Below are 63492 nucleotides of genomic sequence, written 5' to 3' on the forward strand. Positions count from 1 at the left end.
TCCGCTCCCCAGTGGGCATCACTCACATTGTGATTGTATCCCATCCTATTGAGATTCTCATAGATACTGGGGCCACAATGTCAGTCTTAAACCCCACGGCCTTTCCTAGCCCCCTTTCTCAGAGTGACCAAAAAGTTTCAATAGTGGGGATTACAAACCACGTGCAATCTGTTTACTTGTCTCAACCCCTCCCATTTATTCTGGGAGAAGTGAAAGATAGGCACTCTTTTCTTCTTTCCTCAGATGCCGCTCTGCATCTTTTGGGTAGAGATTTTTTAGACAAATACAAAGCCACAATTGAATTTTCCCCAGGAAAGGAAATAAGGCTTTCCCTATCCCCATTGGAAGCCCCTCCCACCTTCCAAATACTTACAGCTCCCATTATAGCCTATGATCTTCCACAGCTGGAGGAAGTTCCTTCCTCTCTGTGGGCCGCTGATTCTTCCGACATTGGGAGAATTTTAAGTGCTACCCCAATACAAGTTCAGTTAGACCCATCCAAACCCCTTCCAAGGATCCCTCAATATCCCCTCTCACGGGAAGTGACAGAAGGAATTAGACCATTAATTGACAGTTATCTAGAGGCAGGTATTTTGATAAAATGTTCCAGCCCTTGCAATTCACCTATACTGGGTGTCCGAAAGCCTGGAGGCCGAGGGTGGCGCCTAGTTCAGGATCTAAGAGCAGTAAATGCCTGTGTTATCCCCAGAGCTCCAGTAGTCCCCAACCCCCACAACCTTTTAAATAAAATCCCACACAGTGCAAAAATTTTCACTGTAGTTGATTTATGCAGTGCTTATTTCAGTGTGCCACTCCATGCAGACCGCCAATTCCTTTTTGCTTTCACCTGGGAAGGAATTCAGCTCTGCTGGATTGTTCTGCCCCAGGGTTATACAGAGAGTGCCACATATTTCTCCCAAGTATTAAAAGCAGACCTTGCTGGCCTTAAATTTCCATTTGGGTCCACCTTACTCCAGTACGTAGATGACCTACTTCTGTGTTCCCCAGATGCCCAGTCCTCGAGGGAAGACTTGATTGTGCTCCTCAAGTCCTTAGCACAAAAAGGCCATAAGGTATCTCAAGAAAAAATGCAGTGTGTCTCTTCACAGGTGAAGTTTCTGGGACATCTAATATCAGCTGAAGGGCGTAGCCTGGACCCCACCAGAGTAGCTGCTATATTGAATTTCCCAAGGCCCAAAACAAAAAGACAGCTTCAGGGGTTTATGGGATTAGCTGGTTACTGTAGGTTATGGGTCCCATCTTTCTCTTTAGTAGCAAAGCCCCTTTTTGATCTCAAGGCCTCATCCCCAGAACCTCTGATTTGGAACAAGGCTGCAAAAACTGCTTTCACAGATTTAAAGTCAGCTCTTTCTAGCTCCCCAGTCCTAGGGCGTCCAAATTATTCACTGCCTTTTCACCTTTTCCTTTTAGAAAGAACCAGGATTAGCCTGGGAGTTTTGAGCCAGAAACATGGAGACCACTTTAGGCCTCTTGGATACTACAGTAAAAGTCTAGATTCAGTGGCAAGAGGGCTACCATCATGCCTAAGGGCAGTAGTGGCAGCTTCAGATTTACTAGAACTAGTAGAAGAAGTGACATTAGAATCTCCTTTAACACTGCATGTCCCACATGCAATAGAGGTGCTTTTGAACTCTCATCACACTCAGCATTTTTCCACAAGCCGCCTTGCAAAGCTAGAAGCCTCTCTCCTGGCTAAGTCCAACATCACCATTTCTAGGTGTAAAACCCTTAATCCAGCCACTTTCCTGCCAGATATAGAGGAAAGTGACAGAAATTGTACTGAAGGGCATGATTGTGTTAACACTGTTGATTCTGTTTTAAGTCCACGGGAAGATCTCCAGGAAAAAGAACTGGAGAATCCAGATTTTTCCTGGTATACAGATGGCTCTTGTCTCCGAAATGAATCTGGCATTTTAGTGGCCGGATATGCCATCACTACCACTGCAGAAGTCATTGAAGCAGGACATCTCCCTTCGGCATTTTCTGCTCAGCAAGCCGAATTGGAAGCAGTAACCAGAGCCTGTGAGCTGGCCAAAGGAAAGCGGGTAAACATATATACAGATAGCAGGTATGCATTCGGGGTGGCTCATGATTTTGGAATGTTATGGCAGCATAGGGGATACCTAACTTCCTCTGGGACCCCCATCAAGAATGGGGCACAAGTCCGGAGACTGCTAGAAGCCCTCTTACTACCAGAGGCAATAGCAATTATTAAAATCTCAGGGCACTCACGAGAGAATTCTCCCCATGCAAAGGGAAATGCCCTAGCAGATCAGTATGCCAAAGAAGCTGCCAGGCAGCTCCCAGCTACAATAGGTCTGACACTTTCAGATAAGGAAGAACCTATTTTTGAGAATAAACTGATCCAGGCAGAAATTGTTTCAGCCCAAGAAATCATGTCTCGAGCTATTCAAGAAAAACTAGAGAAGGAAGGATGCGTTAGAAACAGGGATACTGGATTGTGGCAAGGACCAAATGGGTGTGTAGTCCTACCTGACCCCCTATGCCACCCCATGATGGAGTACTTGCATTCCATAAGTCACTGGGGACCAGACAAATTGGTCAGCATCGCTTGCAAATATTGGTGGGGGAGGTTGAGGCGAGCAGCGGAGGATGTGTTTGCCCTAAATATAATATCAGCAAGCCTTTAAAACCTATGCCAGGTAAATTCCCATTACCTGAGGCCCCTTTTCAAGTATGGCAAATCAATTTCATTCAGATACCACCTCATGCTGGATACAAATTTGTTTTAGTAATGGTTTGCATGTTTTCTCGCTGGGTAGAAGCATTTCCATGCAGGCAGGCCACAGCAACAGCAGTAGCCAAATGCTTACTGGAAAAGATATTTCCAGTGTGGGGAATTCCTAGGGAAATACATAGTGATAGAGGAACACATTTCACTGGTTCGGTAGTGTCACAGCTGTTAACAGCATGGCCTGTATTACATCATCTACATTGTGCATATCACCCACAATCCTCAGGATTAGTGGAACGTGTAAATGGCATCATTAAAGTACAATTAGCCAAATTTACGGAGGACTTAAACATACCTTGGCCCAAAGCCCTTCCAATAGTTCTGTTGAACTTGAGAGCCACACCTTTTGGCAAGCTCTCACTCTCACCATTCGAGATAATCACAGGTTGGCCAATGTCTCTTTTTCCACCCTATACTGACTCCATGAGCACCAAGGTTTCCCTCTTATCATACTGCCAGGGACTAGCAAAAACTCTTCAAGGCCTTAACCACCTTATATCTCTGTTGGTTTCCAGGAATTCTTCCTCAGAAACACCCTCAACATCTAAGTTGAAGCCCGGGGATTGGGTATACAGAAAGAGGCACCTAAGAAAGGATGCCCTACAAGTCAGATGGGATGGACCTCATCAGGTATTGCTGGTAAATCCATCTGCAGCAAAACTAAAAGGAATTGAAAGTTGGATACATCTATCCCATCTAAAGAAAGCCCCAACTCCAAAATGGTCAGTAAAGTCGATGAGTGACTCAAAAATACGGCTGACCAGAAGAAGAAGATAAAAAGAAGTTTGAACTGGCTAAGTATTCTTTTTCTTTTAAAATTTCTTCCATTCACATATTATCTCTCTGAACCATAGAGGTATTGGTAAGTTTATTTCCCCTGAAAATTCTATTTACCCTGAGCAAAGTCCCTTTAAGTAGAGAACCTAGAATGGACAGAGCTAATCCCCAGATTGAGCTGAAGTAGGAAAAGTCTAAATAGGAGCATTTTACCTGACTAAGGTTTGAAAGTAACATCTGTTCATTTGAGAATTTGCAGCAAAGATTCCAGAGTGCTAGTTTGTCTCAAAGTAGTATCAGAAGAGGTTAGGAAGAAATGATGGAGCCTAGAAATGATTGTTAGTAATACGAGATAAATATTTTAAATCTGGAGCATGGTTAGAGAATTGCCATCGAAAGTGAATTGTATGGGAAGATAATTGGAAAAAGAAAAGCTATGGAGGAAATTGGTTATTGATACAGTCACAAGGGTGAATGGAAAGGCAGAGCTAATGCCAAGTTCTACAGGCTGATCATGGCCAATTCTCCTTCATTTTACTTCTCACTTTCTTCTGTTAATAGCAAATTTTCTGTATGATGAAAGGAGCCTCAGGAAGGCAAGGCGTAGAATATGGGAAATTGTGGAGGCAGATATAAATTATTAGCTATTATGAATAAGTAAGCAAATTCAAAGAGGTCCCTTTTCTTAAAAGAAGAGTTTAGGTCATAAGGAAAACCTGGCAAAATATCAGTGCCAAAAGAGGGGAGGCCTTGCACATAAATAGTAGATTCTAAGCAGCAGTTTTAATAAACAAGGTTCTGATAGAACACTGAATTGCTCCCTAGTACCAGTAAAGTTTATACATTTTGAAGCCTCATGGCAGGAAACCTGGAGATAAGAAGAGAACCTTTGTGAGTAGGAAAGCGAATCTATTCACCTATAGATTTAGGCAGAAGTTCAATGGTAAATGAGTCCTTATTGCCAATGAATAAATACTCGGGAAAATGAATTTGCACTCAAAACTAATTTAAGGCTACAACTCAGTCAAATCAGGAAAATTATTTTATCAAATTTTTATCTGCAGACTTTACATTAGCTGACTCAGTTGCAACGTAAATTTTTTTCATACTCAATAATAGGAGTAAAAAGCCTAAGCTATGTAAACATGGTTATGGTTGTTAAGTAGTTAAAGGCGAATGAAAACAGTTTCAAAATCCCTAGCATCTCAACTTCCCCAAAGGGGGGTGTGAGTTGAATGCATAAGGTTTTAAATTTAGGAAAAATGAGAAGCATTTTTAATAGTGAGAATTTTTCTGCTTTTATATTTCTACAGTTTGTAGGATTTTTATATTTTGGTAAAGTAAGGCAATCTTTCTGATTAAGCAGGCAAATGATGCGATTTTATAATTTGTGTGGAAAAGACATTATTAAAAATTAATAAGATGGAATTGCAGATTTGAGGTTAGCAGCGTGGATAATCCTTGTAGTGAGTAAGCATATAGGGAGTTGATCAAGTCCTGTTAAAGAATGTGTTTATGGATTTCTCTTAAGTTTTCTCTTGCAGCAGCAAGGAAGCTGGCTGATACCAAAGGAGGAGCCTGCCAGAGGACAGAAGTCTGTGAAAGAGGAGAGAGAAGGCTGAAGGCATCATCAGGACCCACCAGATGTGAATGACTACTAAAGACTTTGGGAATTGGGGTAGTGTTTTGATTGTCAGCTAGTTTTTAGCCAAAGGCAGACTGCCTGCCTTTCTGGCTCAATTGTCAATGCACTGGTGGCATTGGGGAACTCCCCCAAAGGCCAATCACCAATATCTGTGTTCCTAGACTTTCCCACCAGTAGGGGATGGAGTCCAATCCCATGTAGCATTACTCATTTGTCCATTTGTTTGGTCAGCGACGTTTGGTCTTGACCAAAAGGGGGGTGTGTCAACATGGAGAGAGATTGTACTGGAACTATGCCCAAAGGGCGCTAAAAGACTGTCTGCCCTTTGATCCAGCCATAGCACTGCTGGGTTTCTACCCCAAAGAGATAATAAGGAAAAAGACTTGTACAAGAATATTCATAGCTGCACTCTTTGTGGTGGCCAAAAATTGGAAAATGAGGGGATGCCCTTCAATTGGGGAATGGCTGAGCAAATTGGGTATATGTTGGTGATAGAATACTATTGTACTAAAAGGAATAATAAAGTGGAGGAATTCCATGGAGACTGGAACAACCTCCAGGAAGTGATGCAGAGCGAGAGGAGCAGAACCAGGAGAGCATTGTACACAGAGACTGATACACTGTGGCACAATCGAATGTAATGAACTTTGCTACTAGTAGCAATGCAATAATCCAGGAGACTCCTGAAGGACTATTCATCCAAGAGAAAGAACTATGGGACTAGAAATGCAAAAGCAAAACATATGACATCATTTATCACATGTCTATATGGATATGTGATTTAGGGTTTAGGCCTTAAAAAAATCTATAGCAAAACTGTATAATATGGAAATAGGTATCAAATGACAACATTTGTACAACCCAGTGGAATTGCTTGTTGGCTCTGGGAGGGGGGAGAGAAAAGGGGAGGGAAAAAAATAAATCATGGAAACATGGAGAAATATTTAAAAATAAAGTGGAAAAAAATAAATTAAAAACACAAAAAATAAAGGGAGAATTAAACAAAGGAATAAGACAAATATGTAGTGTAAAAGTTTTCTAATTAAATGGAATAGTAAATTTTGAGGAAGCAAGAGTTAGGATTAGATTATATAGTATAAGAGCTCTATAATATGTTTATGATTGGCTTCCAAATGTAGCTAATATGGATATTCAGACTTTGAGTGTGTTTTAGTAATAAATTCTCAAAATTGGGTAAAGATTTTACATGCAAAATTCTATTGATAATTTGTGAAGAAAATGAAGTTTTTTCCCCCATTTTAAAGTAATTGTCTGATAACTTTAAAAGATAAGAGTTCATTTTACAAATTAGATACTCATGAATTTTTTTTTCTAGATTCTTTTATCAGGTAGAGAGTTGAGGTAAAGAAAGAAAAGGAAAATAAGCATATAAAAACCAAAATTCTCTAACGTTTCAGGTTTGGAGAACCAAATTTAAAAGTTGTACTAAAATATACTGTCTTACTCCTAGAAGATTTTATCAGAATTATCTAGGCATCTCTGCAGGTGATTTGGAACTGTGGGCTCAAATCTGGCCTCAGATACTTCCTAGCTGTATAACCTTGGGCATGTAAGAATTTAAATTTAAGTTTTTATGCTAATATGAAAGTTCTAAAGTAATTATTGGAGTTGCCAATTTAAAAATATTACAGCTTAAGTCAAAATGACTTTTAGCAGCTTTATTTACAAAGAGGTGGAAAGTGGAATGGAAAAATGTAGATAATGAGCTGGATTCTAATAAGCCTACCAGCCTGTCTCCTGAGAAGCTAGGCTCAGCCCCAGCAGGGCTTCCCTAAGACTCTGTCTCCACATGGATTTTGCTGGTAACCCTCAGCCAGAAGTCCCAGCTGTGTCTTCAGCCAGGGTTCTACCAATGTAGCCTCCAAAGCCAAGGCAGGAATCTCTGGAACCATCTCTCCAAAAGCCAGAAAGGGAAGGCCAGCTATTCATTCAGCAACCTGATGCAGGATCCAGGGAAAGAGTCTCCTTCAGGCCAGCTCACAGAGGCAGTCCCAAAGACTAACTCCAAAGGAGAAGTAGTTCAAAAGACAAGTTTCTTGGACAGGAAGTTCAGAACTTTTTATGGTCCTTTTCCCACATCATTTCCTGTCCCTCCCCCACTTTAGGGGAACCAATCACAGTCTTTCAATTTGCCTAGTACTGCCTAGGGCAGGGCAGTGGCCTTTGGAGATGTCACCCACTCTAGCAAGTGACTTGCAAACTCTCTTACTTAGTGTCAAGTAGGGGTACTTTAGGTTCTTGATTAATTAAAAGTTGCTGATTGATAGACAAAGAGAGTTTGATTCACTCTTCACAGACAAGTCACTTAACCGCAATTGCTTAGCCTTTGCTGCTCGCTGTGTCAAGGAAGTTTTATCCCGTCCCCCTCCTGAGGAGCTTTACCTGCCTATCAAACATTCCTGACATAGCATAGTTGTGCCAGGTTTGCGTCTGCGTATGTTCAGTACATCAATAAAAGTCAAGGCTTTGGGCTTCTGAGTGGGAGAATCGAGAAAGAATTGGGGGAAGCCAGAGGAGAACAAAGAAAGAAGAAGTCAGGATGCAGAGCAGGCAGGTGGAAGGAAGGAGGAAAGAGATTGGCAGGCTATGAACCACTTGGTCAGGTTACTTAGGTCTACCCCCTCCAATGAACTTTCTATGGGTGGAAATATTATTTAATTCTTACAGATGGTGACCATAGTCAGGGATTTTTTTTAGAACCCGATTTTCTTCTGAGAAGTTTTGAGTAGGTATAGCTTAGGTAAAAAAACAAAACAAACAAACAAACAAAAGGGCTTCAGTTTGCTGGCCTGCCTTCATATGTGAAAGGAACCTTGGAGAGAGGAAACAGGCTGCTGTTTTTCCCGGATCAGATCACATTGGATTGGTGAGAAAAGCTCCTTCCCTGGTGGCATCTCCACCCCATCTTTTTTTTTCTTTCAGTTCGAATAGGGGTGAAGGGACTTTTTTTGCCCATGCAGAATCCAGTAGGTTTTAGGACCCAATAGGAATTCCTGCTCTTTTACTTTCCACAGCACGCAAGATCCTAGTGTCCCTTCCTTTAGCCTAGTGCAGGGTGGGAGGAACCCCTTGAACAAATCATGGGGGTCCTTCTAGGCTGTGGATTAGAGTTAAGGCCTCCCTGGGGCAGTAGAGAAGGGAAAGGATGCTTTTTGCCCAAAACAGAACCAGGGACCCAGGCAGGAGAACAGCTTCTTTACCCCACCCCCAACTCTCCCCATGTGGTCCTCCCTCCTCCCAACCTGACCTATTCTGGACGAGAGTGGGTCGATAAAGGACGGTTTGATTTTCCTGGGCTTGCAAAAATGCAGGTTTTTAGCCACTGTGAGCATAGCTGGCTGCTGGGATTCTGATGCAAGACCCTTTCATTGCACTGGGCACAGACCAGCCCTTGTGGACTGGGGGAACAGCGCACAGGGGTGGCCCCCTAGGAATTGGTGTAAGACCCCCCCATTCCAAACGCGACCAATTTTTTTTAAACCAAGGGACACTAGCACCCAACAGGTCTTTTCCAGCCCAGTGTCTGCCTGACTTTCCCTGCATGCCACATCCGCTGGGCCACTGTGGAAGGGACCTGCTCAGAGACACCTATTAAATTAATCCTGGGGGTTCCTTCCAGGCTATGGACTAGGGTTAGAAGCTCTCTGCCCCCCTCCAATCTTGAAAAAACGTGGCCACTGCCTAACATCAATGGGAGGGGAAACTGCTTTTTTACATGGAAGTTCTCTTTGAATTTTTCTCTCGCTGTCCCCCACCCTCAAACTTTCCTGGTAGACTGCCTGCCTTCTTTAGCATATCAAAAGCCAAATTTTTTTTTCTTTCCTTTATTTGACTGCTTGCTTAGATAGGTCTACCCACAGGTGCCTTCCACTCTACACGCATTTGTAGCGCCACCTACTGTTGAGAATTAAAACTGCAGGTAAATAAAAAGAATTCCTTTGCTACTGCTACTTGTGATCTAAAATAATGTTATTAAATTGGATACATTTAAATAAAAGGATTATTAATAGGATAATCTGTATTAGTTGTTGTACTACTGTTTTTAAAAGGCTTTTACCTGATGGAAAAATTGTGTACACTCACACTGTGGATCTGGGCAAGTTAAGAGTGATATAAATTTAATTTTTGACTGAGCACCTTTTGTGTTGTGCCTCTGCTTGGCTAACACATTGTCACATGGAATGTGAACTGTGAAATTATGATTTTTCATTATTTTTTCTCTTTATGTTTGTAATAGGATATTTTATTTTTTTTCTTTCTCTTTTCCTAATCTTGGTGATACTTGAAGTACATGACATCAGTATTAATCTTTTGTTTTTTTTTTACTTGAAGGATAATGTTTACAGCATAAGTTTACAGTATCTGTTAGCCCTAGTAATATGCATACCCAAAGGCTTTTGACTATGGAAAACTGCCATTTATTGATAAATGTTATGGGACTTTGTTAAAAGATTATGTCTGATTCCAGGAGAAGGGAACAAAAGAGCTACTATACAGTGCCAAGTAGCACAAGGTAAAAAAGGACCAAATCCAATTCAGGGAGGATTGCTGAACTTCTATGCCAATACGAAAGGACTTGAACCCAGTGTGAGAATTGAGGTTGTGGGGAGGCTGGGAAGAACTAGTCTGAAGCAACCTAAATTCACAGAAAAACCGCTCATATAACCCAGACCCCAGACCAAAAAGGAAAGGGGAATAAAACCACCAAAGGGATGGCTCACATGGCCCAAAATCAAGCCCCCAGGAAGAAAGGGAAAAAAGTGACTATTGAAAACTTTTATGGTGGGAGAATTGAGGTTGCAGAACTTGACATATGTTAAGATGCTATTCTGACTCAAGTACCTCAGTTTGGCTATCATCCTGGCTCCCCCTATCTCTGACAGTGACAGTACAATCAGACCAGGGAATGATTTTTCTCATTTACTGCTAAAACTTAGTCCTTTCTCTCTTATAGTTTGGAAATTTTCTGTAGTCCTGGCTGCAAATGGGTAAAGTGCTTGTATTGATGCTATTGTCCTATAGGCTTGTGAAACGTGTTAGTTTAATAGAGCCTTGCCTGTGATTCAAGAACCTGTGACAGGTTTAGTTATTATTTTTTTAACTCAGAATTTTATACATGTAAGATTTTATTTTATTTTTTATCATTTCTGTACTTATTATTTTATACAGAATTTCATTTTTTAATTCTTTTATTTCGGATTTTTTTGGGGTGGTTTGTTTTTGTTTTGTTTTTCTCTTTTGACAATTATTTTGTATACCTCATAACTCAGTCATGTATTCCAGTGTGATTCTGGTGTTGGTCAACACCCTCCTCAGGGGGGATTATGTAATTATCCTAAAATGCAAGATTTAAAAATTCAAGGTTTAAAATTTTTTGGAGAAATTTCAGGAAAAGAAACTTGCCAACACCCAAAATCAAGAAAGTGGATCCTTCTGGAGAAGATGCTGTAAAGATGCCTGAAGAAGCTACACACTGCATCAAAAGATCCAGACTGAACTTTGGTATATAATGAACTTAATTGAAGGGGATTGAACATATTTATTCTGAATGTAAACTCTTATGCCAAAGGGAACTTCCCCCAATTGGCATTTTGTCAATGCATATCAGTTTTTGTATTTTACTCTCATCTCTAACTATTGTAACTCCCTCTTAGAAAAATGCAATATTGTATGTACTTTTAGCTAGAAAGTATTAAGAGTTATAAGATAGTTATATTTAAATGATCCATCAGGGAGATGGGTCTCCCAAAGGATCACAGGGGAGATTGTGTCAAGGAAGTTTTATCCCCTCCTCCTCCTGAGGAGCTTTACCTGTCTATCAAACATTCCTGACATAGCATAGTTGCGCCAGGTTTGTGTCTGCGTATGTTCAGTACATCAATAAAAGTCAAGACTTTGGGCTTCTGAGTGGGAGAATTGAGAAAGAATTGGGGGAAGCCAGAGGAGAATGAAGAAGGAAGAAGTCAGGATGCAGAGCAGGCAGGTGGAGGGAAGGAGGAAAGAGATTGGCAGGCTATGAACCTCTCGGTCAGGTTACTTAGGAAAGATTGTCTACCCCTTCCAATAAACTTTAGAAAATATATATCTTCTTTGGAGCTGCCCTGTGAAACAGAAGTATTCCAGAATGTCCAAAAGAAGATATCCAGGGACCAGATGACTACATAATACATGTTGGACTCAAGATGTTCTCATTTAATGGATATTATGAGTGTGGTAGTAGGATACAAGGAAACTTGAGATTAGTTAATATTTATATTAGTTGTTATATTGTTTTGGCCTTTTGCTTCATGGTGTTTATGTTTCTACTTTAGTTTTCTTGGTTCCCTTGCTGACGTTTAAATTTCCCTTTTTTGAAATTCATTCATTTGAGACCTCTAAGTAATTCGATTTATAACATGATTTATGTAATTATGATTATGAATATATGAAAATAGATTTCATATATCAATTTCACTTGGAGAGAAGTAGTCCATGGTGGAGTGGGCTACCTACTCCTCCTGAATAAAAGAGGGAAATTGAGGGGATTGAGGGGATTAAATAGCAAGTGGTAATGGAAACTGAATGATTCACATTGACTCCATCTCATGACTCAATTCTGGAGCTAGCTCAGTTCCCTTTCTATTCAATTATTAATCTATTCCACTTTTTGTCACGTCAGAAAATTTTAATTCATATTGTGAATTGAGAGAAAATCTTATTGTATTGTTTGCACTTAGCCCTGAGTACTGGGAAGCTGGATCACCTCTACCTGCTGTTTAGAGACCCCTAACTAAGGACCAGGGTTACACTGACCACAAAACCCAGTCAGATCCAAAAAAAGATTGATGGAAGGCACTTTCTCACAGTTATACATCTCAAACAACTTATATGTCTTATCTGAAAACTGGCCCCATACTGAGCATTTGGTTATTGTTTTCATGTTCCTTTGATTGTTCGCAGACATTTGGAGAGGAGGGACACCTCTTTTCTGATTTTAGGAATTTAGACCTGTTCACTCTCTCCCTATCAACTTGGAAAGTCCATGGTCTTTCTTCCTATTAAAAATGAGATGTAGGCATAGAGAGATAAGGGATAAGGTAAAATGCAAAATTGTCTCTAAACAGGGAAAGAGGAAAATTTAGCCATGACCCCTGGAAGAGATTTGAGGAGAAGAACTATAGAAGAGAGGTTTGGGAGTTAACTGACACTTCACTGGTGTAAAAATGGAGATTTGAACCCTGGACTTCAATCCCCAGAAGTCCTTGGCTACTTCCCAGAATGCTTTGTAACCTCACCTGAATTCCCACCTGGGCCGAGAACAGAAATTGTATTTAAACTGACTCTGCCTTCTACTCTCTCTCTCTCTCTCTCTCTCTCTCTCTCTCTCTCTCTCTCTCGGCTTCTGTGTCTGGGCACACGGGGCTCTCTACGGCAAAATGTAGGTTGCATGTGCTTTCTTATTTTGTATTTTCTTTATTTCTTAATCTTTAATAAACCTCTAAAAATATAATACTTTTAGCAGAGAAACTAATTTTTAATCCTAACAGTTTTGGCGACCACTAGATTGGATGAGAACTTCTCAAATTTTTTTTTAAAAGATAGCCTAGATAATGATTTCTAAGCCACATTTCTCCAAGATGCTTTTTTAGAAAACTGTCTTGATCAGTTCCTGCCTGCAGCCATCTGATTTGGACTTTCTTGATTCAATATTGCTCACCTGGTTCCAGTCCTGCCCGCCCTTCCTGCCCAGCCTGGCCCGACTCAGCCTATTGCCTGCTTCTCCGCTCCTGCAATCCTGACCTGTTTAACCCAGATCTCTCTCACCTGGTTACGACCTGCCCAACCAGCAAACTCTAGCCTCGGATCAGACCACTTATCACCCAAACCCAGGACTCACTTCTACCAGCTGGTAAAAACGGGGGGGGGGGGGGGGGAATGGGATGATTTTTTCCTTAGGCTACAATTAGCCTCTATGTGGACTGGGGTCAGGGGATCATAGAGAGGGAGAAAGAAAGAAAATAAGGAAGAGACTTTTCCAAACAGGAACTTACAAGCATGGGGTATTTAAGAGGATATCTTTTTACTGTACTGATAATTTCATCTATATCACCTAAGATTCAGGGTAAAAATTCAGCTCTCTGCAACTCTTTAGCCAAATTTGAGATTCCTCACTATGGGGAAGCAACTCAGTGGCTCAGTGAATTGAGAGCCAGGCCTAGAGACAGGAGGTCCTTGGTTGAAATCTGGCCTCAGACACTTCCTGGCAGTGTGGCCCTGGACAGGTCATTTAACCCCCATTGCCTAGCCCTTACCAATCTTCTGCCTTCTGACAATAGGCATCTAAATGGATAAAAACAAAAACAACAAAAAAAAAAAACAAGGAACTTTAAAGAGACTGGAGGTTATATTTTTAAGGCATTTCAGACTCCAATGTTTCATAAAAATCTCTGTATTCTATTGCATTTTGCTGATTGTTTTGTTTAAGATTTAACTTTGTGATTTTAAGTTCATATATTACTGCATTCAATACTATTCTGTTACAATGAATAAGTTTAATGCACTGGGTTTTAACTACTGTTATATTCTGTTGCTTTCCCCCTATAACTATACTGAACAGGCATTATTGAGTAAGCCCATATAAAAACAGCCTTTCTTTTTTTGACTTTGTAAATTGTCACATAGAGGATAGATGTACTCCATCAGAAAATTGCTATAACAACCTTTGGAAAATTTAATGTGCTAAATATCTCAAATAGATTTTAAGGGTTCTTTAGACATGATTTTTAGAATTTTTCTTAACAATCTCTGGTCATTTTGCCTGCCTCTACCACAAGGTAAGGCCCATTTCAGTAGCTAAAGTGAAATACAATTATAACCCCCAACTCCCACATTTATAAAAAAAATATGTGAATGGAAGTTGAGCAGTTAATCCCAGGGCATTTATACCCCTAAAAGCCTCCCAAACAAACAAAAAAAGGGGAGCATCTCTCATTTACACTCTTCAGCTCACTTTAGAGGTCTGGGTTTTTCCTAGACTCCTCTACCACATTTTTTGTAATGGTATCTAGATTTCTTGATGATGTTCTAAACCCAAAATAAGTTTCACTTTGTTTACAAATATGTTTACCAAGGTTGAAAGATTTGCTACATTTGTAAAAATTGTGACAAATATCCATCAGGTCATAGGCTTTTTAAAATGCCATACAGCAACTTATGTGAAAAATGATAGTGTGTTTGTTATTGTAATTAATTGGGCTATTGAGAATTTTGGGGATATTGATAACTACATATTTGTACTACTGTAAAATTCATTTGCTTGTACACACAGTGGATCATGGCCAGATATAAAGAGGAAATAGATCTCATTTTTGGTGAGAAAGCCTTGTATTCCATATTTTCTTAGCTGACACAGTGTCAATGATTATAAGCTACACTTTTGAATTTTAAAAACTCTTTTATTATATTTTTCTTGCATATGCAACATACTATTTCAGCCTTTCATTATTTTTTCTCTCCTTTTTATATTTGAAGCACATGTCACCAGTATTAAGATTTTTCTTTAACTTTTTTGATTTTGTAGTAATATAAGTTTAAGATACATTTGCTAATGCATGCCCCAAAAGCTTGAGTCTATAAAAATGATGCCACTAATTGTTTAAAAAAAATTTATGGAATTTTGCTTAATGATTCTGTCTGATTCCAGGACAAGATATACACAAAAATGCCATTACACAGGGCCAATGAAGCACAAAGCTAAACCTTATTAGTGCCACAAAAGAGCACATAGGATCTATTAGTGTGAAGACTCAAGGTTGCAACGTTTAACATACCTTAAGACATAGGCCTTCCTTGTATCCAAACTCTCTCTGAAAATACTTACAGACAAGTATCCCAAACTTGGCTCCTATTTGGCTTCTATAATCTATTCCCATTTCTGTCTTTTAGTGTGGCAAACTTTCTGTAGTCCTGGCTACTGACTGGGTAAACACATCATTGTTTAGATCATTTTAATTGGGCCCTGATTCAAGGACCTGTTATAGATTTACTTTTCCTTTACTTGGAATTTTTACACATAAGACTTTGATAGTTTATATTTCATCCAGAAATTTTCTTTTTTTATTTGGATTTTTCTGATGTCTTTTTAATTTCTCTTGCAAATTGATTCATATACCTCATAACTCAGCCATGCATCCCTAAGTAATCCTGTGTTTTTCAATCACCCTCTTCATGGGGAAATGTAAAAATATTATATAGGAAGATCAGAAGATCTCTCTCATGAGAGAGGCATAGAAGGTTGGTTGGAGATATAGTTCTGTAGAATCAGGGACGTTTTGGATATTAACTATCAGTTTCCTAACCTTAAGTTACAAAATAAACTTAACTCATGTGTTTTAATATAGTCTCAAGGGGTTTTGTGCTTCACTGGCCTTGGGAAGGTCTCTAGATGGATTTTTTCCCCTACCAATCTATCTGGGTCCTTCTCTATATACATATCTCCTTTTGGAGGATCATTTCTTTTTCACAGATATAGCCTTGTTAATTGCTTCCTTTTAATTGATTGGCCTTATATGATTGTTTTAAAATACCATCTGCGTAATTACAATTGGAACCCTAGAACTACAATTCCCAGCACCCCACTTTCCTTCTCACTTCTCACTACATGCTCATGTAGGGAGGTATAAATTTTATGTAAGCTTGCCTCTTGCACTCTTTCTATAATCAGGTTTGATGGAGGTGTCATGAGGTGAGAGCCAGGAGAATTTTGCTCACGTGGTCTTAAATTTGTTAGATTATTAGGTTTTTTAGACATCTTTTTCCTTTTCATTCCTTCTACTTCAATTGATTATTAATAAACTTTATAAAAGTCTTGGAGTGTTGGATATTAATTTAAATCTTACATTTTTGGCATCCATGAAGTCTGAACTTTAGGACCCCTACTAAGTGAGTAGATTAGTTTAAAAAAAAACACCAAACTACATGTTTCTCTGCTGTCTCAGCCTTTTTGCCCCACCCCCACTCCACCCCCCGAGACTCGAGTTGCTACTGCTGCTACTGTGAGCCTGCTGCTGAGGCTCTTGCACACACAAGCTGGGAGTCCTTGTGAGCAGCTTTCTAGGTAGCTGGTAAAGTATAAATCCCATTTTCTCCTCTTAAACTGAAAGCAGCTGGATAGTCATTGCTCACTGTGACCTGGTAAGCTGGGTATATTTTTGTTGTTGTTGTTTTTGTTTTTTTAGCAACAATTAGCCTCTAACCCTCCTGAATCCTTTCACCTGGGGGAAGCAACCCTGCCCACCCCCCACAAGATACCATCTCACACCCCAGAATCCAGGAGTGTTGGAGGAAGTTAAAAATTTCTGCTCATTTATTAGTCATTAGAAGGTATTAATTATTGGACTAAATTGAGAAAGTTTAGCCTTATCTTACTCCTAGAAGTTTGCTCTTTCTTTAAGGTCTTTCCTAAACCCTCACATGGTCTCAAATGGGGTAGTCACTTAAACCTTTTTTGCTCTTCCAGACCAGCTCAGCTAAGGGGCTCTGAGGAGCCGTCACTGTGCCTAAAATAGAAAGCTTTTGTTTTCCTTCATGAATTTAGTCCTGGACTAAAGCCTTTTGGACTCCCTTCATTCAAAAGCTGATTGGGGTGTGTCTTCACCTACTAGCCTTGTGAGGTTTTTACTCCTAGCCAGCTCATACTAGGCTAGTGTCACCTATTGAAAGGAAGTAGATCTGCAAACAATTTAATAAGTAGAATTGCAAGCATGGCCCAGTTTTCTGCTTATCTCAAACAGCTCCCTTTTCAGGAGAGCATTACAGAGCTCACACAGCTCTGTTTTGGGATGTCTTTTCTTACTACCATTCCTGGGTGCACTTGTCCTTGTGAATAGCTTGAGTAATCCTGAGATTCGGGGAGGGGGAGATTTATCTCCCTACACCCCCTTGCCATTTTGGCCTGCCCAGTCTCTGCAACACACCGAATATGAGGTTTATCCACACTATGCCCTATGTGGGTATGGGGAACCCCAGAGGTGTGACCAAAGGAATTTAGATGGATAATGTTACTGGGGAGGGGAAGGAACCTTAAAGAATCTGGAGGTGAATTTTTAAGCCTTTTCAGACTCCATTGTTTTATTGATATTAACTGTTTTAGTTTGTTCCCCTCTAAATAGAGAAGTCTCTGTAATGCTGTTATTGGAACTGAAGAAAAGGACTCTTGAATTCAGTGCTTGTATCCTGTGTAAAGGATAATTTTAGTGTTGTGATTTGAAATCTAGATTTAAATGTTCGCCAAATAAAATTCCCAAGTCAGTCTGGAAATTATGGAGATTTTAATTAATATAGAGAGAAGGAATTAAGGAAAGGAGAGAGGGGGGGATAGAGAGCGAGAGAGAAAGAGAGAGAGAGAGGAGAAAGAGAGAGAGAGGAGAGAGAGAGAGAGAGAGAGAGAGAGAGAGAGAGAGAGAGAGAGAGAGGAGAAAGAGAGAGAGAGAAGAGAGAGAGAGAGAGAGAGAGAGAGAGAGAGAGAGAGAGAGAGAGAGAGAGAGAGAGAGAGAGAGAGAGAGAGAGAGAATTAATTTAAACTGCTCTGGCTCAGGATGAGCCAGGCAGTAGTTAAAGGCCTTGGACAAAGTGGCCTCCTTGAGCCTAACGGTAAGGGAGTCAGTCTTATCACTCACCACGAGACTATCTCCAAGCTGGGTTCCAGTCCTCCACTGAACTCAATCTCTCTGAACTGTAAACCTTAAAATTTCACAGACTTATGAATGTTAAAAATTTTACTCCACATTGAGGAATCCTCCAATTCCCTACTTGAAATAATTCCCTACCAGATAGTGAGAACTCTACTTGAATGTGAAAACTCCTTGCTATGGGAGGATCTCTACCCCATCCCTACTTGGGAATGCTTTAGGGGAGAAAACTCCTTGCTATGGGAGGACCTCTATTCCACCCATACTTAAGAATGCTTTAGGGCAGAAAACTCCTTGCTAAACAATGAAAGTACTTGAAAACCATACTTATAAAGGAAAGGAGTTCTTTGAGCCATGCCTATTTTTGGAATTGATACAATGGGATGCTAAGTGCCTATAAAGGTGGGGCAACTTGTAAACTACTTAGACGTAAAAGGTGAAAACTTACTCAGAGGTTTTCTCTTTTTTTTTTGTTTTTTTTTAAACCCTTACCTTCTGTCTTGGAGTCAATACTGTGTATTGGCTCCAAGGCAGAAAGAGTGGTAAGGGCTAGGCAATGGGGGTCAAGTGACTTGCCCAGGGTCACACAGCTGGGAAGTGTCTGAGGCCAGACTTGAACCTAGGACCTCCCGTCTCTAGGCCTGACACTCAATCCACTGAGCTACCCAGCTGCCCCCCAGAGGTTTTCTCTTAATGAAATTAGTCGACACAGCAGCATTTTTTTTCCTGACTTACTAAAGAGATTAATCTACTCAGCTGTGAATTCAAAATGGGCTGTCTTTTGGAAAACATCTACAGTGGTTGATAGATGGAAGAACTTAGGGGAGGTGACATAGGAGATTTTGCCCTTAAAAATGAGAGCTCAGAGAAGAGCTGGAGCTGATTCTGAAACATTCAGATTGAGGAGGACTCATATTGAGGAAGGACTGATTCTGAAACATTCAGATGGAGGAGGGAGCTGGTGAAAGCAGCTGAGATGATGCTGGCCTGGTGTTACTAGAATCCTTGCTTAGGCAGACCTTGTGGTGAATGTTAAAAGACTGACTGACTGATATCTCTCTCTTAAGACTCAGGTCTAGGCCATGTTGGCTTAAGGCTCTTCATACTTATTTCCTTTTTCTCTCTTTCTCTCTTTTCTTTAATTCCACATTTGTATTAATTAAAATCTCTATAAAACCCAGTTGACTTGGGTATTTGAATAATTGGGAATATTTTCCTGGCGACCACCTTATATTTGATTTAAAAACCAAGACACTGTAGTGAAACATATTTCTGCAGTCAAATTTACTCACCCTCTCTTATATCTATCACAATTTATATCTTCCACTATTTTAATCACTACAGTTTAAGACCTCAACCATTTTAAATCTAACAGAACTGAGTCCAGAAGAATCTCTTGAACTATTAGCCTTCTTTTAAAGAGAATTTTCTCTTATGTCACCTCCCCTAAATTTTTACATCTATCAATCACAGTAGATACTTTTTTCCAGGACTGCTCATTCTTAGTTCTCATCACTCTTTAGTTCTCACCTTCTCTGGTTAGATGATATCTTCTGAGTACTTTACACTTCTTTGTTAAGCTTTGCCTTTTGTGAGTTACTTGACCTTTTGTGATTAATTTAACTTTTATAGGTACTTAACACCTTTTTGTATTAGATCTAAAAACAGACTTAGTTTAAGGTTCTAGCTTCACTATAAGGTATGAGTTAAGTACCTTCATTGTTCAATCAGGAGTTTACAACTTTATCTTCCCCTAAAGTATGTCTAAGTATGGGTGGAGTAATTTTAAAAGTTCCCAATACATTCCTGATTCTTGTTAGACCAAGTATCTCCATTGTGGGAATAGCTAAATCAAATCTTTCTAAAGTACAGTCTGAGTAGTTTTTAAGATTCACACCTGTCACATATATTGTATTTGCTAATGGTTTGCTTTATGATTTAATTTTTTAAGTTAACATATTGATTTAATCTAATACATTCTGTTACACTGAATCATTTTCAGCTACTATGTTTTGGCTATTTAGCTATATGTTCTGTTACATTGTCTTTATTTGTACCTCCTCCTATGACTGGATTGGAGAAAATACCATTGTACAAGTCCATAAACAACTTGTGCAAACCCTTTTCTGTGGCAAAACCATAGCCAGGTCCATCAAGATCACATGTTGCCTAAAAGGCCTTTTGTTCCTTTTTGCCTTTGTTAATTGTCACATAGATGATGATGGATGGACTCCATCAAACTGGTTACAACCTGTATACAACCTTTGGACAATTTAATTACCTAAAAATTTAAATTGATTTTAAGGGGTCTTCATTAGTGATTTTTCTACTCACTACCTCTGACTGATCATTTGCCTGCCTTTGAGTTGTTTGTAACAAAAGGTAAGGGCCCATTTAGTAGCTGAAGTGAAGTGCTATATTCCCCATCTCTGCATTTATAAAAATGTAATGGATGAGACATATAAAGACTTGCCTTTTATAGCTTTTACAGTCTCATCCTGGAGATGGGAAGGTTTTCCTAGAGGATGTGGTACCTCTGGATGGCTTCTGGATGGTTCTTATCTTTCTAACTCTTCAGCTTACTCTACCATTTCACCAGAATGATCTAGACTCTTGGTGATATTTTAGACCCAAATCATCAGCAGTACAGAGGTTTGTGTTTTTCTGGGCTCCTCTGCCAAATTTTGGTATGATGGCAGTAATAAACTTTGCTAAAAAATATCTCAGCCAAGGTTGAAAGATTGGCTAGATCTGGGGAACTTGTGACAAGTATCTCAGAGCATCAAAGGTTTTTTAAAATGTCACCCAGCAACTCATGTGAACCCTAATGATAGCAGGTTTGTTTGCTACTGTCTTTAAATGGGCTCTTATGATTTTGGGGGTTTTGGTACTTCTTTGAATGTGCATTACCTGTTATGCTATTGTTTTATAAAGCTGTTACCTGGTAAAAAATTATATACACTCACACTGTGGATCATGGAAAAATTAAGAAGGAAATGAATCTCATTTTTGGGTGGGAAACCTTTGTGTTGCACCTCTCCTTAGTAAACACAGTGTGTCACTGATTGTGAACTATGTTTTTTTCCTAAGTTTTTTTCGTTGTTTTTCTTTGTATGTGCAATAGAGTATTTGAGTTTTCTTTTTTCTCTCATTTTTTGTACTCAAAGCAAATGTTACCAGTATTAATGTTTTTTTTAATTTTGCACTAATATAAGTTTACAATATCCATTAGCCCTAAAATTAATGCATACCCAAAAGCTTTAGACTATGGAAACCTGCCATTGATTGTTAAATATTATGAGACTAATGATTGTGTCTGATTCTAGGACAGTGGTTCTCAACCATTCTAATGCCTTAACCCCGCCATACAGTTCCTCATGTTGCAGTGACCCCAAACCAAAAAATTATTTTGGTGACTACTTCAAAACTGTAATTTTGCTACAGTTATGATTCAGAATGTAAATACCTGATATGCATTATGTATTCTCATTGCTACAAATTGAGAGGTTGAGAACCTCTGTTCTAGGAGAAGGGATCACAAAAGAGCCATTATATAGTGCTGAGAAGCACAAGGTCAAGAAGACCAACCAATCCTGGTGGGATTGTTGAGAATCTGCACCAAGACAGAGGACTTGTTTTGCAGTTCAAGGAAACAGCTGTTTGACAACGTCAGACGCAGAATTTCCCTATGCCAGATTCAGACAAAGTATCTCAGTTTGGCTAGAATATTGGCTCCCCTATCCCTGAGAACAAAGGTAAAATCAAGCTAGGGAATGATATTTCCCATTTACTGCAAAAATCTAACCCCTTTTCCGTCTTTCATAGAGTGCAATTTTCCATAGTCCTGGCTCCTGATTGGATAGTGCATATTGCTGCTATGGTCCAACAGGCTTGTGGGACATAAATCACTTCATTGGGCCCTGATTCCAGGACCTCTTATGGGCTTACTCTCTCTTGCTTACTCAGAATGTTTGTAAACTATTTAATTTTGATTTTTCCCCCTTTTCTTCTATTTTTTTAACTTCCTTTTTACAATTGATTCACATACCTTATAATTCAGCCATGTATCCCTGGATGATCCATGTATTTGTCAACACCCTCTTAAGGGGGGATTGTATAATTGGAATATAATTCTAGATTTATAAAAATTTTTCTTGTTTTAGAGTAATTTTAAGATAAGAAACTTGCTAACTCTCCTAATCAAGAAAGTGAACTGTTTGAAGAAGGTACCATGGAGATGCCTACAGAAACCTCACACTGCACTAAAAGATCTAGAATGAAATTTGGGATGTAGTGAAATTGAACTATGGGGGGTTGAATGTATTTATTTTGAATATACACTGTTATGCCAAAGGGGACTGTCCCCTAATTGGCTTTTGTTCAATGTACCTAGCAATCATTAGTTTTGTTCTCTTTCTCTTTTATTTCCCTCATCCCCAAATTATTGTAATTTCCCCTTAGAAAGTGCAATATTGTATGTACCTCTAGTTGTAGATCTTCAGAGATATGTTGGTTATGTGTACTGATTCCATGGGTAAATTTCTACATGCTCATTTCCCATGGGAATCACAGAGGGGATTGTCACAATTTGAATCCTAGAACTACAATTCCCAGCACCCCACTTTCCTTCTCACTTCTCACTACATGCTGATGTAGGGAGGATATAAATTTTGTGTAACCCTGCATCTTGTGCTCTTCCTGTGATAGGGTTTGGTGGAGGTTTCATGAGGTAAGATCCAGGAGAATTTTGCTCATGTGATCTTAATTTTGTTAGATAATTAGGTTTGTTTGTTTTTTACTTCTTTTTCCTTTTCATTTCTTCTACTTCAAGTGATTATTAATAAATTTTATAAAATATAATTCTTGGAGTATTGGAGATTAATTTAAATCTTATACTTCTGTCTTGGAACCAATACTAAGTATTGATATTATAGGTAATTGGGAAAATAAAATATATTTTAAAGAAAGAATAATATTTTAAGCATGTAAAATGAAATACATAGGTTTAAAAAATAAAGGAAGAATCCAATATAGAGAACTAAGTATTGGTTCCAAGATAGAAGAGCAGTAAGGGCTAGGCAACTGGGGTTAAGTGATTTGCTCAGGGTCATATGGTTATGAAACATCTGAAGTCAGATTTAAACCCAAGACCTCCCATCTCCAGGTCTGCCTCTCTATCCACTGAACCACCTAGCTACCCTGATTATTCGCTTTTAATGTATAAAAGTCTATCCCTCCTTGAATTTGAGGTGCTTTTGATCTCAAGTTGGGCAATTGGCATTGCTTACTAAATCAATATTCTTGGAAGTGTTAGATTAAAATTAATATCTTCAAGTTCTTATTTTCCATAAAGTTTATTAATAATCACTTGAAATAAAAAGGTAGATAAGCATAGATTTAAAGTCTCTTTCTTACTCTAAGTCTGACCACATGTAGCTCATCTTGCAGGATTCTCTGTCCATCTCACCTGACTGCTCAGGGAAATAGAGACCCTGGTGGGCTCCACCCACACCCTTTTATTTATGTTCATGGATGCAGGGCTAGCATGTAGAAAATGAGATGAATCGGGTTGGCAATCCAGGAGGGGGAGGGGATGAAATTCCATCTACACAGAAGTTTGAACTTTTATTTCTTCAGTCATATCATTTTCATTTGCCACATGTATGACCACCAAAGCACAGTGGGAGGGAGGGAGTTGTGTGAATTTTAAAACTCCTCCACCCTACTCAGACTGTACTTTAGAAGATCTGATTTAGCTGTCTCCTGATTAGTAAACTTAGTTTAACAGAATCAAGTCTTGGGAACTCTACATTTCTCCACCCTACTTAGTTTAACAAGGTCAGGAATGTCTGCACCATACAGGATTAAGTATTTGAGAAAATGGCCTTCAACAGACATGTGCAGAAACAGCAGGCAGACCCTTGGGGCTGTCCTAAGTCAAGCTAAGCTAATATTGGTACAGATGAGACACAGGAAAGTGATGTAAAACTGTCTATGTAGGGCAAGTCACTTGCTCTCTTCAGTCTCTTTTCCCAGAGAGGTGTCTCTGGCTGACAGTGTGCTAAGCATTCCAACATCTTGGCGTGGTGGCAGCTATTTGTCTGGGTTTTGGCGGTGAGTTTTCCCTTGAGCTAATTCAGGTTCAGGCATCTTGGCTGAGCCCTCTTGGAGTTCAGCTCCTCTTTCACACTCCAAACCCTTACTTTCTAGATCCCCTAATCTTCCCGTCCGGTACAAGCCAGGTGGGAGAAAATCCTACACCCTTTCCTTCTCCCTTCTTCTTAATTTCTTTCCACTACATTAATTAAATTACCATAAAATTTCAGACTGACTTGGGTATTTTTATTTTATTATTTGGGATATCCATGGCAACCAATAATTAGTATAATTTAGGTCACAACACTAAAATTATCCTTTACAGTCACAAGAACAGGATTACAGAGCATCATCAACAGGAAAGCCTCTTGCACAACAACACCAAGATGGCAGTCTCAGTTCCAACCAAAGGCTCTGAGGCCATGCCAGAGGGGAATACATTCAAACATGTACACTACCCTGGAGAAGGCAATAAGCCCCATGCATGCTGACATGGAAACTATTCCACTGCTGTACAGGACACTGTTGGTTCACAAACTCTGATCATGTCACAACTCACACTACCTGTAGTCCAAGACTTTTTCTCTAGAACCATACTTGAACTCACTATCCAAGGGGTAGCTACTCCAGTAATTTACCCATTACACCACTGGCTATAGGAGTCTAGGTACCTCCAGTCCCTTCTTTGCCCTCCACAAAGGTCCCAGAAACCTTCACCAATTCTATATTGGACTCTTCCTTTTTTTTTTAAACCTATGTATTTTATTTTACATGCTTAAGATATATTATTATTCTTTTTTAAAGACATTATGTTTTCCCAATTACCTATAATATCAATTTTTAAAAAGATGTGCTCTGACACTAGAATATCCAAATTGCCACCTCCTTTCCTTCTCTCTGTCCTCTCTGAAGAGGTAAGTAATTTGATCTGGGTTATCCATGCATTATCCTGCAAAACACATTTCCATATTGGTCACTGTTGTGAGAGAATACTCACATAAAACCAACCCCCCAAATAAAATCATAAATAAAGTAATATGAAAAATGGTCTGTTTTGATCTGCATTCCGACGTCACGGGTTCTTTCTGTGAGGTGGAGAGCATTCTTTGTGGCAAATCCTTTAGAATTATCCTGGATCATTGTATTGCTGAGATAACCTTTCCCAGGTGATTACTGTATAATACTGGACTCTTCCAAAGAGCCGTTACCTATTCAACAGCTTTCTCACCCTCCACACTAGCTGACAAGGCATCTGGAATCCCACCATAACCTGACTCAGGACACCTCTGTGACCACTCACCAGACCCTCATCATCATGCCTCACGCAGTGGCACAACCAGTGCCTGCAGTAGGAGATGGAAGCTCTTTAGGTGTGAACACCCAGATCCCTAGCATCTCTGGGGTCTTGCAAGAGGCAAAGGCATCCTAATTGGATCTGAAGGTCCAGTAGCTGGAGGTATAACAGTTGGAAACGTAGTAGCAGGAGGTGTAACTGGATGTACAAAAGGGAAGTACAACAGAAGAACCTCCAACAATGCCAGAAGCCCCCACCAATCCAGAAGTCCTTGAGGTACGGGGCTAAGGGATCAGCTAGAACCCAAGAGTTGGATTGTGTTAAAACCATCTTGTTCTTAGAGGTTCAGGCCTGGAGATGGGAGGTCCTGGGTTCAAATTTGGCCTCAGACACTTCTTAGTCACTTAGCCTCCATTGCCTAACCCTTTCTGCTCTTTTGCCTTGGAACCAACACATAGTATTGATTCTAAGATGGAAGGTAAGAGTTTAAGAAAGACAAACAAGCTATCTTGTTCTGGTTCCCCTGACTGCCTTATCACTCCCCTACTTCAAGTTAATATAGTCAATTTGTAAGTTGCTAGTATAAAGTCACAATAGCAGGAAGTAAGATTGCAAAGGGGAACCAGAAGTCACTTACAGACTGAGATTACATAGATAAAAGGAGCATAATGGTTACTTGTAAACTGCATCATATATTAACTAAAAACCACTTCCTGAGTCTATGTGGTCCATCAGGAGGAGTCAGTTAGACTTTACTGTAAGATCTCTTTGGTCCTGCCCACTGACCATGGACTGTCCAAATGCATGCAATGAAACCAGCAGAGAACCCCAGGTATTACTGATAACTGTGAGATGATGCGGTTATGGTTATGTTACTGAGCTAATCCCAAGGTTGCATGATAACAATCTGTCCTCCCCTCCCCCCCCAACCCTGAAAAGATGAGACACTAAACTCCTACCCCTTCCAACACTTCCATCTCTTAGAGGTCCATGCTGCCAAAGTGCTTCCAACTCTAATCTGCAGTTCCATGATTCTTCCCTTCCTATTCTCTCTGTCTCTGTGTCTCTCTGTGTCTCTGTGTCTCTGTGTCTCTCCCCCTCTCCTTCTCTGTCTCTGTCTCTGTCTGTCTGTCTGTCTGTCTGTCTCTCTCTCTCTCCCTCTCTCTCCCTCTTTCCATCTCCCCCCACCCCCTCAACCCTTCTTCTCCATCTTAGGAACAATTTTAAGAAAGAAGAGCAAGGGCTAGGCAAATCGACCATTTGTTTCTGTACTTTCTGTGTCATTTGTTGATTCATTCTATGCCTTATTAAATCAGGATTCAAGCATTTGCTGCCATTGCAGTCTTTCCTGGTGAATATCCAAAGACCTGGGGGTGTCCACCCCCATTGGACCCATTCTCTTTTTTCAAAGAATTTTTTAACCAAGTTCCATGTATCAGTTCCAAAGCAGAAGTGCGGTAAGGGCTAGGCAATTGGAGTTAAGTGACTTACCCAGGGTCCCTCAGTCACTTAGCTGCCCCGATCCCATAAATTATTAACAAGTCATTAATGAACCAATGAACATGAGATGGGGATCCTAATTCCTCATAATTAGAGTCAGGCTCCTCTCATCTGGCTCCACTTAATCTTGTCCAAATAACATGCCTAGTTATGGAATAGGGAGTGACACAGTAATACAACTGTTGGGGATCTGGCAGCAGTTCCTCAATTCTAAATGTGTTTTATATGTAACTTTTAAATTTAATTTCAAAATTTTGATTAGTATTTTTTTATTTCTACATTTCCAAATATATTTCCCTCTTCCCCTGCCTGGAGAACCATTCCTTGTAACAAAGAATAAAAAAGAGAACAAAATCAAATAGGCTAACCTAAAATGAAATATCTATTGAGTCTGTCTCCCACCTCCATCTTCATCTATTAAATTCAATCAATCAAGAATCAACAACCATAGGGACAGCTAGGTGGCTCAGTGAATAGACAGCCAATCCTTAGAGGTAGGAGGTGTTGGGTTCAAACTGACCTCAGACACTTCCTAGCTATGTGGCCCAGGAGAAGTTACTTAACCCCCAATTGCCAAGCCCTTACTGCTCTTTTGCCTTGGAACCAATATTTAGCACAAGTATAAGAAGAATGAGGGAATGAGAGAGATAAGAACTAACATATAACAAGGCAATTCAGCAATGAAGACTAGCTGGCGACCACATGGGGAGGAAATCATCTACAATTCAGAGTATGATAACGACTATGAACTTTGAGCAATACTTCAAAGAAGGAATGTGGTCATCAAAGGAGAGCAATAGTTCCTGGGCATTTCATTTCTCTTGAAAAAGGAAACAAAACCCCTATTTTTTAAAATTAAATTTTATTTTTTTCAATTACATGTAGAAATAATTTTTGACATTTGTTTACATACATTTTATGATTCAGATTCTCTCCATCTTTCCTTTCCCTTTTCCTTGAGGTGGTCAATAGTTTAAGATATCAGTACTTTCATGTAATACCTATTTCCATATTTCCCATGCAGTAAATGAAGACATATATGACATAAATAAAATAAATAACAATAAAAAAACTCAAGAAGGAAACAAAGTGAAAGTGGCAGGCTTTGATCTGCAATCAGATTTCAGCAATTCCTTCTTTGGCACTGGATGGAGTTTTTTTGTTTTTTGTTTTAAATCATGAGTCCCTTGAGGTTATCTTGTGTAGGAATAGAGAGATAAGGGATAAGGGAAAATGCAAAATTGTCTCTAAAAGGGGAGAGAGGAAAATTTAGCCATGAAGCCTGGAAAAGATTTGAGAAGGAGAAGAACTATAGAGGAGAGATTTGGGAATTAACTGACATGTCACTGGTTTTCCTGTCCCTGAGCTGGAAGGGAGAACAGCTGCTCCATCAGCTACTGTGACCTGACCAGTTTGTGGAGAAACTTGGAGGTTCCTGTGCCTTGAAAAATGTCTAGGAGGTGATCTGGTTTTCCCTGCAGTGTTGTATCAATTTGGCTGAGGTAATCCAAAGGTTTTAACATCTGGGACACTGGGGTTTTTACCTTAGAAGCCAACCCCAGGCTTGGGGAAGGACTCAGTCCAACTGTGAGTCCATTCTCAATAGCCTGTTTAAAGACAACTTAAGGTTAGTTGATTAGCAATCTGGGGTAATTAGTTTAAGTAGTTAGTCAGATTTTTTGGGTTTAGATAAGAACAGAGAGCTGGTAGGAAGGTTTTGGAAGATCAGAAGAGCTCTCTCATGAGAGAGGCATAGAAGGTTGGTTGGAGATATAGTTCTGTAGAATCAGGGACATTTTGGATCTTGACTATCAGTTTCCTAATCTTAAATTACAAAATAAGCTTAACTCTTGTGTTTTAATATAGTCTCAAGGGTTTTGTGCTTCACTGGCCTTGGGAAAGTCCCTAGGTGGATTCCCCCCACCCCAATCCATCTGGGTCCTTCTCTATATACATAACTCCTTCTGGAGGACCATTTTTTTTTTCAGTTGGTGTGTTGGATGGTCTAGAGCCTAGAGGACCTTGTTTTGTTGATAATAATCCTTCACAGTTGATTATGTACAATATTTCTGTTACTGCATACATTGTTCTTCTGCTTTTACTCACTTCACTTAGCTTCCACTTCCACTTCATGGAAACCTTTCCAGGTTTTTCTGAACTTATTGTGTTCATTTCTAATGGTGCAGCAGTTTTGTTACAATCATATGACAAGTACATGTTGGTGATGGAATACTATTGTGCTATACGAAATGATATGCAAGATGATTTCAGAAAAAACTGGAAAGATCTGCAAGAGCCAATGCAGAATGAAATAAGCAGACCCAGGGGAACATTATACACAGTAACAGCAATGTTGTATGACCAACTGTGAAAACTTGGCTGCTCTCAGCAATGCATTGATCTGGGACAATCCTGAAAGACTTATGATGGGGAATCCTATCCACCTCCACATAAAGAACTGTTGGAGTCATCTTTCACATCAGTGTATTTGGGGCTTTATTTTGGGGTTTGGGCTATGTATGAATGTGCTTTTACAACAATGACCAATATGGAAGCATCACAATGAAAAAACCCAAAAAACATGCCACTTTCCCAATTGATGGACACCCCCTCAGTTTCTAGTTTTTTGCCACTCAAAAACATCTGCTAAAAATATTTTTGTACAAGGAGATCCTTTTCCTCTATCTCTGATCTCTTTGGGGGTACAGACCCAGTAGTGGTATTGCTGGGTCAAAGGATATGCATAATTTTATGGCCCTTTGAGCATGCTTCCATATTGCTCTCTAGAGTGGTTGTATCAGTTCACAGTTCCATTAACAGTGTATTAAGGTCTCAATTTTCCCACATCCCCTCTAGCATTTGTTATTTTCCTTTTTGATCAGATTAACTCTCTCAGAGGTATGAAGTTATTCTTTATGTACCTGGGATGTATATGCTTAAATAAGTGACTTTTCCTAATCGAAACAGACCTGAAAAGGAAGAGGGCTAGAGACAGAAAGGGACCAAATTTTAGGTCTAAGAAAGAAAGGTGGCTGCAAAAGTTTCCCTGTTTTAATTCTATGTATACTAAAGCTGCAGTGATTCATATAGTGGGCATCTGAATCAATATGGGTTATAGGAGGATGAAAACTGAGAATGAATTACTCTTAAGGAGTAGGGGCTCAAGAAAGATTGTACTGGAACTAAGCCCAAAGGGCACTCAAAGACTGTCTGCCCTTTGATCCAGCCATAGCACTGCTGGGTTTGTACCCCAAAGAGATAATGAGGAAAAAGACTTGTACAAGAATATTCATAGCTGCGCTCTTTGTGGTGGCAAAAAATCGGAAAATGAGGGTATGTCCTTCGATTGGGGAATGGCTGAACAAATTGTGGTATATGTTGGGGATGGGATATAATAAAGTGGAGGAATTCCATGTGAACTGGAACAACCTCCAGGAAGTGATGCAGAGTGAGAGGAGCAGAACCAGGAGAACATTGTACACAGAGATGGATACATTGTAGCACGATCAAATGTAATGGACTTCTCCATTAGTGGCAATGCAGTGATCCTGAACAACCTGGAGGGATCTATGAGAAAGAACACTATCCACATTCAGAGGAAAAACTGTGGGAGTAGAAACACCAAAGAAAAACAACTGCTTGAATACATGAGTCAAGGGGATATGGTTGGGGATGTAGACTCTGAATGATCATCCTAATGCAAACACCAACAACATGGAAATAGGTTCTGATCAAGGACACATATGATACCCAGTCAAACTGCGCACCGGCTATGGGAGTGGTGAGGGAAGGGAAGGGAAGAAAAGAAAATGATTTTTGTAACCAAGGAACAATGTTTGAAAATTAAAAAAAAAAGATTGTAGTCAGTTCCATAGTTTTAATATAGTTTAATATATTATATCATATATATACAATATAATATATAATAATATATTTAATATAATGTTAATATAATTTTAGCTTCTATACTAAAACTTCAATATGGTAACTTGCCCAAGAGGTAAGAAGACTTGAGACAAACTAGAAAATGAAATAGATTGGATTGTTGAAGAATGAGACAAGATTTTGTTGGCTTTGAGCACCCTCTAGCGTGGGAATATTTCAGCTAATTGGGTCCAGAACAGGAAGGAAGATCCACCTAGTGGTTTATTCCGGTATTGGACTGAGACTCACCTCAAGTCTCTCGCCTGGATTTTTACCGATGTGACAGCAACATGAGTTAAAACTTACCACCTTTGCCCCATATGATGTCTCGGTGGAGAGAAAAGAAGCAAACCCCACCTCAAACAACCACTCTCTCCTCTCTTTGATGCTCTGATTTCCTTCAATAAAGCTAAGAGTCATTTTTGTTATCCTTTGTTTTCTACAACATGAAAAATAATATATTATAAATAATTTTTATTTAAACTATTCAAATGAGTTTTCAATGCTTCAAAATGAGAAATGGGAAATGGCAGTTATGTATTTGCTGCTTTATCCAATCATACTCCCTCCCCACCATGCCATCCCTCTTCTAGCTCCCCCTCTCCCAATTCCAGAGGGAGACATGGTGGGGCTTTCTGGGAGGAGAGTCCATCATCTTTCCCAGCACAACTGCCCTCTTGATTGGACCATCCTCTGCACCTGCACTGCTGCCTCTCCATTCCCTCTAAGAATTCTTTTTGGATGGACTTCTATGTGTGACTCAGTTTCTTATAGAGGTCAAGTCTTTTTAGATAATCTTGTATAGACAAGAAGACTTTGTGTGGATTGCAGCAAGCCCCAGAATATTAAAGGCCTTCCTTAACATGGAAAATCTATGGAAGAACACAAGCAAAGAGGACACATGATGAGGACATGTGGGCTCTGATAGAAGGGAGACTCTCAACATTGAGATCACAGAAATGAGAAGACTTGGACAAAGGTATACTTTTGGGGCAGCTAAGATAACCCTTGACATGGCGTCAAGAAGACCTAAGTTCAACTGCTGCCCCAAAACATCTACGAGTAATAGCAGCAAGTCATGTAATTGCTATGTCTCAGTTTCCTTCATCTATAATACAGGGATAATAATAATATCACCCACTAGGTGAGTGATAGATACTCTTATCTACTCCCAGTAATATCACCAAATCCCAGTGGTAGAGTGAGAATACAATAAGATAATCTATGGAAAAGCTCTTTGCAAACCTTAAAGTGACCCATCAGTGTTGGGTCCCATCATCAATCACTGTCGTGCCTTTCTAACCCTTCTTGGGATCTGCGCTTTTCTCTCTTTTTTTTTCCTGTCAAATCCTATCTTCTGCAAGAGAGGTTCCTCTTCCCACTGCTAGATTACTTCCCACTCACACTATATAGGAATATAAACATAATAGAATAATAAATATATATTTAAACCCTTATTTGCTATAAAATCTCATCTTCTGCAAGAGACCTTTTTTGGTCCCTCTTCCACTGCTAGTACTCTCTCTTACACTGTGTGTGTGTGTGTGTGTGTGTGTGTGTGTGTGTGTGTGTGTGTGTGTGTGTGTGTGTGTGTGTATATATATATATATATATATATATATATATACTGGGATACTTTCTAGCTATGTGACCTTGGGCAAGTCATTAATCCTAATCACCTAGCTCAGTGGTTCTCAACCTTTCTAATGCCGTGACCCCGCAATACAGTTCCTCATGTTGCAGTGACCCCAAACCAAAAAATTATTTTGGTGGCTACTTTCAAAACTGTAATTTTGCTACATTTATGATTCAGAATGTAAATACCTGATATGCATTATGTATTCTCATTGCTACAAATTGAGAGGTTGAGAACCGTTGGCCTAGCTCTTGTCCCCTTCTGTCTTACAATTGATATTAATGAGGGAAGCTAGGTGTCTCAGTGGATTAAAAGCCAGTTCTAGAGGTGGGAAGTCCTGGGTTCAAATCTGGTCTCTGATACTTCCTAGCTGTGTGACACTGACTAGCTCTTACTGCTCTTCTGCCCTGGAACCAATACACAGTATTGATTCTAAGATGGAAAGCATGGGTTTAAAAAAAAGAATCGATATTCAGGGTTTATTTTTTTAAAAAGAGGTTAGTTGACTTATTCACAACGACCCAGTTGGTAAGCATCAGAGCTAGTGCTTGTAAAGGGTGAAATTATGACTGAGACTGAATGTATAATTAATTTAGGTCACCAAGGATTTTATTTATCAAAATCCTAATGAAAAAAACTAAATAATAAAATACCCAAGTCAGCTGCCAAATTTTATGGTGATTTAATTGATATAGTAGAGAAAATTAAGAAGAAGGGAGAAGAATTTCTCCACTCCACTCCACGCCACCCCCCGGCTGGTACCGGGTGGGAAGATTAGAAGATCTAGAAAGTAAGGGTTTGAAGTGTGAAGGAGGAAGGAATCAACCTGAACTCCAAAAGGGGCTCAGCTGAGATGCCTGAACCTGAATCAGGTCAAGGACAAAACTCACCACCAAAACCCACTCCCAAGATGTCAGAACACCTAGCACGCTGCCAGCCAGAGTCACCTCTCCAGGGAAAAAGAAAGAGGCAGGAAGTGATGTGCCTTATATGGATGTCTTTACATCACTTTTCTGCATCTCATCTGTACCAATGAGGACTTAGCTTGACTTATGACAGCCCAGAGGCCTGTCCTTTTTTTGTACATGTCTGTTGAAGGCCATCTCCTCAGATAATTAAATCTTTGAGTTTGATGCGGACCTTCAAAATCTTGTTAAACTGAGTAGGGTGGAGAATGTAGAGTTTCCAAGACCTGATTCTGTTATTCCAAGTATCTCCAGTGTTACTGATCAGGAAATAACTAAATCACATCTTCTAAAGAATTGTCTGATTATGGTGGAATAGTTTTAAAATTCACATGCTTAAACTAAGTCCATTACTGTTTCTACAACCCTGTATTGTGTATCAATCAACCAATAAGTCTTGATTAGTCCCTCATATGTATCCACCCAGGAACTGGCACCAGGGGTTGGGAAAATAGACCATGGCAGGAGTAGAAGAGTCATCAAAGGGATGCAGGGGGTAGCAGAGCTGTAGGAATAGGGGTGGGAGAATCTGAGAATGTGAATATACAGGATGAAGGCCAGAGGGGAGCCTGGGGAAACTAGGAGGTAGCTTTAAAGGGCTTTATCCTTTTTAAAAAAAACCCTTATTTCTGTCTTAGACTCGATACTGAGTATTGGTTCCAAGGCAGAAGAGCTGGCAGGGCTGGGCAATGGAGGTCAAATGACTTGTCCAGGGTCACCCAGTGAGGAAGTGTCTGAGGCGAGATTTGCTCAGAACCTCTCCAGCCTGGTGTTCTATCCACTGAGCCACCTAGGTGCCCCCGGGCTTTCACGCTTTAGGGCCACCCCATTCTCATTCTCTCCTAGCCAACAGAGTTAACCTATATCCACAGAAACAACTTTCCAATGAACCGACTCAGAATGGAAAGTTTATTGTTGGGAGAAAGAGGAACAGGAGATTGCCCCCTTCTCACACTCCCCCAGACCAGTCACCCCCTCACTCCCTGGGTCATTCAAGTTCCCTTATGCTCCCAAATTCCTCCAAGGGTCCCCCAAGTCCACTCTAGATTGGTAGAGAGTGGGCAGAGTCCTGTGTCTGGAGCCTGGGGCAGAGGAAGAGAGAGGATCTTCCTTTCTGCCCAGCTGTCTGGATGTCTTTGAACTTCTTTCCCTGGCACTCCATGGCAGGTCTTATGCTCTCTGGATGTTTTTTACCACAAGGGTGGCACTCCAGTTTGTGCCACTTTGGTTCTGGGGGAGGTGGTGAAGCCAAGACTCCATGAAGGAAAATCCCAGGACTAGACTTTGGCCAGAGGGATGTAGAAGCATATTGACCTCTAGATATGGCAGGACCAGGATCGGGGGGTAACCAGTCCCCAGATGGTCACCTGTGACAGAGAAGGGAAGAGCGTGAGGAAGGGGTCCCTTCCTGGAGGGATGAGTGAGTATGCCCCCAAAGGACTTCTCTCAGCCTGAAGTGAATTCAGGCTGGCAGTGGGAAGGTAGAGACCCCTTCCCTACTAGGAATGGATGAGTTTAGGCCAGAGAAAGGCTGTATGCTGGTGAGGTTGGAGGGCAGTGGGAAAGCCCAGGCATCTAGGAGCAGGAATGGGAAAAGTAATCTGACTGGTGGGGAAGGCGCCTTGTCATCCACCTAGAACAAGAGGCTACATTTGGGAAAATCTGAGGGATTTGGCCTGGGAAGGGTGGTAGAAAGGGAAATGGTCCTCACCTGGGACAGTGGGCAGTGCTTCCGGGCGTACCACTCCTGACAGTACAGGCTGACCATTATTCCCTGGCCCAGGAAAAGCATCGTCCAGAGGAGGACATTATACACTGGCCCCGTGTGCTGGTCGTGCATCATGAAATTAAGCAGAGCTAGAGAGGAGATTAAACGGATGGTCACATCATTCAGCCTTCAATGTCTCTCCCAGGCATCCCGACTCAGCTCTAGACCCTCCGAAATGATGCCTGCCACCCACCCCCCAAGTTTTGAAACCAGTAGTGGCATCGAATGGTTTAGTCAGATCTACAGCTGCTAGTCTGAGTGTTGGAGTCCCTCTACTCACCCTCATCAATGGGGTCACTCCAGCTCAGGCATTCAGATTCATTTGGGCCAATCTACCTGAACATTTAATGTTCTACCACCCAGGAGCGAACTTTCTCCAGCCCTATCTCACCACAACTCACCACCTCACCTGTCCTCACCATGACTATGGCAGGTAGGCACTATTATTATTTTACAGAGGAGGAAACTGAGGCAAGCAGGGTTAAGAGACTTACCCAGGGTCACATAGCTAGAAAGTCCCTTCCAAACACTATTTCACAATATAGCAATCTGATTGCCCATCCTTGCTACAATGTGATTCTGGGATTTGTCATCCTTATCTTTTCTCTATCCTTGGGTATGTGTCTATGTTTATGATTGGGGTGTGTGTGTGTGTGTGTGTGTGTGTGTGTGTGTGTGTGTACACATTGCTTTAGACTAGTATATATGGAATTTGATTGATGGGGAGAACCAGGTCAACTCCATCAGCTTTACTTAGTCCTTTTCTGATCCTTTTCCTAAGGTGATTTGCATGAACCAGTGGCATGATGGGAAACTCCACATCATAGCTCCATCACTTGTGGGTAGGTTTTTTGGGGAAGTTTTTGCTAACTTGAACTTCCAAAGTAACTTGCAGGGACTCAAGTACAGTAGAGGATACATTTTCTGACCATAATTCAAAGAAGAATTTAGAAGGTCCCACAGATCTTGGGAATCCCTTCTCTCCTACACTTTCCCCTGTCTACTTCCTGCTCAATAACTAGAAAAGGGAAGACATCATTTTTCCAGATGGGGAGGGTTTGCCCCAAAAGAGAAAGAAGGGGCTTTGAATCTAAACCCAAAGTCTTGCTTGGCTCTTTCTGGTTGGCCTATCTCAGTATAGACAGGGAGATACGAGAGCCTCCAAGGCCATTGGTTTTTTCCCTGGAGTTCCTCTCTATCCATCCCCATATGTGGGAAAAGGAGAGCAGACCATGATGCAAGCGAGATTCTCCCCCATCCCTAAGGCCTTGGGGGGAGTCTCTTCTCTCCTGCCCCCTCTCTTCTCCACTTCTTGCCCAATAAATAAAAAGGGACAGGGGGTGAGGAGAAGGGGTGCCCTAAGACTGAGGCAGAAGTGGGGCAATAAATACATCCTGGAGTCTTTGGGTTGACTCAGGATGACCCAAGGTGCCCCTAGGGTCCTAAGGATAGTTCTAGAATCCTTTGCAGAATAATAATAATGATAATAGCTAACATTTACATTGAGCTTGTTATTTGGCTAAGTGCTTTACAATGCTCTCATTTGGTTCTTATCACAACTATGACAGGGAGGTACTATACTATTATTATTTTATAGCTGAGGAAACTGAGGCAAACAGAGTTAAGTGACTTGCCTAGGGTCACACAGCTAGAAAATGTCTGCATCTAGATTTGAACTTGGTTTTTCTGAGTCCCTGCCCTGGGTTCTGTCTACTGTACCACCTGGCTGCTTAAGCATGACCCTGGGGAGGGAGGGTTCAGGTCCCAAACTTTTCCTGATAGCTTCTGGGACCCTTTGCCCTCCAAGTTCATTCAAGATGGCTAGTGAGCTCTGTCATCAAAGAACTGTGACTTCTACTGTCAGAGGCTTCAGAGGCGATGGAAAGTCAGGAGAAAAGCCAGCAAGTGGCAGCAGAGAGCATCATCAAGAGGACGCCAAGGGACCACACAGAGACAAATTAAAAACCATTGCAGGGTAAGAGACAAATTCCCACTCGGGCATCAGGCAGCCTTCAGTGCCTTTTGGAGGACTGATGTGCATCCCTGATTTTTTTAATTCAAAAATTGCTTTATTCAGACGATTAAATATAGAATACTAAGTGGTTTGTCTTGTGAATGAAGTTTTTGTTACACGTATCTAGAAATAGATACATAAGTTCTTATGTAATTTTTTTCCCCTTTTTTTAGACCCTATCCTGAGGCAGATCAGGAAGGGCGAGGCAATCAGAGTTAAGTGACTTGCCCAGGGTCACACAGCTAGGAAGTGTTTAAGATCACATTTGAACCCAGGTCCTCCTGACTCTTGACTTGGCTCTCAACCCACTGTGCTACCTAACTGTCCCAGCTATGGTTTTTAATGGGTCATTTATATCAGATAACTGGTGGCATAGGGATGGAAAGTTGGATTTGGAGGTAGAGAGACTCCATAGAGTAAGGAGAAGGGTTGCTCCAAGCTTGAGGCCAGGAGTGGGACAAATCCAGGCTCAGATACTTCCTAACTGAGTGATCCTCCACAAATGACTTCACCTCTTTTTTCCTTAGCTGTAAAATGGGGATAAATAATAGCACTTAAGTATTTTTGCATGAGATATTTGTAAAAACACTGAGCAAGGGGGCAGCTGGGTGGCTCAGTGGATTGAGAGCCAGGCCAGAGATGGGAGGTCCTAGGTTCAAATCCAGACTCAGACACTTCCCAGCTGTGTCACCCTGGGCAAGTCACTTAGACCCCATTGCCTAGCCCTTACCACTCTTCTGCCTTGGAACCAATATACAGTATTAATTCCAAGATGGAAGGTGAGGGTTTAAAAAAAAAAAACATTTAGCAAAGGGCTTGGCACACAGTAGGTGCCATATAAATGCTTATTCCCATCCATTCCCCTTCTCTCCTTTGAATTGGTATTTTCTGATTTCTGATAAAAGAAATATGGCGGTGGGGGGCCAGTGAGCTATGATTTTGGAATGTGTCATAGGATCCCAAATCTTGGAGCTGGAAGCAACAGTAGAAGTCCTCTAGTCCAATACTCTCCCCCTCATTTTTTATAGATAAGGAAACTGAACCTAAAGAGAGTAAAGTAACTTGCCCAAGGTCCTAGCAGAGCTGGGATTCAAACCCAAGTCCTTTGAGCCATCTTTTTACTGCACTTTGGTGCCTCAAACCATGGGTAGATTTGAAGGGACCCATGTATCTAGGAGGACTGTGGGTGCTGATTTCCCCAAAGACTCCTGGATCTCTGTTGTTCCCCTTTCTTCCCCCACCATAGTGATTTACCAGGAGCAAGGATGCCACACAGAACATTAGAGATCAGACAGAAGTCCTACCTACCTCCAAAGAGGAAAAGAATCAGCATGACGGGATAGAAGAATCCCAGGACAAAGCAGAATATGTATTCATGGACAACCGCAGAGACCAAGAACACGCTGAGCATAGCTGGCACTCGGGCTCTGAAACCCAGAAGCTAGCAGAGGGAGAGAGGGAAGAGGAGTGAGCCCCTGATCTTTGCCCTGAGCCCTCTTCCCATTTGTTTTTTTCTTTTTTTAACCCTTATCTTCCATCTTGGACTCAATATTGTATATATTGGTTCCAAGGCAAAAGAGCGGTAAAGACTAGGCAAAGGGAGTTAAGTGACTTGCCCAGGGTCACACAGCTAGGAAGTATCTGAGGGCAGATTTGCAATCCCCTTATTTTACAGATGAAGTCAACAGGGTCTAAGAAAGTTGAGTGACAAGTTAAGAAGGCAAATCTCATTTCCTGGATGCTTACAGAGAATTAGGGCCATGGGGAGATCTCTCAGAAGATCTCAGACAGGGGTTTTGGGAACAAGTAGTCAGCCTCAGGGCTCCCTCTTACCCGAAGTCCATCCTGATATACGTAACTGTAGAGCCAGTCATGGACCACTACATTCCAAGTTCGATAGTAGTTAGAGAAAGATGTTGAGTTCCACCAGTCCTGAGGATGGGAGGGCATGCGTCAGGGGCCAGGATGCTCAATACTGATCACAGAGGACCAATCACTTTATCCACTCTGATTCCATCTTAGTGCTTCCCAGTGCCAACAAGGACTGCCTGGATTCTCCAGGCCCTAGGAACCCTCCCCCCATCCTCCCTTCTTCCCACCTCCATCTCTGTGGAATGGGCAACACCTCCCCTTTCTCTAGCAGATGCCACTGGAAGGAAGTGAGTCCCCACCTGCATTCCCTAATCAAATTTGCTTAGACAGTTCTGAGGGACTTAGGAAGACAAAGGATGCTGTCTACTTCTAAGGGAAGAACTGTTGGAGTTGAAATGCAGGTCAACGCAGCTTAGTTTGTTTGGATTTTGGGTTTTACATGATTATTCTCTCACAAAAATGACCAATATGCAAGTGTGTTTTGCATGATAATACTTGTATAACCCAGACTGAATTGCTTACCAGTAGGGGCAACTAGATGGCTCAGTGTATTGAGAGTCAGACCCAGAGATTCAGATCTGGCCTCAGATACTTCCCAGCTGTGTGACCCTGGGCAAGTCACTTGACCCCCATTGCCTAGCCCTGACCACTCTTCTGCCTTGGAGCCAATACACAGGATTGATTCCAAGAGAGAAGGTAAGGGTCTTAACAAAGTTTGCTTACCAACTCCAGGAAGGGGAAGGGAAAGAGATCATTTGGATCACATAATTTCAGAAAACTTAGGGAGAAAATTGCTATTACATGTAATTGGGAAAATAAAATCTCTTACCAAAAAAACAATAAATTTGCTCTTAGCAAAAGATCTGACAAGGGAAGGAGATGATTTGGATCATATAACTTCTGGAAAAGTTATGTGGAATAAGTAAAAAAAATTAATTTAATTTAATTTGAAAGAAAAATCTGACAGTAATTTACACCTTTAAGGTGTCAGTTACAAATAAACTTTGATGATAGTTTACTTCTCACTGTGGGATTTTATACTTTTATGTTATTTTAAATCCTTACTCTCTGTCCTAGTAACAAGTCGAAGACAGAAAGGCAAGGACTAGCAAATGGGGTGAAGTGACTTGGCCAGGGTCACACAGCTAAGAAGTGTCTGGGGCCAGATTTGAAGTCAAATCCTCCTGATTCCAGGTTTGGTACTCTGTCTACAGAGCCACATGGCTGTCCTGATTTTGTCCTTTTAATTAGGGAGAAAGCCTTAGCATGGTATGAGAAAGAATCTTTCTTTCTTTCACCTTGATTTGTATACACGTCAGAAATTCCCTCCACAGAGGAACTGTTGATAACTAAGTCTTCAGAATGTCCTGGAAAACTAAGAGGATCCCAGAGCTAGTCTGTGTCACAGGCAGAATTCAAACTCTGGGCTTCCTGACTTGTGAAATGTGTTCTAAGAGCTCGCCAATACTCCTAAGAGGGGTCAAAAGGATAACCAAGGTGGGAAGTCTTTAGGGGGAAGAGGAACATTCTCACTGCTTCACTTACTGGAGATGCTTCCTCCATCTCTCCTTCCTTCTCCCCTTCTTCCTACCTACCCTGTAGAACATTCGGTCTGCAAACCGGAGCATCTCAGCAAAGGCATTGAGCCAACAGTGGAGAAAGGCAAAGAACATGAGCAACAACATGAAGATACCTGAGGGTGGAGAGTGAATGGTAGGAGGCCAGGGCAGAGGTCGGGACCCCCTTCTTCCATCAGAGGTCCAGCCTGATTCCACCCCAGTCCCCGGCTGCTTTTGGGCTGCTCCACCTCCCCTTTGGGAGAAGCCCTCAGTCAGCCCGTCAGGATCTCATGCCCAAAGCCATCTTCTCAGTTGTCAGAACTGACCCACGTCGGTCAAATCCAAGCCCTCCACTTGAGCCAGGGAAGGGCAGCAGCCCGTATCTCTCATTGTCTAGGATGAACCTACCGGGCAGCGTGGCATGAAAGAAGGAGAGCACCAGGGCTCTAGTGCTGAAGGGTTCCCGGCTCATGTTGGCAAAGACAGGCACACAGAGGCGGCTGATGATGAAACAGGCATAGAACAGACATCCCAGGGCCTGGGGAGAGGGTGGGGGCACAGGACACTGTTGGCAGCTATTTCTAGCATCCACACATCCCCGATATTAAATCTCACTACTACCCCCAGCTTCTGAATCTTTTTCCCTGAGCCCCCACCATTTCTCTGCCCAATGTTTTCACCAGGCCTTTCTCCACCCAGTTCTCTAGTACCTCCCCTTCCCCCTAACAACAGGTTATTTCCCTCCCACCCCCTCCATCACTTCCCATCCTCTGACCTGGGCGAAGTTCTTGGCCACATAATTCCACCTGACATGGGGTGTCCTGGAGCAGTAATTGGGGGGAGTGTCACAGACCCTCAAGAAGTCTTACTTTTGGACTCCTTGAGTCTCCTGTCCCTCAGTTGCTCAATTATGGGAAGGAGTGAGTACCTGAGGGATGGAGAACTGGGACATCTGGCACCTTTGGGTAGAAGGAGGGATCCAGAGCTCTTGGGTAAGGCTAAGGGTTCCAGGGAATAGGGGAAACCCGAAAGACAGGACTTTGAGTGGGACTGGGCACTCAGAGTAGGGCAGAAAACTCACCTGGGGTAGCTCTCTCTATAGATGAGTGTGGGGCAAAAGAGGAAGTACAGGTAGCTGGAGAAACTGGGAGCTTGGGCACCCTCATCTGGAGTGGTGATAGAGACAGGGGCAAAGTAAGGAAGGAAGAAGGGCTGAGGTGAGGGAGCAAAGGGGTCCTAATTGATTAATGAGAGGAGAGATAGACAAGGGCCAGCTGGGGACAAGGTGGGAGGTGGGTAAGGGCCCAGAGGCACAAGGGAATGACTCTTGTAGGGGAAAAATGTAAGAAATAATGTCTATTCCAAGCAAATCAATATTGTTTTTCATAACCTCTCCTGTGATAAGTCCCTTCCCCTTGCCTGAAGGCCCTTTGTCTTCTGAGGTCAGGTGTGGCTCTACCCAGGGTACCCTTTGGTCTTCAGGCTGCCATTCCTCCTTCCTTTTACAGGAAAGCTATCTTGTTTATTATCTCACGTCCAATGTTATCTTCCTACCAACTCTGACCGACAATTCTGTCATTTCTTCATGGGGGCCTTCTGGAGGCAACTCCTTATGGGGCAGCTAGATAGCACAGTGGATAGAGAACCAGCCCTGGAGTCCGGAGAATCTGGATTCAAATCTGGCCTTAGACACTTCCTAGTTGGGTGACCCTGGGCAAGTCACTTAGCCCCATTGTCTAGCTCTTAGCACTCTTCTGTCTTAAAATTAGTCCTAAGATGAGAGAGCAATGGCTTTACTAAAAAATTAAAAAGGAATGATGGTGGCAGTTCCAAGAGATGGTAGAGGGCCAGCTAATGCCCAGTGAGGGAGCTCGTCTCCTTATTTAAGCAGACCTTAAGACCACTGTCCGCATGCCTGCCCTCTTTGCCGTGGTGGAGCCAATTCTGGTCAGGAAGAAGAAAGAAGGGGCAGGAGTCTCAGGGAGGTGGGCAATGAGGGGGCTGCAGAGCTGATACAGCTATCCAAGGATTCACCTCTTTTAGCATGGACGATTGCAGGCGTGGCTTCCCTCAGGAAAGAGTAACTTTTCATCATGAACCGGAGCTGGGGAGGAGTGTGGAGAGGGTCATATTATGTTAAAACTGGAAAGAGTTTGAATTCAACAAATATTTGCTGAACACTTAATACATGCAAGACCCTGGGCTAGGGAAGGGGATATATGGCGGCTCAAAGAGTAGTGACAATCCATGCAGAGCACTCTACTGGTGGATCTGTGATATAATCTGATTTTCACAACAACGATGTGAAGTAGGTAGGAGTATTGCCCCCATTTTGCAGATGAGGAAATGGAGGATGAAAGAAGAGGAAGGACTTGTCCAGAGTCATGAAAAGAATGATTGATTCATCCAAAACTAGAAACCAGGTCACACATACCCAGCCTTGTGCTTCCCAAAAAAGGGGGGAAAGTAGATAAGAAGAAGGACAGTATTGAATGTCTTTGTTAAAAACTTCTTTGTGGGGCAGCTAGGTAGTACAGTGAATAGGTGCCAGGCTTGGGGTGGGTTTTTGAACCTGGGTTCAAATCTGGCCTCATACACTTCCTAGATGTGTGACTCTGGACAAGTCCCTTAACTTATTTGCCTCAAATTCCTTATCTGTAAAATGAGCTAGAGAAAGAAATGGCAAATGATTCCAATATCTCTGCCAAGAAAATTCCAAATAGGGTAATGAAGAGTCAGACACAATTGAAAAATGACTGAAAAATAACCTCACAGGAGTGTTGTGTGGACCAAAGGATATTTGGGAAAAAAATCTGAAATTTTTTTGGGGAAAAAGTACTTAGCCTGGTGCCTGGCAAAGAGAAGGTGCTTTATATCAATTCTTATTCTTTCCCTTTCTGATCACATGGCCAGCCACCACTTTAGTGCGCCTGTAGCCTCCCAATCAGCCTCCCTGTCTCTAGTTGTTCTCTCTCCTCATGGCAACCAAAGGGATTTTCCCTCCAGTAGAATCTTGCCACAGGCAGCCCTTTCTTACTCAGGGCTCCAGCAGCTGCAGATTGCCGCTAGGAAATGGGATTTTTAGAGCCCTCTAGAACCTGGGTCCAGGCTTTCTTTCTAAGCCGTGTAAACATGGCTCCTCTTCCTCCACGCAGGAGTCTGGCTGTTCCTTCTTCAGGAAACTCCTTCCCTGGGCTCTGGCTCTTAGCACAGGCAGTCCCTCTTGGCTCAGCGTGCCTGCACTCCCAGCTGCACTCCTCAGTGTCTCAGAGGCTCTCGTTTCCTTTCATTTCTACTTAATCTATATGCTCTGCGTGAACATTTTCCTTAACCTTGCAGGTACTGCTGCCTTCTCCTCCCTCCTCCCCCAACCCTATCTTAATGTATTTAGTACATGCCGATTCCATGCCCCTACCGCCATGTAAGCTCCCCGAGGACAGGGACTGCTTAGCTCCAGCACCTAGGACAGTGCCCAGAACACAATAATCCCTTAAGAATGGCTGCTTGATGGATTCAATCTCAAATCCTCAAACACTCTATCCAGGATGCTCTCTCTCCACTTCACCGCCCTGTTTTAGGGTTGTTGGTCCCTAGAACCCCGGGGAAGGGCAGGGGATGAAGATGGCTGAGTAGAGCAGGTCAGAAGTGGTTGATCCCTAGTCCCACTCAGTCAGTCAGGAGCAGCCTCCGTTGTCCCTCCTCTGGTTGGGCCATCTCTGAGCTGACTTCATAATTCTTCCTCTACTCTCTCAAGGTTGGCCCTATTCATCCCTTACAGACATAACTGGCCCTCTGGCACCTCACCCGCCCACCGGAGTTTCCCCCGGCCCACCTTCTTGTGCCCAATCCCCACCTGCTCAAAGACTAGGACACAGCGGGAAGCCGGAGACAGCTGGTATTCCAGGGCCACGTGGACTGGGAGGGCACCCAACACCCCTGCTTGGATGGCCAGAAGCCCTGCTCCTAGCCCTGCCCCCACGTACCAGGTCCCACGGCCCCTGGGTCTAGCCCATAGCCGCAGAGCCTGGTACGGGGCTAGGAGTGTGCAGAGGAACATGGGCAGCCAGGTCACTAAGGCCAGGGGCAGCTGTCCGAAGCTGAAGATCAGCAGGTCCAACTCCAGCACTAGCCTTGGGGGAGAAAGAGGAGATACAGGGAAGGTCCACTCTGGCCAGCTGCCTGCTTCTCTCCTCTCTGGGTAGCCTGGACCCCAGGTCCACCCCTTGACCTGGCCCTTCGCCCAGAAACTCACCCCCTCCCAGCCTGGGAGATGATTTGTTTACACACAACTGTGTTTGTGGGGCAGGCTAGACTGTGAACGCCTTGAGGGCAGAGCATGTTTTTTACTTTCTTTTTATCTCTATCAATTAGATACTTTCTAGCTGTGGGACCCCAAGCAAATCACTTCACCCTGATTGCTGGGCCTTCCAAACGATACTTATTGTCAATTCTGAGATAGAAGATAAGGATTTAAAGAAGAAAATAAATAGCTGTGGATGGACTGATTCTTAAGGGTCTGAAGCCATCCCTGTTCTCGAACCCTTAGCCATTCTAAAGATACCGCCTCCTTTAGGCTTACTGCTTTCCTTCTACTGGCCGCTTAGTGAAAGGACTCTTATCTCCATTTGGGAAACCTACATCTAGAAACGCGACAAACGGCACGGGTCTGCGCAGGACTTTTAAGTTCCCGGAGCCTTGCCCACCAAGCCATCCTCTCCGCAGCCCAATTAGCCCCTGTGCTCTCTGTCTGTCTGTCTGTCTGTCTGTCTGTCTGTCTGTCTTTCTCTGCCGCTGTCCCACTCATGGAAAACTTGACAGGAACAGGACCCAGCTAGGGGATGGAGCAGCCTAGGGAAGGGTTGGGATGGTGGGTGTGGGGAAGGGGGTGTTACGAAGGTGTAGGCTAAGGTATTAAGAGGGACACAGAGCACTCATACCTTCCTTCATCAATGAAGTCTATGGCCAGTGTGCTGATGATGAAGACACACAATCCCGCTATGAACATATGATAGATGGTTCGAAAATGCTCAACTTCCATCAGCTCGCTGGAAGGACCAGAATCGGATGGGGACGAGGAGTTCAGGCATTGGTCTGTCCAAACCCCTTCCTGACTCAATCATATCTCATCCTGCTATCCCTCCCTCCCCTTCCTCTATAACCCTTCCTCTCCTGAGGGGAAACTGAGACCTAGCCCATCTTCCTTGGTCCACCAAAGGCTGGAGGGCAGGATTCCCAGTTGCCAGTTCCACTCATCCCCTTCCTCCACCTCTACCACCTGCCCTCACCCCAACTCACTCAAGCAGTGACTTTCGGTGGATGAAAACTTTCTGTTTGTCCAGGAATGGTTCCCGGGCTCTGGACAGAGACAGGGGGCAGAGGAAGGAGACTCAGGAGGCATTCTGTGCCATGGTGGGGTAAAGGGCTGGATGGCTCATTATCTCTGGAACGGGAGAGTGCCAGCTTCCCCACCAGGCTCACTGGACCCTCCGTCCTTTACCTTTTGGGGGAATCCTGGGAGGCTGGAGCTAGGTCCCACCTCTGAGGTGGGTAGGATTGCACAGCTTCCCGCATGGCCCGATCAAACAGCTCTGACAGCTGCTGTTGGGCTTGCTCCAACAATTCTGCTTTCACAGCCTAAAGGACTTAAAGGCAGAGTAAAGCAGACCACCCCAGATTCCTTCATTTCCTACTCTCTTGTCTTCACCGACTTGGAGTCCAACTCTGGGCCCCCAACTTCTCCCTTCCCCCCTTCTGACCCTGTGTCTAAACTACAGGATCCTTGACCCCTACCCTCACCCCCCACTATGCTGACCTTTGACCCATGACCGTACCCTGATTTTTAGCTTCATCTCTACCCCAGTCTCACCTTGGGACCTGTCTGACTGAACCTCTGACTTGGCCATCTTATCTCTGACCTCGACTCCATCGTCACTCCAGCCCACTCACCTCCATATGCCTTGTCAATTGCACCAGGTCCGGACTTGCATGTTCTTTGGTACTTTCTAGGAGAGGGAAGGGCCATTGGCCACATCCAAGGGGTAGGAAGTATCTAGACTGTACTATCTGTGGCCCTAGGGAGATCTCAGCCAGCTACATGGAGACCTTCCAGAATACTGATCCTTTATCCCTCCCCATCACTCCCTCTTCCTCCCCTCAACTCCCTTCCAGGATTTCAAGGACAGAGAAAAGATGGCATCAGACCGACTGGGCAAAGTCATTAATACTAGGCAGTCTGAAAGTATCTAGAACCTCCTGGTTTTCCAGAATAGCCAAAAGGACTGAGGTGACCTCGTCTTTTCAAAACCAGAATGCCCACCTCCTTCCCTATCCCTGCCCTCCTGCCACCATCCTCTGGCTTCCTGTGCTTTTTTTTTTAACCCTCTATCTTAGAATCAATACTAAGTATCAGTTCCAAGGCTGAAGAGCAATAAGGGCTAGGCAATGAGGGTCAAGTGACCTGTCCAGGGTCACACAGCTGGGAAGTGTCTGAGGTTATATTTGAACCCAGGACCTTTTGTCTCCAGGCCTGATGCTCCATCCACTGAGTCTCCTAGCTGCCCTGTCCTGTACTCGCTTGAGACTCACCTTTGAGGGGAAAGTTGTTCCCTTGTTCCCTTCCCAACCTGTCTCTTCTCCGGAGCTGGACCCCACTTGGCTCCATGATGTGTGTGAGCCGAAAAGTGGTTTCCCTCACACTCCCTGCCCCAGTGAGCGTCTGTGCGGCTTAGGTGACTACTGTAGACTAAAGTCCTCTCTGAGGGAGGGGGCCCGCAAGGCCCCTGATAAGGTTATCTTATGAGGATGAGGCTCCTAAGAAGGGACTTTGCACCTGTCAAGAGATCTAGGAGTCCACCTCCCTGCTCCAGTTCAGTTTCCCGGCTCCTCCAAGTCTTCCAGCCCTGCCTATGCCCTTCACCGACAGTGGTAGCTGTGTTGGTTGCACAGGGCTTTGTCTATCCATCTAATATCCTCCCAGCTGCCTCCCATACTGCAGATTGAAGGCCACATGTTTGTAGCATCCTGTTTCCTTGCTGACTCACAGCACCCCAGAGGCACCCCCTCCCCCTTCCCCCTCAACCCCTCCCCCCCAGGGCTGTGGCCCTGGAAATACTGAAGATGTCATGGATGTTTGGCTAATCATTAGGGGAAAAAATTCTCTCTGTCCCTCCCCATACTGTACAAAGCAAGTAAAAAGGAAGTACCTAGCGCCTTTTTTTCTGGAGTCAGGAAGACTCATCTTCCAGAGTTCAAAGCTGGCCTCAAAATCACTACCTGTGTGCCCCTGGGCAACTAACGCTGTTTGCCTCAGTTTCCCCATCTATAGAATGAGCTGGAGAAGGAAATGGCAAACCACTCCAGTATCTTGGGCAAGAAAACCTCAAATGAGGTCATGAAGAGGCAGACCCAACTGAAAAATGGACTGAACAGCAAGGGAAAGCTTCTTTTTAAGCCTCTGCCAGGAGCTCAGAGGGTTCAGGACCCACTTTCCCTGAGATACACCTGGAGGACTAGAACTTCCTCTATATTATGTCTCTTTCTTGAGCTCAGCGGGAGTATGGGTTGAGGAAGGTGTTTCCAGAGATTAATCATTAGCCTCTCCTCTCCCGTGGTTCAGAGATCAGCTCCAGATTAAAGTCCCCAAAGTAAGAGAGAGAACATGACAGAAGACATTGTTCCTCCTTCTGTCCAGATCTCTCTCTGCCTCGTGGATAGGATGGGGCTGGTCTGGAACATCATCAAGCAAAGACTTCCCAATTTCTTAGGAACTACTGAGGCTGAGAGCCTGGAAAGGATCTGTTTTAACTGGCTTGGGGATGGGATGGGGAGAAATTGGAGAGTGAGCTGGAATGAAGATAGAATAGGCCAGGGGGCTACAGGTATGTGTTTTGGGGGGAGGAGAGCAGGGGTGGGAAATAATCACATGCACAGACACCAAGATCCCAACTCGGCTTTATTAACAACCCAACCCAGCACGAGTTGTCTTCCCAACTGTCTTGGAGTTGAGTCACTGACACACACATAGCCCCAGCTTGCAGAAAGGCCAGGGGGAGATGGAGATGTTGGGGGATGGAGAAGGGGGAACATGGGGCTCTTCTTCCTTGAAATCTTCATCCCTCAATAAGTAGCCCATGATGACACCCCCTCAGCCACCCAGACCAGCTCCATCAGTGGCCCCAGCTGTTCTTCCCTGCCTCTGCTTCAACCACTGGAGTCCGGAAGGCAGAGGGAGTTTGCATCTGATTCCGAGGGGCCAGTCAGGGGTTGTCCCATCCGGGTTACACACCAGCAAGGTCCCCTGCGAAGTCCTTGGGATGACCGACACTGGGTAGAGAGAGATGCAGAGATGGAAGTGAATGGGTCTCTCCTGTCACAGGGGAGACTGGCAGGAGATAATTGTCCATAAGCCAATGAGGGGCAGAACGGGGTGGGGGGGGGCATGCTAGGCTCCTGGCTCCTATTTCAGACGTTTGAGCAAGGCACAGGGCAGATCTGTGAGCAGGTATACATGAACGAGGTGCCCCCTAGGTTCCTAGCCTCGACTCACCCCCATGTCTTTACTCTTGGGACTCTTGCCTTATTTTTCCCCTGTCACTATCCAAATGCTGCCTGTCCTCCAAGAACCTTCTTTTCTACAAGCCTCCCCTGACCATTCTGATGCCCTAACGAGAGTCTCCTTCAAACCTCTTGACCAGTCACGTGGTAATGAACCTGTTACTTCTCTCTTCAGGCCCATCTGTCTTATCTCCTAATTAACTGGCAAGCTTGACAGTGGCCACTATGCCCATGCTTTTCGTATACCCCCAAGAGGGCTTAACGCCATGCCTTACACATACAATAATAGGAGCTCAAGAAATGTCTTGGGTTGATGGATGGATGTGGGGAAGCAGATAAAAGTGTGTCCTCACCTGCCGCTTCCTGTAGAACCCTTTGTTGTCACAGTTGGGCACATAGAGAGTCCTGGCCCCACGGTAGACCTCAGCCTGGAGCTGCTGTAAAACTGTGTCCAGGTGGCGGCGGCATGGACCCTGGAGGAACACCACCAGTGTGACGGTGGGGAGGGAAGACCTTAGAACTGGACTAAATCCCAGAGGTCACACACTCTCTTCCCTGCTGCCTCAGAGCCTCTGGTTCCCCTCCATCTCTTCTGTCATGTACCACTTCTTTACCAGCGAGACTAGAATGAGCCAAACAACCCTCTGGAAAGGAGTTTCCCCCCACCCTTTAAGCTTATCCCATTTTGGGTGAAGGGGCTGACAGATGACCCATGGAGCCCTCCCTTGCTCCCAAGGTCTTTCTTTCCATCATTACTTCTTTTCCTCTTTCTCCAAAGGGTTGTCATCGACCCATCCCACCCCTTGCCATCCCTCTTGCCCACCATCTCACTGTCTTGTCCACCCCCAGGACCGGGTTGGGAAGGAGTGGAGGGGGTGGCCAAGTTCTTCTCTCGACCTCCGTGGTGCACATCCTGCTGTTGGGGACCCCCTGGGCTGGGCTTGGCTCCCTTAGGATTCTCCCCTGTGGACAAACATGGTGGCTGGTTAGGAGGGCAGAGCTATAATCGGAATGGGAGGTGACAGGCTTGGGAGAGAGATGGAGGTCCCGGTTCCTCCACTTCCTCCTACATGGGAGAAGAAGAGAAAGGCTTTTGGTTGGGTTGGGCAGAGCCAGAAGAGCTGGATCCTGCCCCTCTTTGGCTTTTGATCCCTTCATTTGTTCCATGGTGCTCCCACTATTTGCCTTAGGAGGTTCCAGAGAGGACGGAAAAGAGGCGAACACATTCTGGAACGCCTTGAAGTGCTCGGAGAACATGGCAGTGTTCTTCTGATTGGTGTGACCCTCCTCATTTCTTAATGGACGGTTCACAAATGGCCAGAAGGGGGAGTCTAAAACCCAGGAACTGACGGGCTGCCGAGGGGGGAGATGAGTGGGTCAGCAGGGACAGCCAAGGAATGTGTGTCCCCTTCCTGACCCTGCTTGTGACTCACTCCTACCCCTCCCGGTGCCGTGCGGAGGTTGGGTTACTCTCAGAGAAATCCAGCAGGGGGTGGGGGAGGGGGCCCTGTTGGATCTCTTTCTGGTCCCTAAGCCAGTTCCCAGGGTTCCCTAGCTCTGGGATGGGCAGAGGTTGGGGGTGGGGGGGAGATGAGAAAAGGAGAGCAGGCAGCGCCTTCTGCTCTACAGGACCACAGACTTGTTTCTCCAAGCTGGGGATGATCCAGGCAAGGGAGTTGGAGGGTTAGGGGCCATGATACCTAAGATGGGCATTGGGCAACGGAGGACAAAAAGAGAGGGTACTGTGTCCTTCTTGGAACTTATCCCAGTTAAAGAATGGCCAGTGATACCTCTCTGCTGGCTCAAAAAGGTCAATGCTCCCTTTGCCCAAAGGCAACTCTATTTCTCTTCTCTGGCCTTTTCTCCATCTCTGGTCTTGTCTTGCCCCTCTGTGGCCAATGAGAAAGCCTCTTGGGACACATCATCTTCTTTCTGCCTCCACTGGCTTTAATCCTTAAATCTTTCTTTGTAAACCCCCAAAGCTCTCGAACTGTAAATGTTGGCTTTTGGCAAACAGTAGCCCACCTCCCTGCCTCCTTGGTATCCAAATATACCTAACAATTAACCGGGTTCATTGGTCTATTGGCTCAATTCTGGGTTGAGCCTGGCCATCTTAGACCCATCATAGAGTAATCTCAAGCTTCATCCCTAACGCCCACTTTAAACCCATGTGTACTTGGGGTAAGGTGATGATGGCTTCTTATCTTCTCCATCACCCCCTTGTCTCTCCCACTTTCTTGGGTGGACTCAGTCCTTCTGTCCTACTTCCTGACTCAAGCTGGTGGTACCCCTCTTGGGTCTTCTCTTTCCCCTCTTTCTTTGATGTCCTCCCACTATCAACTCTCACTCTCCCCTCAAATTCTGCTTCTCCTCTGCTCCCTCCTACCTTTCCAGTCTTCCTAAACTTTACTCACTCTCATGTACTTTGATCCTGACACTGACCTCCTTTGCTGACCTTTGGACAAGACACTTCATCTTCTGACCTTGGGCATGGCATGGAATTCTCTCTTCTCAGGTTCACCTTGCGGCTTCCCTGGCTTCCTTTATGTCTTGGTTAAAATCTTCCTTTCTTGGGGCAGTTAGGTAGGTGGCTCAGTGGATTGAAAGCCAAGTCTAGAGGTGGTAGGTCCTGGTTCAAATCTGGCCTCAGACATTTTCTAGCTGTGTGAACTTGGGCAAGTCACTTAACCCCCAATGCCTTGCCCTTACCACTCTTCTGCCTCAGAACTAATAGTAAAAAGTTAGTAATAGTAGTAAAGTTAGATAGTAAAGGTTAAAACAAAAAATCTCTCCTTCTACAAGAAGCCTTTCAGGATTGTCCCTGACTACTAAGCGTCTTGCCTCTATTGATTACCTCTGATTTGTCTTGTATCTATTGTGTTTGCTCATAGCTTTCTGCACGTCATCTCCCCTGTTAGACTGAAATTCTGCAGCACACAGAATGCTTTTGTCTTTCTTTGTATCTCCAGCACTTAGCACAATGCCTGGAGGTACCTTGTAAGCATCAGAAAAATGCTTGTGGACTAATTGACCTTCTCTGTCCAGTTCTATTGGGTAGGACTACTGGGATGGGGGGGGGGGGGGGGGCACCTGCAGGCTAGCTTTCTTCTCCATGCCATTTCCAGCCGGGCTTCCTGATGTTGGAAGTACAAGGACTGTTATCTGAGTGTCCAGGGAATAGGGGAAGAAGGACAAGGATGGACAGAGTGGAGATTTTGTGTTCCTAACTTTTCCTCTCCATCCCAGAGAAGTAGAAACTGGGAGGCAGGAATCTTGGTCCCTTCCCTGGAACCTGGGATCAGGTAGTCACACTACCAACTCTGCCTGCCACTGCAAGTGACCAATGAACCAAGAAGAGACCAGTAAGAGGGCTTGTGAGACTAAAGGGACATTCTTAAGTAGTGGATGAGTGTTGGAGCTCAGTCACAGGGGCCCTGGGTTCAAATCCCTCCTCCTGTATTTACTAGTTATCCGATTGGAAAGTCACAATTTTTTTTGTCCTTGTTGTCTCTGGCAACTTCCTAGGATTTGGGAGTTCTGGCACCAGGTGTTCCCCATAATTTAAAAAAAAATCCAAATCCTGCACGTATTTCGAAATCTCCCCTGGACACCCAGAACTCTGCCATTCAGATTCCTCCACACTCCCTGCTTTCCCCAGAGGGAAGAGAGTTGTAGGATTCTAGTGGTACCATTGGATAGGAAAGGGCAGGACTTTAGCCCTTAGGAATCTGCACCCTGGCCCCCCCACCTTAGCTCCATCCCCTAGGGACTCCCCTTGTACCTGGGACTAGGGAGGAGTGGGTGGGAGGCCAGGAGGATGGGTGCAAAGACCCTGATCAGAGTTCAAAGTGGGGAAGTAGAGTTTGGGGAGGAGGCGGGAGCGGGAGAGGGCAGTCTCCCCCTGGCCTCAGGCAGGCACCGGGCAGGAGCGGGGCCGGGGTTTTGGAACTCACCCGATGGTCCCCGGGACCTTCGGCAGCGACCCCGGCCAAGCAGCAGTGCTCGGAGTGGCGTTTCATCTTCTTCTGGGGGATGGCATTGGAGCCCTGGGCCACAGTTAGGGGTGTAGACCCCGCACGCTTCTCCCTCCCGCCTGACGCACCCCCCAGCCTCGGAGCACCCTTCTGGCTGCGCCGCCACTGCCCCTTCCTCCACCTCCTCCAGGCAGCCCCCGGGGCAGCCCCCCGGTGCCCCCTGAGCACAGTCCGGACACAGTGCGGAGGTGCCGGGCCGGATACCCAGCAGCAGGGCCAGCAGCAGTAACAAGAGCCCGCGGGGGGTCATGGCCTGCTTCTCCACCCCTTGCCACGGTCCTGGAGCGAGCGGAGCGCATCTGGAGGCGCCCGCAGCCCCTCTGCCTTAAGTAGGCGGCCGGCCGGGCCGGCCCCTTTAAGAGCCAGGTGAAGGGGGGGGGGGCAGGGGCATTCCCCAAACTGGGTGGGACTGGGTACTCCCTCCTCTCCTCTCCCCTTCCCATTCTCTTTTTGCTTCCCAAATTGTCTTGTGTTCGGCTTTGTTCCCGGGAATCTCGCCCGGAATCTGGGAGCTGGGCAGGCAGCTGGTGGGGGGAGTGGGAGGAGAGTGTGGGGGAAGGAGGAGTGAATAGGGATGAGGGGGACAGAACCTGAGGGAGTGCGCCTGGGGAGGGACACTGAGGCAGCGGGAGCGCAGACGAGAGGAAGGCAGGCTGGGGAGAGCAGAGCTGAGAGAGAAGGGGTAGCTGGGGCCTCATGCGCGTGAGGAGGCTCGAGACTAGAGCTAGGGGGTCAAGGCGGAGGGGACAGGAGAGCTAGAGAGCCTGATAGGGATGGAGACTCGAGAGAAAGCAGTGAACCGCTGGTCTAGGCGGGAACGAGAAAGCCAGGAGGGTAAAGGTTAGGGAGGGAAGAGATAGCAGCGCTGAGCAGGACCTGGGAGGAGGGTCCCGGCAAGGACGGATATTTATCTCAGAAAGTGCAGACGAGAGCTCGGAGGGGATCAAGGGTACAATGGGGACGGCTATGGGCTGGGGAGGAAGGGTCATCTGGGGTGGGGGTTGGGAGAGGCTGCTGAGCCAGAGTATGTGGAAGGGCGGGGGGAGTGGAGGATCTGGGCACCTGGGAGGGGATGGCGGTGAGGGGGGATGCCCCGAAGTGGGTGGGGGAAGAGCTGAGGGGCTGGATAGAGAAGAGACCGCTTCCAGGAGCGCCGGGCTTCCCCTACATCTATCCACTCACAAACAGCTCCCTAGTACCCCTCGGCCACCCTTCCACTCCATTTATTTCCCGGAGAGCTTCTGGGCCCTCCTCCAAAGGACAAGAAGGTTTTTTTGGAGGGAGAGGCTGGGGTGGGCGGATCAGGGCAGGCGCTCGGCAAAGCCAAGGCTCAGCTCGAAAATTCATATTCCCTTTTCGTCCCCTCCCCACCCTCTGTTGGCGTCCCTCCTCCTTCTCCTCCTCTCGAATCTCACACATCCACGCCCTCAGTCCTGGCTGCCCCGGCCGCAGGAAGACAGGATCGTTTCCTTCTGGAGCCCACACCCTCCCTGCTCCCGGTTATGCAACAGCCGCCTCATTCTTTCCAAAAACAAGGCTCCAGCCTGTGACTAAGATGAAATTCAGGGGCCCTGGGCAAGAATGTCAGCCAGGGCATTCCTTAGTCCCCAAAGAGGCCAGAGTCCTGTGGGGAGGTCCCTTCTCCCACCCTTCCTGAGGTCCAGGGTTAGTCAGGATTTTTAGCCGACAAGTTTGGGGACCTGAGGCAGAGGAGGTCAGAAGAAGCGGTTCATGGGATTAAAGAGTTGGACAGGATCTCCCAGACTGTCCAGTCCAACCCTTCATTTTACAAAGGAAGAAACTGAGGTTAAAACGCTTGCTGAAGGCCATACAGGCTGGTTCAGGGTTCCGGCTGCAGACAATTTTCCCTTTCTGTTCCAACATCTGGCCTCCCTGGGCAATTTCACGTTGAGCTAGAAGTGAGCTCCAGAGACAGCTATGTCACTCATCAGCAGCCCTCCCAAGAGAAACAGCCAGAGCCATCAACCTGGAATCCAGTTCAGTTCATCAACTGGCATCTACTGAAACATCAGCCCTTCCCATTCATCCCTTCTGCTCCCCCAATCTTCTCTGATCCCAGGTGGCCCCCATGGAGGAGGGAGGAGCTGTGTTCTTGTCCCCAAGCTCTCAATATTATTTATTTCTGTTTTCCGGTGTTCTTGACTCAGACCTTTCCCCCAGGGTTCCAGCTCCACCCTCTGACACTGAGAAAGGGAGAGGCAAAGGAAGTGAGAGGTGGGGTGTGGGGAAGAAATGGCCATGTCCCCTTTGGGATCCCAGCTGTGGCTAAAAATTAAATTTGGTTTTGTTTTGTTTTGTAAATGTAGGGTTTGCCCAGAACCAAAGACTCTGGTTTTATTCAGACCTAATTTGGTTCTGGGGATTTGCCAAAGAAATTTCTCTTTGGATCTTGCCTGTACCACCCCCCCCCCCCCCCCCGCCCCCAACAGAATTTGGCCCTTACTTAGGTCTCTGTTATGGGAGGAAAAGGGCCCTCAGCTTCTACATAGCCTAACAAGACAGACTAGAGGACAGGCTTTATTTCACCCTTTGGAAAACAAAAGGGTCCTTGTTTCATTGACTCAGAAGAGAAAGGGGCTATGGAGGTGATCTAGTCCAAACTCCTCATTGTACAGATGAAGAAACTGAGGCTGAGAGAGGTTAAGTGATTTATCCAAGCTAAGAAGTGACCAGTAGGATTGTAACATAAACTCTGTAGACTCCAATCCAGTATTTGCATTGTACCTTGGAGCCTTTCCAAGGGCTGACACCCAAGTCCACAATCGGTCAAAATGGCCATTCTTTCTTCTTATGTGGACTAGTATCTCTACTTGGGATCTATATAATCCTCCAGCTTTATAATACTACCTTAGTGTACCTCTCCACCTCCCAAAAGAAAAAGCACTAAGAGTTGCTGGAGGGTCAAACACCCCTTCCTTCTGGTGAGCCCTACCTTCCCAGGACCTAAACAGTCCTTCAGATTTACAATACAGCCCTGAATGGGCCTTCCACAAGTCATAAGACCCCACAGTTGACTCTCCCAATTTACACAGCCTACAGCTCACTGAAACAGTGAAATCAAGGTCTGGGAATTTGCTGTACATCATGGCTCCATTCCTTGAAGCATCTTGGCTTTGTCTCAGAATTAGTTCTGTATTCGGTATATAACAGAAATAACCTATTACTCCAAGTGATTCAGGAGCTCTGTAATAGCTATAGCATAGGTCTGGGTAAAACTTCCAAGCTGGGGAAATAAAGGATGAGGGAAAGAGAAAACTAGAGTTATCTGGAAGGGACAAAAACTTGGTCAGAGATGGTTAAAGAATGGGGACATTCAGCAGTGATCACTGTCATTTCACTGTGGCCTCCTTAGGAGCTGAGAGGTTCATTGAACATAAATTATCTCTCAAATCATCCCAATTCCCATTGCTTGTTTGTTTTACCAATTTTATATAATAACAAATTTCCACATGAGTTTTCCAAAGTTATATGATCCAAATTGTCTCCTCCCAACCAAAGCTGGCAAACAATTCAATCTGGATTATACATGAATTATCACGCAAAACATTTCCATATTGTTCATTTCCCCAAACATAAACTCAGAATAAACAAGTGAAAAATCATCTGCTTTCATCTGCATTCTGACTCCAGCATCGTTTTCTCTGGAGGTAGAGAGCATTCTTTGTCCCAAGTCCCTCAGAATTGTCCTGGATCTTTGTATTACAGAGAGTAGCTAAGTCTATCACATTTGATCCTATCACAATATTTCAGTTATTGTGTACAATGTTCTCCTGGTTGTGCTTATTTCACTCTGAATCAGTTCACATAGGTCTTTTCAGCTCTTTCTAAAACCATCCTGCTCATTATTTTCTTATAGCACAATGGTATTCCATCACCATCATATACCACAATTTATTTAACCATTTCCTCAATTGAGGGACATCCCTTTAGTTTCCAAGTTTTTGTTACCACAAAAAGAGCTGCTATAAATGTTTTTGTACAAGTAGATCCTTTCCCACTTTTTAAAAAAATCTATTTGGGATACCAATTCCCATTGTTAAGATTAAAATACTACAAGAGATTGGTTTATGGGTACGAATATCAATTTATTGATTAGACTAGCATTATAATCAACAGATTGATAGGTCAGTGGCAAAGCCTGATTGCTGCTCCTCTGGTCTGAGCTCTGTAACTTCTTGACCTGGGTTAGGGTCTGAACAAGAAGAGACTGTTTTCCCCTGGATCAGACCACTCTGGGAGCACTGAAAGTTTGCAGGTCCCCTATCTGTCTCTGAGATTCTAGAATAACACAACATCCACTACCCCAAGAAAGCAGCAAGCGGACCAGACCAGACCTTCCTTCCAGAAGTATGACAGCTCCTCACATCAAGTGTGAAGTCAGGAAGGAGGCTGAAAAAAATGAGCAAGCAAACAAACAAAAAAAACAAGAATGAGCTACTATGGTGGGAGGGATGCTTGAGATACAAACCCAGAAGAGAATGACTCCAAAACATCTATAAGAATTTCCTCAGAGAAAAACATAGCTTGGGCACAAGCTTAACTAGAATTCTTAGAAGAGGCAAAGCAAGAGTTAAAAATTTTTTTCATGTAAAGATATCTTAGAAGAAAACTGCCGGGATCCATTAAAGACCATGCTGTTTGACATGGTCCATGTGGAAACTGGGAACTGCAAAGCAGTCCCCAGGAAGGATGGAAACCCCTATTGAAACCCCTCTAAGTGACTTTCCTTATTAACATCCCCTTATTATTGGAATTGCTAATTATTATTCTTACTTAGCCCCAGGAAAAACAGATGAGAGCAACATGCTTGTAAAGTTAATGCAGATGTCCCACTCTGTCCCCCCAGGATATTACCAGGAGATCCTACTTACAAAGTTAAATCTAAGGATTCGTATATATCCACTTAGATAGAACCTTCTTTTCTAGGCACAAAAACTTCTGGCAAATCTGTGCTCTGAATCCCCTAACCTTTATCTGGGTCATGTTGATTCTACCCACTGATCCTGCCCTTAGCAACAATGTTTCATTGACTATCTCCCTAGGTTTCCTGTCTGTTGTTAGGTTCTATAGAAACATGTATGTTGAGAATGAAACTGTGCCAAGTAGATGTGTGATCATGAGGGTATAAAATAAAGCCAGGCCTCAGCCGAGGTGAAGCAGTTTATCCTGTGAAACCTGTGCTGCCGGTTGAATGCGAAAGCTGTGTCCCATCCATCATTCCGCCAACACTGTCCCACCTCCAAGACCCCATCCCCTGTGGGAGGCTGGCCTACCCCACAGCAGAAAACTATGCACCTCTTTTAGAACCAGAGGACAAAGTGGAAATAGAATGACTAAAAAAAACCACACACACAAAATGAAAACTACCAAAAATATCATAAACTAAAACCAGGGATCCCAGGTCAAAGAAAAAAAAATTGCAAAACAGCCAGAAAATAAGAATTTAAGCACTGAAGAACTATAGCCAGGATGACACACACCACCCTTATTGCATCCACCATTATAAAGGAGCCAAGATTTTGAATTATCATATTCTAGGAGGTAAAGGATATGGACTTACAGTCAAGAATAACTTAACCAGCAATTTTGAGTATAATACTATGGGAGGGGGTGGATTTTTAATGAAATAGAGTACTTTCAAGCATTCCTGATGAAAAGGCCAGAGCTTTGGAGAAACTTTGAAGTATGAACATGGGCATTAAGAGGAACATAAAAAGATAAACATGTATGAACAATGATAAAGGATTAAACAAGGATAAAGTATTTACATACTGATATGGAGAGTTGATACACATATGACCTCTGAACCTTACCATCAATCAAGGTCCACAGAGGAAGTTCAATTAGACAAGGTATGGGAGTGGTTCTATTATATCTTGATGGTCTAAAAAAAATAATGGAAAGAGGGGGAGAGAAATACACTGGAAATGTGGGAGGAGGGAGAGGCAATGTAGGGAAAATTAGCTCCCATAATCAGGGTTCACAAGTATATATACAAACATACTGGGTACACAAGTGTGTGTGTATACACACATACATATACTTATGTAAATATTTATGGATATGTATATATTTGTGTGTGCATTTGTATACATTTGTACATATGAGGAGGGGTGTGGCTAATGCTTACACTTCATTCTTATGTGAACTAGTGAAAAGAAGGAGGAAAATACACATATACAGTTGGGTACAGAAATCTATGTCACTTAACAGGAAGCTAAGAAAAGGGGAGAAGCGGGTAGGGAGATTTGAGGGAGGGATTAGTCCTAAGCAAAACCAACTCCAAGGATGTGCAAAAATATTTATACCTCTTTTTGAGGTAGCAAAGAATGGGAATATGAGATATTGGCTAACAAAGTGAGGTATGGATGAACATGTGATGGAATACTATTGTGTTGAACTCTTATTGGGGTGTGTGTGTGGGGGAACCAAGATGGTAGAATAATGAGAATTAGCAGGGTGGACTCTCCATTCACTAACTCTTCTAAACTACCATACTACCCTCCTACTAGTGAGATGATAGACTCGGAATGCAAAAGGAGATAAATAATATATTTTGGATGTGACCAATGTGGGAATTTCTTTCAATTGACTATACTGGTTTGGAATGAGTTTGCTTTTCTTGTATTCTCAGGTCAGGGTGGCAGGGTGAAAGGAAGAAAAGCCGTGCTCTTATTCATGGCTCCTTTCTATAGCCAAGCTTCTGCCTTTGTGTCCTCTAGTTCTCTTTTCTAAAAGGCTTATTCTAAGGGAATAGGGGAGGTAGGTACCCATACACTTCACCATCAAACTCAGGTAAACACCCATGAATTTTAACATCATTAAATGAGGGATTCCCCCCTCAAAGGAAGCTAATAGCTGGTCAAAGAATTTCACACCTTGTTAAAGAGGTATCAACACTATCAACAAAGGTCTCAGCATGGGTAAGGAGGCTTTTGTGCCTCACTCTCTAGGCTCACCTTTAAATTAAAATATTTCTGAATTTGCCTGGAATAGTAGGAAAAGTACTAAGATCCAGATCTGATTCCCAGCTCTGTTATTTACTGATTATGTGACCCTGGGTAAGTCATTTCTAACCTTGTTGATCCACAGTGCCTTCATCTATGATGTGAGGGTAATGCTATATACATTTGAATTGTCAGTAGCACTTCTGAGAATGGCCCAAACCAGATCAAGATGTAATTGGGATAGCCTTGTGACCCTGTGAAAGGCTCTCAAACCCTACTGCCTAGCCTTTACCACACTTCTGCCTTGGAGCCAATTCTTAATATCAAATCTAAGACAGAAAGTAACAGTTTTTTTAAAGGTAAGTAAAAATATAATAAAACATAGATAATATTAATATGTATTTTTCTAATTCAATATGTGGTCCACCGGAATCCTTAGGTACAGGTTAGTGGTGCTGGTTGTTTCTATATGTGAGTACACCACCCACATCTTGAATTGTCTGATGGGGCCAGCCTTTGGCCTCAGCTTCTCAGAGTTAATCTTGAAATCTTGTATTTTGACCCTGGGACTTTTTTACGTCTTTCTCTCTGTTTTTTTTTAATAAAAATTAAAAAACAAACAAACATGTTTAATGTCTTTACATCAGAGTCATTTCCTATCCACTCTCCAGAATGAGTCTTCCCTAGTGGCAAAGAAAAATAATTCAAATAAATAAATAAAAATGAAGCAAAACATCTGAGACAAAGACCTTGTCTCAAAAATATGTACTATTATATCCCAGTGGTCTTTCACTTTTCCCTGTGCAGAGATGGGTTTCTTTCAGTGTTTTCTAAACTTCCCGAATGAATGAACTCCAGTATGAAGTCCCATGTGGCCTGGATCATCCTTGATTATATTTTCTACAGTTTGTTTTCAAGTGTAACTAAGGGTTCACCAATGTTTGTCTGCTTGGAGAGCTGTTTGATTGAGACCTTGAGATTCCAGGCTTAGCCTCTCCCCTCTGCAAGAGAGAGGAGAAGAGCAAGAGGGGAGGAGATCAGAGAACAAGAGAAAGGCAAGCATGTCTAGTAAGGAGCTCCTGAAAGATATCATAATTCCCTGGGGTGGTAGCAAGGGAGGCTGCTCTGCCACATCCCCAACATGCCTTAACTGCTTCAACTACAAGAAGGCTAAAGAAAAAGGGAGAGGGGCAGATCTCTGGAGAACACCAATGTTGCTACCATATTTGGGGTGGTGGTGGATATAGATGGCTAAACCATTCTGAAGACACTTGGGTTGATGGAGAAACTGTAGTTTGTCTATGTTTGCTGAAAATGACAATGGTCCCTCCTCATCCCCTTCTCTCTTTTTTTTCTTTAAAAATTTTTTTAAATCCTTACCTTCCACCCTGAAATCAATACTATGTATTGGATCCAAGGCAGAAGAATGGTAAGGGCTGGGCAATGGGAGTTAAGTGACTTGCCCAGGGTCATACAGCTAGAAAGTATCCAAGACCAGATTTGAACCAAGGGCCTCCCACCTCTTGGTCTGGCTTTCAATCCACTGAACCACTTAGCTGTGCCTGCCCCCATTTTCTATCTTTTCTAGGGTGAGGAGAGGTGATACTCTTCCAGATTTTATCACAGTTTCTTGGTGCCCCAACTATATTTTTCTCTGAGACAATGCTCGTAGATGTGTCTTCTCCTGGATTTGTATGGTGAGCATCCCTGCCACCACTGTAACTCATCTAGGGCCCTCTTTGTTTGCCCATTCTTTCAGCCTCCTTCCTGACTTCACACTTGATGTTAGGAGCTGTCATGTCTCTGGAAGGAAGGTCTGGTCTGGTCCTCTTGCTGCTTTCTTGGGGTAGTGGATGTTGTGTTATTCTAGAATCTCAGAGACAGACAGGGGACCTGCAAGCTTTCAGTGCTCCCAGAGGGGTCTGATTCCTGGTCTTTCCCCTGCTCTGAGCTCTGCAAGTTCTTAGACCCAAGTTAGGGTCTGAGTGAGAATAGGCTGCTGCTGAATCCAGTCCTTCTCAGCCACCTGGAAAGCTCTGTCAGTTCATCATGGCAGAATGAGAGGATCCTCTTTGCTCTGGGTTTCCTGTTTGGCTACAGATCTACAGGCTATGCTACATGGTGGCAGTGGAACTGTGTTCTGACAGTGGGATCTAAGCCACACCAGTGCTGCTTTGCTACTGACTTCCTCTTTCCTTCTTTCTCCATGGACCTCCCTGGTCCTCCCTGCCCAGCAACACCACTGCTGTGGGCAGGTCTCCTTCTTACTCTGCCCTAGAACTGTGACCTGGCATGGGTAGTAAGTGGAAAAAGTGCCCCAGTGTGGGTCTGGCACCTCCTTTTGTGCTGGTATAAAGCCTTCTCCTGGGCATTGGAGTGCTCTCTTACCCAATGTTCCTGTCCTGACCCAGTCCCCAGTGTCTTCAGAACTTTGTTTCCCTATGATGACCTAGGCCAGACAAAAGAATTACTGTGCTTTTTCTGTATTTCTCCATCAAAATACCTTTTATTGTTTGGAGGAGTTATGTCAGGGAAGTTCAGTTGAATTGCTCTTTTTCTTCTCCGCCATCTTGGTTTGGCATCCAACATCCATTTCTTTTTTAAAACCCAACATATTTTTTCATTACTATTCATTTAGTCTCTAAGAACAGTGTTAACATAAATTTGTGGTGAACCCCAAAGCATTATGGGTCTCTATGTAGTTAATGAGGTCATGGTCAGCTGCACACACAAATAAAAGAATAATATGAAATAACTTCATTCCAATTTGCCAGGTTCTGCAGCTGGAGGCTTAAATGAAGAGGTTTTTTTTGACAGCATATTATTTAACACCCCAAGGGAGATTAAAAAATGAAACCTGATCATCCCTGGATCCCCCTGGACAAAGAATGAGCTAATAGGAAGGAAAGGCTTAGTTAAAAGTAGGGAGCCAGAGTAATTTCCCTCCAAGATGCTTTAATGCCACTAGTATTTATGTCTCCTTCCTATTGTCCCATTTTTTAAAAACTCTCACCTTCCATCTTGGAATCAATACTGTGTATTGGCTCCAAGGCAGAAGAGTGGTAAGGGCTAGACAATGGGGGTCAAGTGACTTGTCTAGGGTCACAGAGCTGGGAAGTGTCTGAGTTCAGATTTGAACCCAGGACCTCCCATCTCTAGGCCTGGCTCTCAATCCACTGAGATACCCAACTGCATCCCCTCCTTGTCCCATTTCCTGAGGCAGGTTCAAGGAAAGCATCCTCTGGCAAGGTGAAGATTAGGGAAGGAATAGGAAGGAGTCCTAAAGGGAAGAATTGGGAAAGAGTGGCTCCACTCCTATTAGGGTAGGGACCAAAAAAAAGAAGTAAGCACTTGGCCTAAACCAAACACTTTCCACCCCTAGTCATCCTTACAAAAGGAATAAGATAATATACAAATTCATA

At 43.6% G+C, this 63492-nt stretch overlaps 2 protein-coding genes across 2 annotated transcripts; both read right to left on the bottom strand.

Annotated features, from left to right (window-relative positions):
• Nucleotides 1–34248: 34248 nt before the first annotated feature.
• Nucleotides 34249–47508, bottom strand: SOAT2 (sterol O-acyltransferase 2). The gene is made up of 15 exons (XM_056800621.1): nucleotides 47101–47508; nucleotides 46462–46517; nucleotides 46013–46149; nucleotides 45811–45870; nucleotides 45453–45560; nucleotides 44369–44645; nucleotides 42550–42619; nucleotides 41597–41681; nucleotides 41291–41336; nucleotides 40924–41053; nucleotides 40552–40649; nucleotides 38918–39016; nucleotides 38393–38525; nucleotides 35014–35159; nucleotides 34249–34669 (listed from the first exon to the last, which is right to left on the bottom strand). Exons 1-15 carry the CDS (start codon nucleotides 47174–47176, stop codon nucleotides 34619–34621), a joined length of 1572 nt encoding a protein of 523 aa, XP_056656599.1. The 5' UTR covers nucleotides 47177–47508; the 3' UTR covers nucleotides 34249–34618.
• Nucleotides 47509–48453: 945 nt separating this feature from the next.
• IGFBP6 (insulin like growth factor binding protein 6) lies at nucleotides 48454–53597 on the bottom strand. Its single transcript, XM_056798146.1, has 4 exons — nucleotides 53022–53597; nucleotides 49892–50031; nucleotides 49422–49541; nucleotides 48454–48837 (listed from the first exon to the last, which is right to left on the bottom strand). The coding sequence occupies exons 1-4, from the start codon at nucleotides 53350–53352 to the stop codon at nucleotides 48715–48717; spliced, it is 714 nt and encodes a 237-aa protein (XP_056654124.1). The 5' UTR covers nucleotides 53353–53597; the 3' UTR covers nucleotides 48454–48714.
• Nucleotides 53598–63492: the final 9895 nt, after the last annotated feature.

This window comes from Monodelphis domestica, chromosome 5 (assembly GCF_027887165.1).
Source record: "Monodelphis domestica isolate mMonDom1 chromosome 5, mMonDom1.pri, whole genome shotgun sequence".
Taxonomy (NCBI): Eukaryota; Metazoa; Chordata; class Mammalia; order Didelphimorphia; family Didelphidae; genus Monodelphis; species Monodelphis domestica.

What these genes read in the sequence shown, in the direction of transcription:
- SOAT2 (XM_056800621.1), bottom strand. Translation starts at nt 47,176, where the DNA reads ATGGAGCCAAGTGGGGTCCAGCTCCGGAGAAGAGACAGGTTGGGAAGG. An exon ending in CTTTCATGCCACGCTGCCCG is followed by an intron (nt 40,650 to 40,923) that starts GTAGGTTCATCC and finishes CTCCACCCTCAG; the next exon opens with GTATCTTCATGTTGTTGCTC. An exon ending in CAGACCGAATGTTCTACAGG is followed by an intron (nt 39,017 to 40,551) that starts GTAGGTAGGAAG and finishes TCCCATCCTCAG; the next exon opens with GACTGGTGGAACTCAACATC.
- IGFBP6 (XM_056798146.1), bottom strand. Translation starts at nt 53,352, where the DNA reads ATGACCCCCCGCGGGCTCTTGTTACTGCTGCTGGCCCTGCTGCTGGGT. An exon ending in GTGGACAAGACAGTGAGATG is followed by an intron (nt 49,542 to 49,891) that starts GTGGGCAAGAGG and finishes GTGTTCCTCCAG; the next exon opens with GGTCCATGCCGCCGCCACCT. An exon ending in GGTTCTACAGGAAGCGGCAG is followed by an intron (nt 48,838 to 49,421) that starts GTGAGGACACAC and finishes CTCTCTACCCAG; the next exon opens with TGTCGGTCATCCCAAGGACT.